Source organism: Lithobates pipiens, unplaced genomic scaffold, assembly GCF_037356315.1.
Source record: "Lithobates pipiens isolate NorthernLeopardFrog02 unplaced genomic scaffold, aLitPip1_a1.2 Scaffold_18, whole genome shotgun sequence".
Taxonomy (NCBI): domain Eukaryota; kingdom Metazoa; phylum Chordata; class Amphibia; order Anura; family Ranidae; genus Lithobates; species Lithobates pipiens.
In genome coordinates this window covers 364748986-364800830 of record NW_027507758.1, presented here as the reverse complement: position 1 = coordinate 364800830, position 51845 = coordinate 364748986, and the positions used below count along the sequence as shown (strand labels likewise).

The window sequence follows — 51845 nt, the reverse complement described above, 5'->3', positions numbered from 1 at the left end:
CATATTACCGCTGACTCATGGTCCAGCAGGCATGGACAGGGACGTTACCTGTCTTTCACGGCCCATTGGGTCACTCTTCTGGCAGCTGGGAAGGATGCAAGACAAGGTGCAGTAGTGTTGGAGATTGTTCCGCCACCACGCCTCCAAAATGCTACTATTGGTTGTGACACACCTCTCTCCTCCACCCCCTCCTCTTCTTCTTCCTCCATGGCCTCTTCCAGTGCTCTGTCCTCAGAACCAGCGGTGCTCCGTAGGCGTTCCAGGGGCTACGCAAGTACGCAGGCAAAACGATGCCATGTCGTGCTTGCGCTGGTTTGTTTGGGGGACAGGAGCCACACTGGGGCAGATGTTTTGTCAGCTCTGCAGGGGCAGGCCGAGAGGTGGTTGACACCACGCCAGCTTAAGCCAGGAATGGTGGTTTGCGACAATGGCACCAACCTCCTCTCCGCCCTCCGACAGGGACAACTGACCCATGTGCCCTGTGTAGCTCACGTCCTTAACCTGGTGGTGCAGCGGTTCTTGGGCAGGTACCCCGGCTTACAGGATGTCCTGAAGCAGGCCAGGAAAGTCTGTGTGCATTTCCGCCGATCATTTAATGCCTGTGCTCGGCTGGCTGAGCTCCAAAAGGAGTTGAACCTGCCCAAGAACCGCCTTATATGTGACATGCCCACCAGATGGAACTCAACATTGGCCATGCTGCAGCGGCGGCACACGCAGCAGAGGGCCATCAATGAGTACCTGTGCGACTACGGCACCAGGTTTTTTTCTCACCACGCCAGTGGGGCATGATCAGGGATGCATGCACTGTCCTGTCACCGTTTGAGGAGGCCACAAGGATGGTGAGCAGTGACAGTGCATGCATCAGTGACACTGTACCTCTTGTCCACCTCTTGGAGCATACGCTGGGTGGAATAATGGACAGGGCACTTGAGGCAGAACAGAGGCAGGAAGAGGAGGACTTCCTTGCCTCTCAAGGCCCCCTTTATCCAGACAGTGTTCCTGCTGTGCCACCCATCACACAGGAAGAGGATGAGGAGGAGGAAGAGGAGGAGGAGGATGATTGTGTCAGCATGGAGGTGGAGGCTGGCACTCAGCATCAGCAGCAGCAGCAGCAGCAGCAGCAGCAGCAGCAGCAGTCTTATAGGGATGATTTACAGTCCCAAGAAACACGTGGACTTGTACGTGGCTGGGAGGAGGTAGCTGCGGATCATGTTGTCCTTAGTGACCCACAGGACTCCGGACCGAATGCCTCAGCTACCCTACGCTGCATGGCCTCCCTGATCCTGCAAAGCCTGCGGAAGGATCCTTGTATTCTTCGGATCAAGGAGAGGGACCATTACTGGCTGGCCACTCTCCTTGATCCACGGTACAAGGGTAAGGTTGCGGACCTTATCTTGCCATCGCAGAGGGAGCAGAGGATGAGACATCTCCGGGAGGCCTTGCAGAAAGGTCTGTGGAACGCGTTCCCAGAGACTGTGAGGTTACAAACTCCTGGTCCTGGACAACGTGTTGCTGAGGCATCGGTCAGAAGGAGCGGTGGAGAAGGTGGCCGTCTGACTGATGCTTTCAGACAATTTTTTAGTCCGCAGCCCCAAGGTATGATCGGTTCCAGCAACCATCGCCAGCGTCTGATTTACATGGTGCAGGAATACCTAGGGGCAAGGTCAGACTTGGACACCTTTCCCACCGAAAATCCTCTGGCTTACTGGGTCTTGAGGATGGATCACTGGCCAGAGCTTGCACAGTATGCAATTGAGCTACTGGCCTGTCCTGCATCCAGCGTTCTTTCGGAACGCACCTTCAGTGCTGCTGGTGGCTTTGTTACCGATCACAGGGTGCACCTGTCCACCGAATCAGTTGATCGACTGACCTTCATCAAGATGAATCAGTCTTGGATCACCCACAGCTACCAAGCACCTGAAGCTGATGTAACAGAATAATTTTTTTTGAAATATCACATCCCTTCAAGACTGCCTATGCTGATGCTGAGTGACTGTCCTGTTATGTTGATTGTCTATCCTCTTCCTCCTCCGCTGATATGTTGGAAGAACATTTCTGGTTCTGGTTGATGCCATCAGCCCAATTTTTTGTTTAACAGGGGCATTTAAGTACAATTTTTGATGCCATGCTTTGCAGCAGGGCTAATTCCTGCAATCAAACAAGAGTATATGGGAGAGGTTGCAGTGTGGTGGCACCAGCACCAGTGCCTAAGGCCCAATTTTTCTGCCCCTGTTTAACAGGGGCCTTTAATTACAATTTTTGATGCAATGCTTTGCAGCAGGGCTAATTCCTGCATTAAAACTAGAGTATATGGCAGAGGTTGCAGTGTGGTGGCACCAGCACCAGTGCCTAAGGCCCAATTTTTCTGCCCCTGTTTAACAGGGGCGTTTAAGTACAATTTTTGATGCAATGCTTTGCAGCAGGGCTAATTCCTGCAATCAAACAAGAGTATACGGGAGAGGTTGCAGTGTGGTGGCACCAGCACCAGTGCCTAAGGCCCAATTTTTCTGCCCCTGTTTAACAGGGGCGTTTAAGTACAATTTTTGATGCAATGCTTTGCAGCAGGGCTAATTCCTGCAATAAAACTAGAGTATATGGCAGAGCTTGCAGTGTGGTGGCACCAGCACCAGTGCCTAAGGCCCAATTTTTCTGCCCCTGTTTAACAGGGGCTTTTAATTACAATTTTTGATGCAATGCTTTGCAGCAGGGCTAATTCCTGCAATAAAACTAGAGTATATGGAAGAGGTTGCAGTGTGGTGGCACCAGCAGCAGTGCCTAAGGCCAAATTTTTCTGCCCCTGTTTAACAGGGACATGTAATTACAATTCTTGATATAATATTTCACAGGAGGGCCCCTTCCTGTGCCCACCCAGAGTAACGGTGAGGACTTACAGTGGTGTGAAAAAGTGTTTGCCCCCTTCCTCATTTCCTGTTCCTTTGCATGTTTGTCACACTTAAGTGTTTCGGAACATCAAACCAATTTAAACAATAGTCAAGGACAACACAAGTAAACACAAAATGCAATTTGTAAATGAAGGTGTTTATTATTAAAGGTGAAACAAAATCCAAACCATCATGGCCCTGTGTGAAAAAGTGATTGCCCCCCTTGTTAAAACATACTATAACTGTGGTTGTCCACACCTGAGTTCAATTTCTCTAGCCACACCCAGGCCTGATTATTGCCACACCTGTTCACAATCAAGGCATAACTTAAATAGGAGCTGCTTGACACAGTAAGGTCCACCAGAAGATCCTTAAAAGCTACACATCATGCCGAGACCCAAAGAAATTCAGGAACAAATGAGAAAGAAAGTAATTGAGATCTATCAGTCTGGAAAGGGTTATACAGCCATTTCCAAAGCTTTGGGAATCCAGCGAACCACAGTGAGAGCCATTATCCACAAATGGCGAAGACATGGAACAGTGGTGAACCTTCCCAGGAGTGGCCGGCCGCCTAAAATTACCCCAAGAGCGCAGCGACGACTCATCCAAGAGGTCACAAAAGACCCCACAACAACGTCCAAGGAACTGCAGGCCTCACTTGCCTCAGTTAAGGTCAGCGTTCATGCCTCCACCATCAGGAAAAGACTGGGCAAAAATGGCCTGCATGGCAGAGTTCCAAGGAGAAAACCACTGCTGAGCAAAAAGAACATCAAAGCTCGTCTCAATTTCTCCACAACACATCTTGATGATCCCCAAGACTTTTGGGACAACATTCTGTGGACCGATGAGACAAAAGTGGAACTCTTTGGAAGGTGTGTGTCCAAGTATATCTGGCGTAGAAGGAACACTGCATTTCATAAAAAGAACATTATACCAACAGTAAAATATGGTGGTGGTAGTGTGATGGTCTGGGGCTGTTTTGCTGCTTCAGGACCTGGAAGACTTGCCGTGATAAAAGGAACTATGAATTCTGCTGTCTACCAAGAGATCCTGAAGGAGAATGTCCGACCATCTGTTCGTGTACTCAAGCTGAAACGAACTTGGGTTCTGCAGCAGGACAATGATCCTAAACACACCAGCAAGTCCACCACCGAATGGCTGAAGAAAAACAAAATGAAGACTTTGGAGTGGCCTAGCCAAAGTCCTGACCTGAATCCTATTGAGATGTTGTGGTATGACCTTAAAAAGGCCGTTCATGCTCGAAAACCCTCTAATGTAACTGATTTAGGACAATTCTGCAAAGGTGAGTGGGCCAAAATTCCTCCAGGACGCTGTAAAAGCCTCATTGCACGTTATCGCAAACGCTTGGTTGCAGTTGTTGCTGCTAAGGGTGGCCCAACCAGTTATTAGGTTTAGGGGGCAATCACTTTTTCACAAAGGGCCATGATGGTTTGGATTTTTTTTCACCTTTAATAATAAACACCTTCATTTACAAATTGCATTTTGTGTTTACTTGTGTTGTCCTTGACTATTGTTTAAATTGGTTTGATGTTCCGAAACACTTAAGTGTGACAAACATGCAAAGGAACAGGAAATGAGGAAGGGGGCAAACACTTTTTTACACCACTGTATAGTGTTGTGGCACCAGCACCACAACCACCAAAGGTCAATTTTTCTACCACTGTTCAACAATGGCATGTAATTACAATTCTTGATATAATCGTTCACAGCAGGGCGCTCCAGCGCCCACCAAGAGTCACTTTGAGGGCTTAAAATGTTGTGGCAAAACCAACACCTTGTTCCGCCATTTCTGCAGAGCATATAGGGCAGGCCCCTACTTTCAAACATCCAATTTACAAACATCTCCTACTTGCAAACGGAAGGAGACAACAGCAAGTGAGATGAAAAAAGATGGACGACAAAACAAATTATACAGGGGTGATAACCCTTCCCTATGTTTTCCAAAAAGCTTAAAAATAGTTTTTTTGACTGGAGCTACACTTTAAAAATGTACCAGTTGAAAATTACAAACAGATTCAACTTAACACAACAAACCTACACAGTCCCTGTCTTGTTTGCACCGCCTGTATACTGCTGTTCTGAGTATATAGGGCCTGGGGGCCACACGCATTTCCTTTTTTTAATATGGGTACGGGGTTCCCCTTAATATGCGTACAAGACCTAAAGGGGCTGGTAATGGGCAGGGAGGGCTACCCATGCCATTTTTCTCAATGATTTTCAACCATATTGCAGGAACCAGATATAACATTAAAACCGCAAGCAGTTTTAAATGGTGTTATTTCCGTTTAATGTCATTTTGTGCAGGGACTGTTCTAAACACGGGAAACACATGGCACTTCACAGGCATACTACAGACACCCCCCAGGCACCATATTTAAAGGAATATTTCACTTTTTTTTCACTTTAATCGTCATTAAAATCAGGGCTCCCACCAAAACTGCCATTTTAAAAAACATTTTAGGCATTGACCCATGTCCCCTGGGGCAGGAGCCAGGTCCCCAAACCCTTTTTAGGACAGTATCTTGCATATTAGCCGTTAAAATTAGCACTTTTCATTTCGAACGTTCGAGTCCCATAGACATCAATGGGGTTCTAACGTTCGTACGAATTTGGGGTCCGTTCGAAAGTTCTGGTGCGAACCGAACCGGGGGGTGTTCGGCTCATCCCTATTATACAGTATATTTGTATCAAAAAATTAATAAAAGAGGAGCTAACTTTTACATATCCTCATGCCCAACATTATACAATGCAGAGGGGTTGATTTACTAAAGGAAAATAGACTGCACACTTTGCAAAGTGCAGTTGCTCCAGAGAGCTTAGTAAATGAGCAGAAGTTCTGCTTCCTTCCACCATCCAATCATGTGCAAACAAAAATGATGTTGAACTAGATGGACTTGTGTCTTTTTTCAACCAGACTAACTATGTAGCTATGTTTTTTTTATTTTCCTTGCACGTGATTGGGTACTCTTTGCAAATGGAAGTTCTACTCCATTTACTAATCTTTGGAGCGACTGCACATGCAGAGTCTATTTGCCTTTAGTAAATCAACCCCATTAACTCACATATTAACCACAGGTAGTACAAAGCGTTTGTACAAAGCTTATATAAGCACATTCTCATACAAATTCTGTGTCCCATACATAATGGAAAAAATTAGGTGGTGAAAAATCAGCCTCTCATTTCTATCGTATTTTACGGGAAAGTGAAATCTAGTAAATTGCTGACACAGTTCAAATCATTTTCACTGCACATTCATATTCATATCTCTAACAGTAAGACTTGTGGTGTGTGTGTGGGTTACAGCTACTACAATAATATTTCAGACATGGAATTTATTTTTCACAAGTGGTTGGTAATGTTAATAGTTTAAACAAACAATTGCATATTTCAATTCAAGACTGATATTAGATAATACAATTATTGGTGAAATAACAGTTTCATTTTATTGTTATATCTTTAACCACTTCAATACCAGACACTTAAACACCTTCCTGCCCAGACCAATTTTGAGCTTTCAGCGCTGTCACACTTTGACTGACAATTGCACGGTCATGCTACACTGTACCCAAATGAAATTTTTATAATTTTTTTCCCACAAATAGAGCTTTCTTTTGGTGGTATTTGATCACCTCTACGGTTTTTATTTTTTGCTAAACAAATAAAAAAAGACCAAAAATTTTGAAAAAAAATGTTTTTTTTTGTTTCAGTTTCAAAACTTTGTAAATAAGTACGTTTTCTTCTTCACTGATGGGCACTGATGGGGCTGCACGGAGGGGCACTGATAAGGCGGCACTGATGGGCACCAATGAAGTGGCACTGATGAGGTGACATTGATGGACACTGATATGTGGCACTGATAGGTGGCACTGATGGGCAGTGATAGGTGGCACTGATGGGTGACACGGATGGGCACTGATAGGTGGCACACATTGGCACTGATAGCTGGCACGGATTGGCATGGATAGGCGGCATGGATGGGCATGGATAGGCGGCACAGATGGGCATGTATAGGTGGCACAGATGAGCATGGATAGGCTGCACAGATGGGCATGGATGGGCACTGATAGGTGGAATGGATGGGCACTGATAGGCAGCACGGATTGGCACTGATAGGTGGCACGGATGGGCACTGATAGGCGGTATTGTATTGTATTATACTGTACTGATGGATGCCAATCAGTGCCAAACAATAATGCATGCCAATCAGTGATGCCCATTGTGGGCACTGATTGGCATCCATTGTGGGCACTGACTGGTATCCCTGGTGGTCTAGGGTGGCATACCTGGTGCTGGGCATCCCTGTTGGTCTGGTGGCGTCCCTGGTGGTCCAGTGTGGGCATCCTTGGGGGGGCTGCACTGATAATCGATCAGCACAGACCCCCCCGTCAGAGGAGCAGCCAATCGGCTCTCCTCTACTCGCATCTGACAGACGCGAGTGAGGAAAAGCCAATCACTGGCTCTTCCTATTTACACTGTGATCAGCCGTGATTAGACACGGCTGATCACATGGTAAAGAGTCTCCGTCGTAGACTGTTTACCGAGATCATAGTTGCGGTGTGTCATACTGACACCCCGCAACAACGATCGCCGTGACGCGCACCCCTGGGGGCGCACAGCGGCTCAAAATCCTGATCACGTCATATGACGTCCGGTCAGGATTTTGAAATCACTTTGCTGCCGTGTTTCTGCTATTGGGTGGGCGGCAAGTGGTTAACCACTTCAGCCCGGAAGGTTTTGCCCCCTTAAAAGAGAACTAAAGTTTTTTTTCCCCTAATCATACTTACCTAGGTGGATGGAGCATCAGTCCAAAGCTTCATCTGTCCCCCCGCCGCCTCTGCACTGAGAACTGAGCGATCGAACATCACCAATGGCTCAGTTCTCTCAGTTCTCAGCAGAGAGCTGCTGACTGTCAATCTGCATCTTTCAGCTCTGCTCCCCCCCCCCCCCCCCACGCTCACTGGAGCACTGAGCTGTGGAGGGAAGGGGGAGCGGCTCACTGAGAGATTGAGACGGGTATCAGTCCAGGCATCTGGTGGATCCAGACTTCCATTGTCGGGATGATGCAGTGCCTGGACTGATTCCTGTGACGTCAGCAGAGCATGGACTTCAGAGCGCTCTCTGCTTAAAACTGATCACAGGAATGCAAAAGGAATTGCACTCCTGTGACCCATAGGAGAAGCCCATCCAAAATTAGCTCAGGATGGACTTTTCCTTTAACCTCCCTGGCGGTATGATTCAGTCTGGAATTAGGTGCTGAAAGCGGTACAATTATTTTGCACGGAAATCTGGCTTTTATTTTGTAGTCCTGTAATTCTTAAATAGGAATAATGCTCTTAAATCTGTTCAAACCAGAGTCTAGCAGACATCCCGGGTATGATAAAGTTTATAATATAATAAAGAATAATAAAAATTATTCAATAATGTAATCAAATCCAAAAACACTGAAAAATTGACACTTTTTGGTTGCTATGGACAATCTCCAAATTCCAGGCAGTAAAAAACTGTATTTATAATATAAAAGTGCATGCAGAGCACTGCACAGACCACTAGGGACAAAGGGGGTGTGTATTTTTTAATACAGCACTGTAATCTGTAAGATTACAGTGCTGTGTGTGTTTTGTGTGTTTTAACTTTTTTGAATTTGCCACCGTTCTCCTCTCCCGTGCGCCGTAACGCTGCAGGGAACGGAGCTCGGCGGCATTCGGCACTGTGAATCGAGCGGAGGACAACTCGATCACACAGCGCGGCGGACATCGCTGGATCCAGGGGACAAGGTGAGTAAGGCCGCGTACACACGCGGGGACTGTTCGCTCAACTTTGTTCGTCAAACAGTTTCAGCGGACAGTCCGCTCAAAATTAGCATGGACGGACATGGCCACACACGACGAACGAACAGTCCGCTGAAACCGTGCGCGATGACGTACGTCACGTACGACGGGACTAGAAACAGGAAGTACAAGACACAGCAAAGCACCCTTTGGGCTCCTTCTGCTGACTTTGCGTTAGTAGAAGTTTGGTTAGAGACGATTCGCGCTTTTTAGACTTCAGCTTAATTTGTCCGTTCACTGCGGCGCAGTCTACCTGTGAAGTTTATATCTGCCTTTCGGTACGCGTGGATCAGTTGTGCCTGTTATTAGGCGCTTCTGGTCCGCTCGTTTCTGGGTTTCAGGTCGTTCTTCATAGGTCTGGCTGTTCTTCAGTGCGTTCAGTTGAGCTTGTCTGTCCAGCCGACCGTTTCAAAGCCATGGAGAGTGGACGTACTCGGGAACGAGTTCGTGCTATATTGGGGCTTGGTGTTTTAGTTGTTATGAATTGTTTTTATTTAATGACTATTTTTTTTTTTTTCCCCTGTGTTTGACTCCCCAGTGTCCTTCCACGCCACAGGAATGGCAGACTGTGGCTTCCCAATTCGCTGCCCGTTGGGACTTTCCCAACTGCGGAGGGGCGATCGACGGGAAACATGTGAGGATTGTGCCCCCACCCCATTCGGGGTCCTACTATTGGAATTATAAGGGGTTCCATAGTGTGGTGCTAATGGCGGTGGTGTCGGCACAATGTGACTTTCTTTATGTGGATGTGGGGAAGAACGGCCGGATGTCTGACGGAGGAGTCTTTAGGCAGACCGTGTTCTGCCACCGTCTCATCACTGGTGGCCTGGACTTGCCACCAGATGCCGAGAATGTGGAGGGTCTACCGTTTGTGTTTCTGGCTGATGAAGCGTTCGGTCTGAGTGAACATCTTATGAAACCCTTCCCCCAAAGGACCCTCACCCCGGAGAGGAGGGTTTTTTAATTACCGGCTGGCCAGAGCAAGAAGGGTTGTGGAGAGTGCCTTTGGCATTATGGCCAGCCGGTTCCGTCTGTTACTGACAGCCATCAACCTTTCAGAATATAAACTGAACTATGTGATTCTGTGCTGCTGCATTCTGCACAATTGTCTACGTAAATGTTCAGGTAACCAGTACCTGCAGCCTATTGGGCCTGAGGCCGGACTCATATTTCCAGAACTGACAGGGCTGGATCATGCCCTTCCTGGCTTAGCCCCCCAAACAGCACGTGAGGTGCGTGACCGCTATGTCAGCTATTTTAATGGTAGGGGGGCTATTCCAATGCCAGCTGAGCAATAAAAATGTATTTTTCTTGAAATATGTCTTGTCTGTTCAAATTTTTAAGTTTGGTTCTTGTTTGCTTTTCACGTTGCTTGTCTCCTACATTGTCCTAATTCAGGGATATGCAATTGGCCAACCGCCAGCTGGTGCAAAACTACAAGTCAATCATGCCTCTGGGTCTCATGCTTGTGGCTGTCAGTCTTGCTATGCTTCATGGGACTTGTAGTTCTGCAACAGCTGGATTTCCACTAATTGCATATTCCTGTCCTAGTGCATTTGTATAGCAAAGTGGTTTTTGACAATAGGAAATAAGGCCCTTTGTGACAGAAAACACAAAATGACTTCCCAAACTGGTATTGAGTATTGAAAGAAGTAGACACACACACACATCTTTTTTTTGATTTTTTAATAGTGCACATGCCAACTAGTGCCTCTGTTTTAGATATTTTTTTTTGTGTTTTTTTTTTTTTGGAAATCGTTTGTTTTTGTTTTTTGTTTTTTTTTGGAATTTTTTTGTTTTTTTTAAATAGTTTTTTTTTTCTTTTTTTTTGTAAACATAGAAATATATAGAAATATCTAAAATACAATTATCACAAAAATAAAAAAATAAAATCAGATTTTTAACTATTTACATAAAACAAGGGGTAAAGCCAAATTTTGAAGATGCACACCAAAAATTGGTAATGTCAACATGTCCTATGTACCATCATGAGTGATCAATGGACGTGTTTGGTGTGTGCAATCCCTTCCTCTCACATACCAGAATGAGGAAGGGTTTGCAAACACCAAATGCGTCCATTGCGATCCTCTGATGGCACATAGCACATGTTGACACACCGTGTGCATCTTCAAAATTTGGCCTCTAAAAACAAGGATGTAAAAACATTAAAAACTTTTTTCAAAGGGAATGAAGAACATGATCGATTGGGTTTTAGGGAAAGGGGGCTTAGATTCTCCCTAAAACATTGATCATGTTCTTCATTCCCTGCCTCATAGTGACCAGTTCTCTTTGGATGTTTAGAATCTGGTTCTCCATCCGATCAATCTGGCCATTCCAGGCCATGATGTCACCAATCATCCTCTGGGCACTATCACTGGTAAATGGGTCCGCGACTTGTTCTACCACAACCAGATCACCTAAAAACATGTGTAGATAAAAAATTGGTTAAAATATACAGCCATTAATTGTTTACCTTAAGCTGGGTTGTCAGACACTCACTTTGTGGGGTGTGTAACTCCACCTGCTCTTCCTCCTCCACATCTAGCCCTGGGCTCGGCTCATCCAGTGGAGCTACGGAGCTTGGTCCAGCGGAGGATACCGAGCTTGGCTGCTCCCTCGCAGACACAGGACTGGGCAGCTCCAATACCGACGCAGGGCTGGGGCTAAGTGCCCAATCAGGCTGGCGAGGTCGGGGGGTCCTGGGCTGCTCCGCCACTTGTCTGAGTCTTTGTTCCCCTATGAGAATGAAAAGAAAAAAAAATAAAAATAAAATAAAAGATACTTTTAAGCATAGTGATATTTGAGTTCAGAAATTTGAATATGAAACATTGGTTTGAAGTGGTGTACAATTATTAGCTGGTTATTACAAGATCCTAGTTTAATACATCCTTAAAATGACTTTTTTTTTAGTTAGGCTGTGTTCAGACTGGTGTGATGTGCGAACGCAGCAAATCTACTGTGGTTTCACGCATCGCATGTGCAGTTCGCACTGCCCTATGTGACCTGCTGGGAGTATCAGTGTAAAGTTTTATTGACACAGTGCAATCTTTAAACTCGGACAGGAATCGGACCACATGGTGTGAATACCCATGTGATCCGATTCGGCTGTGGACTAAAAAAAGGGCCATGTACAAGTTTGGGCCGGATGCGATGCAAATTCAGCCATACTATATGTATGGCTGAAATCGCATCACACAGAGATCACATGTGATTTGCACTGCAGTGCGGTGCAAATCACATTTGATCTCGTACATTGCAGCAATGTGAACCTAGCCTTTAACCAAACTGTGATACTTTATATCTTTTGTCCAAGTTTCACAGACGGACACACTCGAATCATCCCCTGGAGTACCTGTGTGTGATTATGTCAAAAAATGTTCTATCATGTCCCAAACTACACTTAAATGTTTCCCAGTCCTGCATTCTATCTATCTATCTATCTATCTATCTATCTATCTATTTTTTTTATTTTTTTTATTGAGTCTACATTGCACTGAATAAATTTATGAAACTTTAGTAAAAATTCATATCCTATAAACTGAGCGTGACAATTCAGTTTATCATGAACAATACCAAAAAATTAATAACTAATTAAAATCTAATCCAACACCAGATAAATTTACACCATATACAAATTCATGCTATTTACGCCCACATATACGAACAACCATATGCGCTCATTACATGAACTATTAACTACACGAACGATCAAATCCGCCGGATTCACATACGGTACCTACACGAAAGATTAGGATCAAATCCGCCAGATTCACATACGGTATGTACACGAACGATTAGGATCAAATCTGCCAGATTAACATAGGTACCTACACGAACGATTAAGATCAAATCCGCCAGATTCACATACGGTATGTACACGAACGATTAGGATCAAATCCGCCAGATTCACATACGGTACCTACACGAACGATTAAGATCAAATCCGCCAGATTCACATACGGTATGTACACGAACGCTTAGGATCAAATCCGCCAGATTCACATACGGTATGTACACGAACGATTAGGATCAAATCCGCCGGATTCATATACGGTACCTACACGAACGATTATGTCCGACAGTCACGATAAACGCGGAGTTTACTCACTTTTTTTCAGGGCCTTTATGATGCGATGATGTTGCTCCGGCTCCCTGGACTTGATGTCGGACCATCGTTTCCGGAGCTGGTCCTTGCCTCTTCGTACCCCAAATTTGTTGTACAAAGTTGTGACGACCTCCTCCAAAATGCCGCTTTTCCGGACATTGGGTTTGGGGTACGGGCCATGTTCCCCATCATAGTCCTCCCTTCTTAATATAGCCACCATCTCCACCATCTCTTCAAAGGCCATATTGGTGGCCTTATATCTCCTCCTTGCTCCAGAAGCATGGGGCCCATGGCTTTCCTCTGCGCTGCTCACGCTGCTAATTGAATTTGCATCCGCCATTTTCTCCTATCATTCACCCACAGCGGAACGAGGGTAAAAGGGGCGGGGAAATACGGTCACAAGGAACGTCAGGGGCGGGCGACGCAGGCGGAACCTGAGCGCATGCGCTGTATATAAAGCGTTACCGCGAGGCCTTGTCCGAACGGAAGAAGCGAGTGCTACACGCGACGGTAAGATAGTTGTCGTTTTATTTTCGTTTAATTTAAAGTCTGCGTTAGGAATGTGTATATTGAAATTTAGTCTTATTGATGTTTAATTGATTTTTATGTGGGTTGGTGGTTGAGTGGGATTGGTGTTTTGTGTGGTAGTGTGGGGGTGGAGGTGGGTGTATAGGGGGGGTGGGGGGTAGTGTGTGTGTGGGGGGGTAGCGTGTGTGGTAGTGTGTGTCTCGCCTACATTGTAACAATATAGTGTGCATTTGGTCTGACTTTTTTTTTTTTTTCAGAAAATGCAAAGGTATACCCCAGACCCCTTTAAGGAGGAGGCCTTCCTCTCCACATTTCTGGACTTAATTGAGTCGCACAGTAGTCTTTGGGATTCAAAACACCCCCAATATTCAAGCCGTGCTGCCCGGAAGAAGACACTGGAGACAGTTTTGGCGTTTGTGAAAACCCGACTCCCCCAGGCAGACACTGACTTTGTGAACGCCAAAATTAAGAACCTGCGTAGCGTGTATAGGCGGGAGCGCAGAAAGATCCTAGAGTCCCAAACATCAGGATCAGCAGCAGGTCAGGTCTATGTACCTAAGCTGTGGTATTATGACAGGCTGCGTTTTCTGGATGACACGTCAGAAGCCAGGCAGTCACTTTCGACTCTTCCGTCTACCCGTCCCTCCACCCTTCCCTCCACCTCAGGTGAGCCCTCCCTGGAAGATCCAGACCCTTCCTTGCTGGACGAAGTTGATGCACCCAGCTGGAGCCAGGTATATTTTCGTTTCTAAAGTTTGGATTGCTCAAATATTAATGATGTAAAGTTCAATGTTTGAATTGCTTCCAAATCTAGGATTTCATCACAAATTAAATTAGATAGAAGGATACAGTAGTTTACACAAATGTGGCTCAAATCTTGGTGAACTGATGGAAAAATGATGGTGTCAAAATGATAGCCTTTTGTATTTCAAGACAAATGTATTTGCAAGTGAGAACTGTAAAATTGTTAGTGATTGATGATTTCAAAATATAGACATATTTTAGTTATTGATTTCTTTGTTTTTTACACAGGATGAGCTCACCCAGGAGGAGGCCAGGACCAGTGGTATGGAGGAGGAGGCCGGGACCAGCCACACACAAGAGCTAGCTGGGCCCAGCAGGAGTAGGACTGAAAGCCAGGTCCCTCCCCTCCGCCTAGCCAGCAAAAGGCCCAGGAGGATGACCCGTATAGAGGAGGAGTCCTTGGCGCTTATACGCCAAGCCACACAAGTTCTGTCCAAACCCCCCAATCCGGAGGAGGCCTATGCCACTTATCTGGCTAGTAAGCTACTTGAAATGGACAAACCACAGCAAAACTTGTGTGAAGCAATATTTTTTGATGCCATCCAACGGGGTCTGAAGGGTGAGCTCACACCCACCACCAAGCTTTATAACGCAGACCCTACTGCTCCTCCTCCTCCTCCTCCTCCTACCACATGTCCACCACCAGAGACACAGCATCCAGCGATGCGTGGAGGGAAGGCTGGACGGAAGAGTCGCAAGTGACTGCCTGGCTTCAGTCTGCTCTGAAAGAAGACGCAGGCTGTTGTAGTACCACAGTCTGGGGACATAGATCTCATCTGCTGCTGTTCCTGGTCTTTGGGATTCTAGGACCTGGTTGTGCTCCCTATTTACATGCTACGCAGGTTCGGAATTTTGGTGGCCACTCACTTGATGTGTGCCTGGGGGACAAAAGGCTTCACAAACGTCAAAATTGTCTCCAGTGTTGCCTCCCTCTTGATTTATTTTTGTTCTGAGGAAAAATAAAAATTTATTATTTCAAAAAAATATTCTATTCTATTCTATCTATCTATCTCTACTTGCATAGTCCTACTTGGCCCAAAAAAAATGCAAGTCCATCTTGTTTCAAACCCCCCACAAAAAAAAAAAAAAAAAAAAAAAAAAATATGACAATAGTAGTTCCAAAAATATATAGTAATAGATAAATTCAATTTTTTTTCTGAAATATATATATATATATATATATATATATATATATATATATATATATATATATATATATATATAAATAAATTTTTTATTTTTTTTTTTATTTTATATATTTTTTTTTTAAGATAGACACACACACTATATATATATATATATATATATATATATATATATATATATATATATATATATATTTATTTATTTTTTTTTCTTTTTTTTTTATAGGGTTTTTTTTTTGTTTTTTTTTAAATTTGGAATATATTTTTTCTATAATTGGAAGATTAATCATAGGATGAGGATGAATAAAAACATGTAGTATAACTCTGTGTGAATATAAGCAGCAAAGCTACTTCACTTTTCTTGCATTACGAAGAAGAAAAGAACGGGCTATATTAAAAAACCACAAAATTAGCAGCATGACGAATATGCTAGCTTCAATACGAACACTAGTTTTACAAGACCGAGCGCTTCCGCCCTGTAAATTCTTTCTGAGTATGCGCGGAACTTAGTTTGACGAACAAGCCTACACACGAGCGGACTGTCCGCTCAAACAAAGTTTCAGCGGACAGTTTTTCGGAAATTCCGAAAAACTTTGTTCAGCAGACTGTTCGCTGAAACTGTCCGCTGAAAGCCCACACACGAGCGGACTGTCCGCTGAAACACTGTTCAGCGGACAAAGTTGAGCAACCAGTCCCCGCGTGTGTACGCGGCCTAACTCTCCCTGTGTCCTCCCCTGCATCGAGTGAAGCCATCCCGAGTCTGGCTCGGGGTTACCGCTCCTATCAGTAAATTCCTACCCCGAGCCAGACTCGGGATTACCGCTAGGGAGGTTAATCACCTCAATACTCAACACTGTAACCATGTGACATTTTTATCAGTTTCTTCACACAAATAGAGCTTTCTTTTTGTGGTATTTAATCAATCCTGGTTTTTTTTTTTTTCCTAAAAAAAAAAAAAAAAAAAAAAAGACCAAATATTTTGAAAAAAATTGTTTTTCTTCGTTTCTGTCAGTAAGTTATGTAAATAAGTAGTTTTCCACCTTCACTAATGGGCGCTGATGAGGCGGCACTGATGGGCACTGATGAGGTGGCACTTATGGACACTGTGAGGCGGCACTTTTGGGCACTGATTAGGTGGCGCTGATGAGGAGGCACGAATATGCCGCACTTATAGGCACTGATATGTGGCACTGATGAGCACTGATAAGCAGCATTGATGGGTGGCACTGGTGGGCACTGGGCACAGATAGGCAGCACTGATAGGCATAGATAGGTGGCACTAGTGGGCACAGATAGGCGGTACAGATAGGCAGCACTGATGGGAGGCACTGATGGGCACTGATGGGGGGCATTGATGGGCAGCAGTGATGAGCATTGATGGGCAGCAGTGATGGGCATTGATGGGCAGCACTGATAGCCAGCACTGACTGGCATCACTAATAACCACTGATTGCTGGCACTTGTGGGCACTGATTGCTGGCACTTGTGGGCACAGATTGGTGGTAATTGTGGACACTGGTTGGCACTGATTGCTGGCAGTGGTGGGCAATCATTTCTGCAGTGGTGGTCACTTAATTGTAATCAGGGCACTGATTACATTTAAGGTGTGACTCTTTACACAGATCGGGGTCACGCTGTGTCCTAGCAACAGGGGGCACATGAAAACTGTCGTTCTGGGAGGCTGTCATATGATGTCCACCCAGAATGAGAGCTTCACTGCCCAGCCGTCATTTGATGGCAAGTGGTTAATGACCAGGCCATTTTTTGCAATACAGCACTGTGTTTCTTCAGCTGACAATTGTCGCACGAAACTGTACCCAAATAAAATTGATGTCCTTTTTTTCCCCACAAATAGAGCTTTCTTTTGGTGGTATTTGATCACCTCTGTGGTTTTATGTTTTGCTATAAAACATTCCCAATAAAAAAAAAATCTAATTTCTTCATCAATTTAGGCCAATCTGTACCTCTTTGGACTTAACTCATAGTGTGCCTGCAGTTTTTACAAAGTTGCTGAATTCCTCACATTCAGTTTTAAGGCTGGATTCACACCTATGTAGTTTTAGTGCATTTTGCATTTTGCAGATTTGCATTACAGTCCATTCAACATGGTTTCCTATGGAACACGTTCTGTAGTGCAAATCTGCAAAATGCAAAAAGCACTAAAACTGCATAGGTGTGAATCCAGCCTAATGCAGCTCTAAAGGTGATTTTTTTGTTTTTTATTAAAGAATTTGCAAAGTCACAGACTGGTCCCAATCTCTCTCTTCTCGGGTCCCCTGTTGCGATTCTTGGCTCCTTCTCCTCTCGGTGTGCCACCAAAGGAAACCCTTTCCCTATGGTGGCACACCTGCGGGCTTGAACCTGAGCCCCGCTGCCTGTGTCTATTGACACAGACAGTTGGGCTTGGACCCCCCCTCTGCTCCAGGAAAAAAATTCCCCTTCAGTAGGGACCCCACCCACAAGGCAAGGGTTACATTTCATTAAGTCTAAAGGACAAGGCATAAAGTGTACTGCTCACCATATCCCCTGCTCCAGCAGGCTTCTTCTCTCTGTGTGTCCGATCCTGAGAAGCACCTTCTATAAGACATTCTGGCCTGTAATTGTACAATGACTTTAGTACAATGCAGGAACAACAGCCCTGCATTGTATGTGATGATGGAAAGGGACTGCCCACAAGCCAGAGCTTGATACACCTTACTTCTCATGCCCATTTCAGCTGCTGTGTCTGATGTGGAGTATTGTCTTGTAATTCTGCATGTGCTGAATGGGTGCAACGACAGAGCAAAAGAAGACCAGTGGTTGCACTGCTCACACACGGGGCAAAGCAGCGCCCCCTATAATGCTGATGCACCAGGCAAGCACAATGCAAGAGTGCACACAGAAAAGCTGCCCCCACACAGAAGAGTTTCCCCCAGTGCGCACACTACATCAGGACAGCGCCAGCGACATTTACAGCGCAAATTCTTGCCCCTGCTGCTGTGTACAGGACACACACCTGGCTGGAAGTGTGTGGAGAAATATGGAGGGGCACAGGATGGGGGAAGAAAGAGAGGCATCAAAAATGTAAATATTTGAGGCACGACTGTTTATAACTGTTGGGATGAGATCTGCCAGCTCATTACAGACAAAGTTAATTAGGGGAGGTTATACAGCCAAGTGGGACTGTGCCCCTTGCAAGGTGCACTGTGGCGATGATTACCCCGCTGGAGAAGGTGGGGATAGAGGTGTGACCTATCCTTTTTTGGATGATTTTGTGATTCACTCTGCTGGCATAATCCCATAAATTTAAAGTGTAATTCCCCTTTTGCAGACAAAATTGGGATAATACCTACTTTATATTTGTTACATGCCCCATTCATATAGCATAATTTTAACAACATATTTAAAAAATGCAGCTTTCTTTTTTTATATAATATTTAATAGAAACTCCAGCGAGAAAAAAAATCCTACTTAGTTTTCTAAATGTAAGACCGGACTGGGGGGCTTTGTCTGCCCTAATTAATCCTGTTAGTACAGTACTGGCATATCTCATCAATAGTAAACTAGATCTGAGCACGGTGGGAGTAATGCTGCAACTCTCTTAAAGTGTCGCACATGCCCTGCATTTTTTTCTGCACTATTGGTTTGTGTTGTATGCCCCCTTGTGTCTACATGCTGTATGCCATACAGCATGTTATATTTTCATAATTCACACTCCAATGCAATGGACTCAGTCCTCTTATTAGCCCATCAGTCACTGGTATATAGGTGTGGGAATCATTTCATGTTAATTGCTGCAACAGTGATGCATTAGTAGTATAGTTATTTCCAATTACAACCAAAATAGAAAAAAATCATCAGTACACATGGGCCAGCTCGGGACTTTGGTTATAGCTCTCAGTTGTCACTCATTTGGTGGGACTGTCCTTTTTTTTTTTACCAAATCTTTTTGTGTCTCTTTTCTTTTTGGTTGTCCCTCTTTCTAATGTGATATATAGACCTCTATTATAATATACTATTTATTTTACAATATATAATGATTATTATTATACAGGATTTTATAGCGCCAACAGTTTACACAGAGCTTTAAAATGTAGAGGGGGTGCAGTGCAATTACAATACAGTTTAATACCGAAGGAATAGGAGTGAATAAGTTGTTTTGTGGTTTTGTTAATCAGGAAGGGACAAAATTCGGAAATGTTGCAGAGGTTAAGGCAGCAAGATGTACTCAGTAATTAGATGTGGGGGCTGTAGGAGAGGTCAGAGTCTAGAATTACACCCAGCACCTGTGTGGGGGAACCGATGGTTGTGCCATTGATCTCAAAGGTAAAGTCATGGGAGGGAAAGTGCTGTGACATCCACACTGATATGTCGCTCTGTAAGTTTTTGATACGCAAGGAGATTGAAGGGGTGAGTCGAGAGATAGATCTGGGTGTTGTCAGCATAGAGGTGGTATTGAAAGCCATTAGAGGTTATCAACTGGCCCAGAGATGCGGTATAGAGAGAGAATACGAGGGGGCCAAGGATGGAGCCTTGGGGTACCTCAACAGAAAGAGGAAGAGGAGAGGAGGGGATGGTGTGATACTGAAAGTGCACTGAGATAGGTAGGAGAATAACCAGGAAAGAGCACAATCATGGAGGCCAAGGGAGTGGAGTTTGTTGAGGAGGAGTGGGTGGTCAACTGTGTTGAAGGCAGCAGCAAGATCCAAGAGTAAGTACATAGAGTACCGGCCATTCGATTTAGCAGTTAGTAGGTGTTGGTGAGCTTTAGTATGGCAGTTTCAGTGGAATGTTGTGGGCAGAAGCCAGACTGTAGAGGATCAAGAAGGTTGGTGTCGGTGAGGTAGGCATTCAAGAAGCTTGGAGGCAAACAGGAGCAGGGAGATAGGTCTTAAGTTATTCAAACAGGTGGGATCCAGTGAGGGTTTTTTAAGTATGGGGGTAACCAGTTCATGTTTGAGCAGGGAGGTAAAGGTGCTGGAGCAAAGGGAGAGGTTGAAGATGTGGGTTAGAGAGTTTAGGACAGAGCAGGAAGGTGGTTGCAGTAATTGTGAGGGGACAAGAATTGTGTTGATGTTGTTGTTGAAATGATTGGCAAACTCCAGGGCAGTAAGCAAGTTGATGGGTGGAAGTAAGGAATTAAGGGTGGAAAAGAGTTGATGAGGTTTAGATGAGAGGGTTTTGACGAGAGTGGTATAGTAGGTGTATATAATATACTATTACACACTTTTTTCACATTATGAAAACTGTTATACAAAACTCAGCCTTTTTTCAACTTCTATATTTTTGGATTTGTTTTTAAAAAGCCAGTATAAAGGAAAACTAGTGGTAAAATCAATAACCAATATTTTTTTGTGAGTTATTTCTTTTTTGGTATGCATAAATGTGGCATCATGGGGTGTGTCTTTTGCTTATATACTTTCTGCCAAAAGTTGTCCCTCTTTCTCATGCCAATTGTAAGGTATGCTTCAGCTTGCAGGCACAGCCCGGCATGTGTTAATGGACTGGTGGCACTGGAAGCTCTAAACCAGGGGTACTGAATTAAAATTCACGAAGGTCCAGTCAGTAACATTTTCTTTTCTTTTTTTTTTTTTTTTTTTTTCAAATATAAAATTTTATTATTTTAAGAAAAAAAGGGGAAGGTAGAGCTCAATGATAACCATAACAGAAAACGTACACGGGTAATTACTTCGATAACAGCAGGCTATATGTCCAACATTTAAAACACATATCTGTAATAGCAATGAGACCTGTGATAGCACTGGCCACGACATTGTTTTACACACAACACTGATATCATGAATTATTGAATGAGAAATGTCACAATATCCTGACAATTAGAAACCCAATTGAACTGCCTGAACAGTGTTAAATCAGAAAAATACAGAAAAGATAAAAGGGGGGAACACAATGGTTCCAAAGAGAATCAAAAGAAGAGAGAAACAGTAGCCAAATAAATGAAGGATAAAAGACATGAGAGTAGTTAGGGGGAGGGGGAAGGTAAAGAAAAGTGGGTGCAAACCTGGATGCGGTAAACATGTCACCGGGCCCATATTGATTCACTCTTCATAATCCGAGCAGTGATATACCTTCATCGGATAGAATAAACATATTCCACAGCCTCCATGCCTTAGAATGTTTTTCCAGTTTATTTTGGGCCAGAAGGACTAAGTCTCTGAATTTTTTCATTTGCTCCGCTCTGCGCAACCACGCCCCAATAGACGGAGGTGTGCTTTTTTTCCACATAAGGGGAATGCAGGATTTAGCGGCATTCAACAAATGTTACCCTATTGATTTTTGGTAGCTTTTTGCCAGGATCGTGGTAGCATGGAGTAGAAGGAAAGCTGGATCATTAGGAATCATATAATCTGTAAATTTCTGAGTAACTGTCTGAACTGTTGTTCAGAAATGTTGCAGCAGAGGGCAGGACAAAAAGATATAGAGAAGCGTCCCCCTGTCCGTCTGGCATCTCCAGCAGTTGTCAGTGGTTGTTGGGAAGTAATTGTGTAATAACTGAGGTGTATAATATCACCTGGTCAAAATCGTATAGTAAGAATCTTATATTTTCGTACAAATAGATGTTTTTAAGGAGAACCTGATTATAGTTTGTTTTTGGGTGTTTGTAAAAGAGGATTTTATGTCAAGCTCCCATTTCTGTAAGAAAGACAAGTCAGGTTGTTCTGATGGGGAGTTAAGCAAAGCATAGGTTTTAGATAACACTTGGGGTCAAACCCCCTTGTCCCTACAGTAATCCTCAAAGGTTGTCAGGGTATGGTTGATATTGGCGATCAAATGTAGGAAATGGTGTAGTTGTATTGCTTTCAAAAATGGAAGTTGAAAGTGTTCAGTGTCATTTATCAGTGATTGGATGGATTGCTATTGATTGCCATCTAAAAAATGTGAGGCATGGTCCAGACCCGCCGATAGAAGTGCCACATACTTTTATTGTTCAAATCCAGGGAGGAACTCCGGGGTACCCAGTATTGGGAAAAGAGGAGAGTCTCTAGTGGAAAGAGGAGTTGTCAATATAATCGTCATGCCTACATGGAGAGTAGTGCCCATTACAGGGTGGGATTTCAGACCAGAAGGTAACTGGTCAAAACACCACACAGGCCCTTTCAATGGAAAAATTGTCTGGTCTTGTTCTAGTTGCGTTCAAAGTTTGGTCTTACCATGTTGATTCCAGTCAATAATTCTCCCAAGGAGTACTGCCAAATAGTAATTTCGTAAGTCTGGGAGAGCTAAACCTCCATAGTGTTTAGGCAGTATAAGGTAACGACTGCATAGAAGAGGTTTTGAGTGTGCCCATATGAATATAATCAAAAAAGTGAGTGCGCTTGTTTGAAATATTGTGGTGCGTTCTTGACCGGTAGTGCTTGAAATAAGAATAGAAACTTCGGGAGTACACACATCTTAAGGAGGTTACACCTGCCGAACCAGGAGTGTAGTCCTTTGTTCCACTCCTCTAGCAGCAAACAGGTCTTGGTTAGCAGAGGTGGAAAATTAAGTTCAAAGGTGCATGTCAAGTCCCTAGGAATAGGAGTTCCTAAATATTTGAGGGCATGGTCTGACCATTTGAATTTGAACTGGGTTTGTAAGGCGCTTAGTCTATTTGGTGCTACATTAATCCCCATTGCTGAGGATTTATCAAAGTGAATTTTTAGGTTAGACAGTGTTCCATCTCTATGAAATTCTCTGTGGAGATTCGGCAGGGACACTACAGGTTTAGTTAATGAAAAGAGGAGGTCATCAGCATAGGCTGATATCTTGTATTGGGCGTTACCTAATATTATTGCCTATGCGTCTGGGTTTGAGCGTAGGGTACACATAAAGGTTCTAAGGATAGGGAAAAAAAAAGTGAGAGTGGAAAGCCCTGTCTGGTTCCATTTGTAATGGGGAAGGGATCCGAAAGAACACCATTAGCCTTAACCTTAGCCTTTGGTGTAGAGTAAATATTTGAAATCCATTGCAGCATTTGGGCTGAAGGACAGAGGACATGAACTCCCAGTTGACGCGTTCAAATGCTTCCTCAGCATCCGTGCAGATGAAGATGCAGGCCGTTTTAGTCACACAGGTAACATGAATAAGGATGAGAACTTTGGTGGTGTTATCTGTAGCCTCTCATGAGGGGATAAAGCCCACCTGGTCTAGATGAACTATATCATGCACTGCCTCCAACTGACCATGGGGGAACAGAAAATCTACAATTCTCAAGTACACTCTGTGGGGAGTGGAATAAAAGGTATAATACCTCTCCCCAGAGTGAAGCAGCCTCCAAACGTCTATCAGTTGGGCGTTGGGTAGGTCTTGTGTTATGCGTTTATGAATGCCAGAGCGGACTGAGGAAAGACCGGACCAGGTGTCCACCAAGGGGGACAGGGGTATATTGAAATTGCCTCCTACAATCAACTGACCCTCTGCAAATTCCATGAGTAAGTTCATTATATGGTGAAGAAAGGCATTCTGCCAATCATTAGGAGCATAGATGGTGGCCAACGTCACCGCCAATGTCACCCGTGTGCCCCCAATCTATCCCTTGATAAATATATAGCGACCTTCAGTGTCTACCAGAGTATCATGACATGTCCAAAGTACCTTGCCTGAAAGGAGTATAGACACTCCTTTGGATTTAGCTGATACCTTGGTAGCATGGTAAGACAAAGGATAGTATCGATTTCTCAGGCATGGAGGATTACCTGTTCTGAAGTGATGAAGTGCATTTCCTGTATAAACGCCATATCAGCGTGGACTCTTTTAAGGTCGTTCAAGAGCATACTCTGTTTTTTGGGTATATTCAGACCCTTTGCATTCAGCGAGAAAATATTGATCCATCGTCTCTGGCTCTTAAAAAGAAAAAGGGGGGGGGGGGTGAGAGGTGAGGGGGGTGTAGAGGGAGAAGGAGCAATATAGAAGAGAGAGGAACAAGAAAAGAGAAAGCAAGGTCAGAACAGGAAGAGTGAGTGTGGACAGTGTGTTACTATCCTTCCTACTAATGAATGCAAAAAGATTTTGCAAAAAAGCACACCCCGACTATCACTGGGTGAGGTGCTTCAGCCTAATGAGGAAGAGGTTAGACCAGACTGAGCACCCCCCCAGCTTGGAAACGTAAAAAACAAACATTTATTCTGGAAAAGAAGAGTACTAAGCAAAAAAATTTTGGAAATCCCAGTGTTATAGATAAACTTACAGTTACGATGCAAAGCTGTCGTGACCCCAGACAATGCCCCATATCTCCATGCATACTACAGTCATCTCCTCTGATTGCCTAGGGATAATAATAAATGCCCCCTGGCACTCAGCGAGAAATGGGGTGTGCCTGTGGATCTCTAATATGCATAGTTTGTCCCCTGATGGAGAAGGTCCCCGCCACACTCCCGGACGTCAGGACCATCCCCATCATGGGAACTGTGTAGATCCTTCCACCCCCACATATGAGACAACTTCCAAGGGGCAATCCCCTCCCCTCAGGCGAGAGGACCCCCCCCCCGGTATCACACAGAGGTGCAGGGAAGAGGGTGAGGGGACCCCGTGGCCCCCCATGTTTACACTAGGCATATGCCCAACCTGCCAGTAGTGCGGTCAGAGCCGCCAATGCCTTTATCATACTGATCTCTACCGTACTGAATCACTGAGGGGGAGCCAGTGGGCACATGCACAGAGGTCAAGGAGTACACATGGGCAAATAGTGCCATCAGGCACTAGGCTTAACTGATATAAAAAGAAAAATGAAGGCTTTAAAACCTTTACTAGTTGAGGCTAACAGTGCATGCCGATCCACTCCACAATAGCGCACAGCCCCCAGCAACAGACATTGAAACATTAGGCACATAACTACATGCTAAATCACTTATTAGATACATCCCTCTCCGGCAATCTGAGAGCATTGTGCAAAAAGATTATAAAGATTGTGAAACCCCAGACATGTTAGAGTACATCATATATGGGTTAGATATATCCTCAAAACATTAGGGCACAAACATATTTCCAGTGCATCAGAAGTGGCCCAAAGCATTCTGAAGAAATGCAGAGCCTGCAGGCATGTCGGGTGCACCCCATGTATAGTCAGTGTCTTCCCAGGCGATGCCAGGGACGCTAGCCCAGCGAAATTCCACGTAGGGGGAAGGAATCCATCCCTCTAACGTCCTCTACTGATAGTCCAGGGAAGTTGCGGAACATGGTTGGAACCCAGAGAACAAAAACTCAGCTGGAAAACAGCATGTGTTTTGCTGAGAGCACATGAGAAAACCTCATTATTCTCGCTAAGCAGTATCTGAGATTTGCTGATATAAAATCATATTTGTTCTGCTCTGAATATTCCTATAGAGGGAGCTAAATTTCACTTTCCTTTCCTGAACAAATGACAACACATCACTGCTCTGGAAACAGCATTATACTTTGTTCTGTATTTAAAACCACTTTAGAAAAACAGAGGGATCTCTGATGAGTGGAACTTCGGCTGGCCGCAGCTTAAAGGAGTTGTAAAGGCAGAAGGTTTTTTATCCTAATGCATTCCATGCAATAAGATAAAAAAAAACTTTTTCTGTATACACACGATCGGACATTCCAACAACGAAATCCTGGGATTTTTTTTCCGACTGATGTTGGCTCAAGCTTGTCTTGCATACACACAGTCGCACAAATGTTGTTGGAAATTCCAATCATCAAGAAAGAGCTGATGTACAACATGTACAACAGCACTATAAAGAGGAAATTCAATAGCCAGTGCGCCACCCTTTGGGCTCCTTCTGCTAATCTCGTGTTTATCGCATGTCAGTAGAAGTTTGGTGAGATACGATTTGCGATTTTCAGCCTCGTGCTTTTCAGTTCGTTATTGCTCTTCAGTTTGTGCTTGTGGGTTCGTAACTGGTTTTCAGTGTGTGTAGTCATTTCACATCTGGTGTCCCCTTATATTACAAAGCAGGACACTTGCACGCAGCAAGCCATCACTCCCGAGCAGAGGCTTGTCGCCACCTTGCGGTACTTGGCGATGGGGAGAAGACTGCAGGACATCAAGTTCTCGACAGGCATCTCCCCCCAGGCTCTGGGAATCATTATTCCAGAGACCTGTTCTGCCATCATTCAGGTCCTGCAGAAAGACTATATTAGAATACGTTTTATCCTTTAACATCACATTATATGTAAATAAATGTTTAAACAAATGTATTTAAACAGAAAAATATTTCCTTTGATTTATTGCTTGTGTTTCTTTTAGCTACCATCATGGGGGATCAATGGATGTGTTTCGGGGGTACAACCCCTTCCTCTCAGCTACTTGAGTTGCAAGGAAGGGGTTGCACCTGAAAAACACGTACCTTGATATCCCATGATGGCAGATAGCACATGTTGACACACTGTGTGCATCTTCAAAATTTGGCTTCCAACAATATTTCTCTCCATGTGTCCCTGTCCATTATTGCACTTCTCACAAAACTATAATTCACCTCCCTCTATGAGTGAAAGTGAATCTGTTAATGATTCCTCAAGAGCTATGTATTCCCAGCAGTAGCCTACTGGTTGGATATGTTTAATATTCTGTAATTGGATATATTGATGCATTTACATTATTGATGTAATATTTTGGATCTGACTTTTACTGGTGTATATAAAATAATTGAAAAAAATAATAATAACGTACTACCTAACTATCAAAACTGGTATTCGAATACAAAACCTTTTATTCAACCTTTAAAATATTAGATTTGCTATTTTGAAAAGCCAGTGTAAAGGAAACATGGTAAAATCATTAATGGACATGCATTTTTGGGGTTCATGTAACTTGGGGCTTGACAGAAGTGTTCATTTTGTCTGTATACTTTGTCCTAAAAGGTCTCATATCATCAAATTGTGAGCTATGCTTCTGATTTTAAACACTGCCCAGCACTCATTGTAGGAGGTGAATTCCAGTTTCGTTTCCTGAACAAATGACTTATCACTTCTCTGGAAACAGAAACATACTTTGTAGCTGGCTCACTCTGTGAGAAGAGCAATAATGGACAGGGACATATGGAGAGAAATATTTGAGAATGATTTGGAAAGCAGAGGGGTCTACGATGGGTGGAATTTCTCTGTGGATGAAAATTACCAGCAACGGATGGGCTGGCTGCAGTATGTACAATGTTGTTATGCCAGGTATAGTAATTTCATTGGAATTTTTACATGGCACAGAATTCCCAGTGCTGCCACATGATGTATCCCTCTTACTGGTGGGCAACTCTTTCTAAGTCAATTTGCCATGGGTATGGAAAAAATACTTGAAGTCAAATACTGAAAAGGATACAACAGTGTAAATTGGCCAGCAGCAGGACAGTTTCAATTGGGGATAATAGACCTATCTGGTGTATGCCTAACTATTATAACATATCCACATTCAGATTGTGGGAGACTTTGACATTAGAGTATACTGTTTTGTAAACTTTAACAATTTAACTTTTCTGATTGTTTCTAATTGGACTGTTAAATATACGATTGAAAGTGTTTTGTTATTTCTGTTTCATAAATGCATAAAAAACATTTTTCTATCAGAATGCCAATGCTATGCTGTATCATCTGCACTCGGTAGTCTTGTCTCAAGAAGTCTTATCAAACCTGCAAAAGTTACCTCTGTGAACCATAGAACAACCCTTTTGTTAAGAAGATTAGAAGATGAGACAGTGTTCTGTAGTCCTTAACCACTTCAATACTGGGCACTTTCACCCCCTTCCTTCCCAGACCAATTTTCAGCTTTCAGTGCTGTCACACTTGCGCGGTCATGTAACACTGCACTCAAATTGAATTTTTATCCATTTTTTCATACAGAGTTTTTTTTGGTGGTATTTGATCACCGCTGGGGTTTTTAATTTTTTTTACGCTACAAATAAAAAGTTTCTGTTATAAAATTTTGAAAATAAGTAATATCTCTTGATAAATTTTGACCAAAGTGATGCTGCTACATTTCTTTGGTAAAAATAACCCAAATCAGTGTTTATTTGGTGTTGGCAGTGATGGGGACAATAAATGTGTATAGGGACAGGGGTATGTATATCAGTGGTGCTTGGTGTACTTTTTTATTGTGATCTGTAACAGCTCTCTGTGTAAAATTATCCTCACACAGAGAGCTGTCACAGATATGCAGATCCCCCCACCCCCCCCCCGGTGGGGAGGCCTGTCACAGAGACATGTGTCTCTGTTTACATTGTGATGGCTGTGATTGGACACAGCCGTCAGGTGATCCGGAGGGCCAATCACAGCGCCCATATCCTGATCTCTGCTCCGCTGGATCCTGTACAGGATCGAGCCACAGCGTGCCTCGTGGCCGCACTGCGAGCACACATTTTGAGGGACGTTCCTGAACGAGGAAAGGACCACACGGACGTTTATGTGCAGTGGCTGGGTGGGAAGTAGTTAAAGGAGAAGTATGGGATTGTTTTTTTTTCCCTAATCATACTTGCCTAGGTGGATGCAACATCGGTCTGATGTTGCATCTGTCCCCTGCTGCCTTTGCACTGAGAACCGAGCCACAAACATCACCGATGCATAGTAGTCCATTATGCTTTACCTTTGCAGGGAATGAAAGAGGAAGTAAACTCATCAGGGTTTACTTCCTCTTTAAGGGGAGTGGGTAGAAGAAGGTAATTTGTAAGTAGTTGTGGAATTCAGACAGGGCAGGACTGCCCTTGGCCAATACTGAGACTGTTGGCATTTGCATATCAGAACTCCTGAGGTAAAGGGGTCCTGGGAAGTTAAGAAAAGGTATGTGCAGAAACCTGATGATGTTTGTACTTCACTAGGACTGTCAATTCACTTTATTTATTGACTGGAAGGGTTACTTTGGATTCATTGTTTATTTAATATCAGTATTCTTACAGCTCTGTTTTCTCTGATATGTGCTATGATATTGAATTGTTTTCTGCCAAATTTTGTATTAGTTAAAGCAGAGTTCCAGGCTTTTTTCAACAGCTACACTTCTTGTAGCTGTTGAAAAAAGCCTGGAACTCTGCTTTAACTAATACAAAATTTGGCAAAAAACTATTAATAAACAGACACTCACCTATCCTACGGTCCAGCAACGTGCGGCCACCCAAAGTCTCGCTTGTCTCCCCCACTCCGCCATGCTGCCATAGAAACTGTGGGCACGCTCCTCTACCGCTCTTGCCCATTGAAATGAATGGGCAGCGCCGCCGAACCGCCAGCAAAGTCTTTTTTCGGCCACTAGTGGGTGTTAAAAGAACCCCGCTAGCGTCCGAAAACTTCAGCAATAACATACGTTTGGTGTGTAATGTAATGCCGTGTACACATGATCAAATTGTCCCGTGGACTAGGTCCGCCGGACCACAGTACGCCGGACAGTTCGATCGTGTGTGGGCTCCAGCGGGCTTTTTCATCATAAAGTCCAGCAGACTTAGAAAGTAGTTTTGACTCAAAATTTGTCAGCCGGACTTGGCTTTCAGCGGACAATCCGTTCATTAGTGTGCTAGTCCGGCGGACTAAGAATGGCGCATGCTCTGAAGCAAGTACGAGAAGGAAGCTATTGGCTACTGGCTATTGAACTTCCTTTTTCTAGTCCCGTCATACGTGCTGTACGTCATCGCGTTATTAATCGCCGGACTTTCGGAGTGTATGGCCAAGTCCGTTCGTTATAGAATCCGCCGGATTGTTTGCCGGACCAATTCCGCCAGACAATTTGATCGTGTGTACGCGGCATTAGAGTTTTTTTTCCATGGGAGAGTACATGTGACCAGCACAGGGCCAATCAGCACTGTCCAGATAGAGGGTCAAGGTTTCTGAATCCTGATAGGATAGTCAGTACAGAATGAAAACTCTTACAAGCTTTAACCAGACACTCATAGAAGTCACAAGGCTGCTATATACTGCTGATGAAAAAAGGTACTTAGCAGTTTATATTTACTAAAATATTTGCATTTACATGTTCTGTGTACTGTGGGAGACCATATATAGTGAATGCAGGGTCCTGGGTTTAGTAACACTTTAGTAACTCAGGGTCAGGTGTACCCAACAGATTATGGAAGCCAAGTGACTCAGCCTGCCATGTATGTTTATAGTGAACTGCTCCTGTAAAGGTACAGAAGCAGCAAACAAAATGTGGTGTTAATAAATATAGAAGTACCTTTTAGACTATTCCACACAATGTAGACTGACTTGTGATTATAACTTTCTCTATGTGTCTATTCCAAAATCAAAATGTAATCTGAAAGTCTTTTTTATTTCAGGTTTTATTGCTCAATCTGTGGTCACTCCTGGGGTTCTTCAAAGGTTCACATTTTATTCCACATGCAACTGAAAAGACGAACGGGGGAGGTGAGGATGTATGTTTTCAGGCAAAGGTGCAAAATGTGCACAGCTGCCATTTATGAGGAGCCTACATTCCTAGAAGAGAACATTGAGATAGCTATAGGCAATTTGGTTAATAAAATAACCCAGAAATTTTACAAATTTCCTATAGACAATTTGCCACGGAGCTTTGTCACAGATGGCAGGCACGATGGTCCTCATGATTACAACAACTGCGAGGGTTGTGCTTTGGGGATTTGTCAATGCGACACAGACATCCAATATTCTGACAAACACCACATTTTACCAAAGAGAACCAATCAAGGAAGTAAAAAGAAGAAGAAGAAAAGATTTCCTCACCCTAACACGTACTCTCATCGTCAAAGTTTATCGCAACCTCTGAGATCAGCCTATTGGGATAGGCAAGAAACGGGAGTGGGAGAGAGCTCACATTTCATTGTTGAGATACCGCCAGATGAGCCAAGTGACTCATCGGGACCCTGTTGTATAATATTGTAAATGTGTAAAGAAATCACTACACAATGTTGCACAATAGTAACACACAAAAATGATAAAATTCACTAAAACAGAACAGCTTTTCAGCAAAACAGAATAGCAATAAATCATTTTTGATTTAGGCAAATAATAAATTAACATCGTAATTGACCTTACTTAAAATTTTTTACACCATTTCATTATGCTTTATCTGTAGCCTATAATAATAGATTAGTCTGGACAAAGCAAATATTTTAGTTTTTTATAAATGATGAATGTAGTCATCTGCTTTTCTATCACCTCTGGGATTTCGATAGCAAGTGCTTCTTACCATTGTTTTCAGTTCTGCTAAGTCTCACTTCTCTTGCTGCAACAGACAGTCATGCTCATCTTGCTACATTTTCTGCAATATAAAAATTATTCAACAGTCATGAAGTGTCTGCAGGAATTGTGCAGGTCTTGAGGTTCATGGTTAGTTACTAAAGTCTTTGAAATATGAATATACTAAGGGTTTATTTACTAAAGGCAAATCCACTTTGCACTACAAGTGCACTTGGAAGTGAAGTCACTGTAGATCTGAGGAGGACATGCAAGGAAAAAAAAAAACAGCATTTTGATTGGATGATAAATTCAGCAGAGCTTCCCCTTCATGAAGAGGTTTCTTAAAAAAATCTGTGTACAATTTTAGTGTTCTGTCAGTTGTCAGCCTCTTCACCCAGCAGCAGGCTCCAACAGCAGAGAGAGTGGGAGAAAGAGCCATGAGTGTTTGTCAGCTTACATATACAGTATAAAGGCCTGAAGACTGATGAGAATAATAATGAGGTCTGGCAACCTGGTAAGATGTGAACCTTGCATTGAAAGCAATATTACATTCAAAGTTCTAAAAAGCCTCTGAGCTCCAGAAATCAGAACAGAACTTACAATTCTGAAAAGAAATGTTTGCCAGCCATATCAGCCTTAAGCCCTGCAGCCAGTTGGCATGTTTAGGTGAGGCTAGGTGATACATACACTCCATCCACAATTCTGCCAGCCAGTTTATCACAAGATATATATATATATATATATATATATATATATATATATATATATATATATAAATACTGTAAATATGCATAAGATTTATATTATTAAACAGAATACTGTATAACTGAGATGAGATAATTCCTTTTAATTCAGCAAATAGTGTGGTTGTAATTTTAACAAATAGTGCACAAAACACATACATTTTTATACATCATATAGTTTGTTCTAAATTGTACAATTTTATATAATTTCACTACTTTGTAATCATAGTTTGTTCAAAATTGTACAATTTTATATAATTTCACTACTTTGTAATCATAGTTTGTTCAAAATTGTACAATTTTATATAATTTCACTACTTTGTATATTTGATTGTGCGCACTATAGACAGACAAGAATTTTACTATATTCATGCTTGTTATTTAACTCTACAACAAGTATATAGAACATATATACAAAAGTGTACAACACAAGAAATATTTCATGGTATATAGTACAGTGTATGTACAAATATTTCATTTGTAGAGAGTTCATTTTTCAAAGTGAATGTTTGTTTAGTAAATAGGGTGAAGCTGTGTTCATTTCATTTATCCAATCATTTTCTACATCTTATGCACATAATTGTATATTCCAGTTAAACACAAATGTATTCACAAAGCTAAACAAACATTTACTTTGCTAAGTGAACATAGTTTATAAAACCATAGTATACACAGCATATAATCTATGTTTAGTAACATTTTTTTTTTTTTTTTTGTTTCACAAAACATTTTTTATTTCACTAATACAACTGCAGAGCTTTCTAATCTTTTTTTAGATATGCAGAACAGCTAATGTACATAATCTTGTTTGTTAATATATTACATATTATGATGTATTTATGCTGATGTGTTTTACTCATTTACATGAAGTGTAATTCATTATAATAAGTCTACCTAAATGACATGGTAATAAATTGCGTGCGATCTCACAAGTTGACTTGTGAACAAAAATCTATATTTACAGTATGGAAAAAATAACCATTGCTTACACATTATTTTTGTACTTTTTTTGTACTTTTTGCCGTTTTGGTTATGATTTCTTGTAAAATATTTGACATGTGTATAGTCAGCCAGTCAAAGAAATCATGAGGATGATCTATTAAAGCATGAGGACAATAAAATTGCATAAACAGGAAGGAGGGGGGCATATGTCAACCAATTAGAAAGTGTATGTTATTTTTTTTTGCAATAAATGGAGATTGAAACTTGACTGATTGCTATTTTCAACTGCTCAATTTCCATTTTCTAGTTTTAGTGAATCATTCTCTCTGTACTTGCTGGGCCAATACAATGTGATATCAGTGCTTCATTCTGCAAATTGTCCTTTCAGGCATTTTCTTCATATTTACATACCTTCCATCTCTCTGAATGTGAAAGAGGGACACCTTTAGCACCAAGTATGCAGGTACAGCACATGACAACCCTGCCATACCTCCTAGCTACATGGAGCATGAAGGATTTATATGCAAAAAATTATTAGTTAAACCCACAAGTATATTCTTTACAGCTACTGTTCCTTTTTTCTGGCTTTTCAAGATAAAAACTGGTAGTTAGAAGTTTATGAAAATTTAGTTATTATCTACATCAGACCAAAAAGAGACACCTGTGGAAGGAAAAGGCCTCATTCACATGAGTGTACATAAGCGTACATGTATGCGAGAGCTGTATTTGCCTGCATTGTGAATCATAGGTGTTCCATACATCCCTGTGCAGGTAGTCTCATTCATGTAAATCAGGACACATGGCTGCATTCACATAGCTGCTGCTCCCAATTTGACATCTGCGTAGGTGCAAGTGCATGTGAGTGATTGTCCCCAAACTCATGCTGTCTGTGTTCTGGGCCAAGCACCCGCACCCACATGGGTGTCAAAATGGGAACAGCCACTGTGTCCCAATTCACATGAATGGGACTGCTGGCATAGGGATTCACTGACCACCTCTGCATCCCCAATACAGGCAAATGTTTTCCTCGCATGGGTGTACAATTAAGTACACCCATGTGAACAAGGCCAAAGGGACAAACATATTTGGTTTCTGACCATCATTTATTCCATTAAATGGAAAGCTGTGCATATTACTAAGCCTAGAATGACTTACTATTATTTTTTGCCCAATTTCTCAAAAACGCAGTATGTTCAACAGGAGTTAAAACTAGGATTTGCTGGTGGACGTGCTACAACGGCATATTAAAGACGTAGCAGAATACACTTTGGCTCAGAAAGTATTAAATATTTTATTTTCAAAATTTTCAGCCTTCTCTTATTTATATAATACAATAAAAAGCCCAGTAGTGATCAAATAGACCAAAAGAAAGCTCTATTTGTGTGTAAATATCATGTTACATGATCGTGCAATTGCCAGTTAAAGTAGCACAGTGCCAAACAGCAAACAATGCACTTATCCTGAAGGGGGTAAAACCTTTTGGAGCTTAAGTGGTTAACAGGAGTAGAGTAGAAATAATTGAAAAATATTGTGAAAGTGAATATATGTTTTTATTAGAGTTGAGCGGACACCTGGATGTTCGGGTTTGACGGGTTCAGCCGAACTTTGGAAAAAAGTTCGGGGTCAAGTTCGGGTCAAGTTCGGTCCCGATTGGCTCTGGACAAGTGGCTGCGCTTGTCTGTGATAACGCCTCCTGCCGTGCTAAATACACGTTCAGATAATACACTGGCTGCAGGGCAGGCCAGCACCTCCAAGGCGTAAAGGGCAAGCTCAGGCCATGTGCCCAATTTGGAGACCCAGAAGTTGAAGGGGGCAGGCCCATCATTCAGTACGTGTAAGCGTGTGCACACATACTGCTCCACCATGTTGGTGAAATGCTGCCTCCTGCTAAGATGTTCCATCTCAGCTGGTGGTGCTGGTTCTTGTGGCGTGCTGACAAAGCTTTTCCACATTTCGGCCATGCTAACGCTGCCTTCTGAGGTGCTGGCAGTGCCTCGGCTGCGTTGGCGACCTCTTCCTCCTCCTCTGCCTTCGCCTTGTGCTTCCACCGTACCCCCGCTGTCAGGTGGGAATGCCACCAGCAGAGCGTCTACTAGCGCGGGCTTGTACTCGGGCATCTTACGATCACGCTCCAGTGAGGGAATTAAGGACGGTATGTTGTCCTTGTAACGGGGATCCAGCAGGGTGGCCACCCAGTAATCAGCACCAGTTAGAATGTGGGCAACTCAGCAGTCATTGCGGAGACACTGCAGCATGTAATCGCTCATGTGTGCCAGGCTGCCCAGAGGCAACGAAAAGCCTGTGGGAGGTGTATCATCTTTGTCCTCTGTATCCCCCCAGCCACGCACTAGTGATGGCCAGGAGCTGGTCTGGGTGCCACCCTGCTGTGAACATGGTTCCTCCTCCTCCATCGCGTCCTCCTCATCCTCCACCTCGTCATCCTCCAGAACTGTGCCCTTGCTGCCGGATAATTGTGTACCTGGCGTTTGTTGGTGCAGGAACCCACCCTCATAGCCACTTGTGAATGACTGACCTGAAAGCCTTGCAAATGATCCCTCTTCCTCCTCCTCCTGTGCCACATCCTCTTCCATCATCGCCCGAAGCGTTTTTTCAAGGAGGCATAGAACTGGGATAGTAACGCTGAGAACTGCGTCATCGTCACTGGCCATGTTGGTGGAGTACTCAAAACAGCGCAGCAAGGCACACAGGTCTCGCATGGAGGCCCAGTTATTGGTGGTGAAGTGGTGCTGTTCCGCAGAGCGAATTATGCATGCATGCCGCAGCTGAAACTCCACTATCGCCTGCTGCTGCTCGCACAGTCTGGCCAGCATGTGCAAGGTGGAGTTCCACCTTGTGGGCATGTCACATATGAGGCAGTGAGCGGGAAGGCCGAAGTTGCGCTGCAGCGCCGACAGGTGAGCAGCTGCAGGCTCTGTTGCCTACTCGTACCCGAGGAAGGTGTTTTTTCGGCGTAGGGCTTCCCCTTTAACTCCATACCAGGTGATGCTTCATTCGCTGGTCCCGGCTACCTGGAGCCGCGCTCAAAATGAAAGGACTTTCCTCCGTGTGTGTGGGCAAGTCCGTTCATTTCAAAAGTACGGTGGAAAAGTCACGTGTGTGGGCAGGTCCGCTTGTTCGGACAGTCCGGCGGACTTTATGGCGGTTTGTCCGCCAGACTAAGCCCCTGTACACACGGTCAGAGATTTCCACAACCAAATCCGTCGGATTTTGCCTGTCAGATTTTGTCCGTCGGATCTTGTCCGAAACTGTTGCATACACACGGTCGGCCAAGTTGGCGAAAAATCCGATCTTTCAGAACGTGATGACATAATTTCTTTACGATGGGACTACGTTCAGGCTAGTAGCCAATAGCTTTGATGTAGGAATTTGATCTGAGCATGCGTGGCACTTGGTCCGATGAAAATGCTCTACACATGATCGGATTAGGTCCGTCCGGCCCAGTTGGTCGGGAAATATTTCCAACATGTTGGAAAATTGGGTCGGACAGAGATTCGGACGGAATCAGTCCGATGCATACCACACACAGTCGGATTATCCGACGACACGGTCCGATAAGACGCAATCCGACAGATTATCCGACCGTGTGTACAAGGGCTTTATCTGCCGTATGGTCTGATCGTGTGTACGCGGCATAAGAGGGACTCTATGAAGCCCTCCTCTGCAAACCGATAGCCGAATTGCTTCATCTGGAGTGTCAGCTAGGGCTGCATCTTCTTACTGCAAATATAGCATGGGTATGGAAAACACCTGTACTTAGCTTCAAGGCAATTAAAAAATATATGAGCGATATTATGGTAAATGAAAAGTTGACAGCTATTCTTCGGGTCTGGCAACTGTGGGTTACTTACAGTATATTCAACCTTCCAGATTTGATATTATGCTCATCTTGATATAATATGTTCCTGATCCATACCCTGTGGACTTTTTCTCCTCTTCTTTCTTTCCTTTTCTGCTTCTGGTTCCCTTTTCTCCCCCTTTTCTCTTCATTCTTTTCTCCCCTTTTCTGAACTCCTTTCTCTTTCTTTTTTCAGTCTATTAGGCCACTAGGCATAAGCCTGATTGGGTTGGTTACACTGCTAACCTTTCGGCATTATTGTTCAGCACCCTCTTTCATATACACATTTATTTATCATATGATTTTGAGATTCGCTGCATTCAATCTTACGTATGGACATTTTCTGCTCTTTAACTTTCTGCAGCGCCTTTCTGAGTTCCAGGATACTTTGGACTGTGCTGTTTGTTTTTTGGATGATTGTTTTTTTTCTTAGCCTGAAATTTATAAGACTTGAATATCTCGCCTTATATTGCTCTTTTTTTCCTTTAGTTTATGTATTTTGTATGCAATGTAACCATCTAATTGTTGAGCTGTTCTGCTGGATTGAATATTAATAAAACTCTTTGTAAAAGAATAGAAACGTTACCCATCCTTGCCCACAGAATACGAAATTACGCTTATGTTAAACATTCATAATTCACTTCCATATTAACAAAATATCTAAGAGTTCTTTCAACAATAAATTATGCACTCTTCATGAATAGATCATATTTCCACCTAGTATATTTTATTTGCTACTATCCTTTTGCATTATTCCTATCACCTTACCTATTACCCACCCCCTAGACCTCAACATTACCTTATATTTACTCCTCCCCCCATTTAACCACTTAACAACCGCCCATTGCCGATTAACGGCTTCAGGGCGGTTGTTTAACTCTGAGAGGCCGTTAATTAACGGCCTCCCAGAATTCTGCTCTCGCGCGCCCCCTGGGGCGCGCACACGAGAGCATCCGTGACCGCTGGGTCCAGTGGACCCGGCGCATCACGAATCACGGCCGTTTACCACGTGATCACTCCGTCAAATGACGGAGTGATCACTTGTAAACAAGCCGGCGTCATGTTATGACGCCGGTTCCTCCCTCCCCTCTCTGTACCGATCGGTACAGCGGAGGGGGAAGAGATCGGTGTCAGCAGCGATGTGGGCTGCATCTGCAGTGCCCACATCGCTGCTCACCGAAAATTAACCCCTCAAATCCCTGCAAATACTCTGCATTACTCTGCAATTCCCTGCAAATACTCTGCATTACTCTGCAATTCCCTGCAAATACTCTGCATTACTCTGCAATTCCCTGCAAATACTCTGCATTACTCTGCAATTCCCTGCAAATACTCTGCAATTCCCTGCAAATACTCTGCAATGCCCTGCAACACTCTGCATTGCCCTGCAACACTCTGCATTGCCCTGCAACACTCCGCAATGCCCTGCAACACTCCGCAATGCCCTGCAACACTCTGCAATGCCCTGCAACACTCCGCAATGCCCTGCAACACTCCGCAACGCTCTGCAATACCCTGCAACACTCTGCAACACTCTGCAACACCCGCCAATACCCTGCAACACTCTGCAATGCTCTGCAACCCCCGCCGATACCCTGCAACACTCTGCAATGCTCTGCAACCCCCGCCGATACCCTGCAACACTCTGCAATGCTCTGCAACCCCCGCCGATACCCTGCAACACTCTGCAATGCTCTGCAACCCCCGCCGATACCCTGGAACACTCTGCAATGCTCTGCAACACCCGCCAATACCCTGCAACACTCTGCAATGCTCTGCAACACCCGCCAATACCCTGCAATGCTCTGCAACGCAGTACTCTGCAACACCATGCTCTGAGATACCCAGCCATAGTCGGTGATACCCTGCAATACCCAGCCATAGACATCTCCCGCCGCCCTCCGCCCTCCGGTGCTTCTACCGAATCGCTAATACGATCAAAGCCAGAATCTTTTTTTTTTTTCAGGCTTCCCAGCTTAGAGGTGAGATGTGGGTCTTATTGACCCCACATCTCACTGTAAAGAGGACCTGTCATGCCATATTCCTATTACAAGGGATGTTTACATTCCTTGTAATAGGAATAAAAGTGATCAAAAAAATTATTTTTGGGGAAAAAAATGTCAAACTAAAATAAATAAAGTAAAATGAACAATAAAAAAAAATGTTTTTTTTAAAGCGCCCCTGTCCCCATGTGCTCGCATGCAGAAGCGAACGCATGCGTAAGTCCCGCCCACATATGAAAACGGTGTTCAAACCACACATGTGAGGTATCGCTGCGAACGTTAGAGCGAGAGAAATAATTCTAGCCCTAGACCTCCTCTGTAACTCAAAACATATAACCAGTAAAAAAAATGTAAATCGTCGCCTATGGGGATTTTTAAGTAGCGACGTTTGCCGCCATTCCACGAGCGTGTGCAATTTTGAAGAGTGACATATTAGGTATCTATTTACTCAGCGTAACTTCATCTTTCACATTATGCAAAAATTGGGCTAACTTTACTGTGTTTTTTTTTTTTTTAAGCACAAAACAGTTTTTTTTCCAAAAAAAAGCATTCGAAAAATTACTGCACAAATACCGTGCGAGATAAAAAGTTGCAAAGACCACCATTGTATTCTCCAGGGTGTTTGCTAAAAAAACATATATAATGTTTTGGAGTTCTATGTAATTTTCTAGCAAATAAATGATGATTTTTACATGTAGGAGAGAAATGTCAGAATTGTCCTGGGTGCTCCAGAACACCTGATGGCGCTCCATGCATGTTGGGCCTCTGTATGTGGCCACGCTGTGTAAAAGTCTCACACATGTGGTATCACCATACTCGGGAGTAATAGCAGAATGTGTTTTGGGGTGTAATTTGTGGTATGCATATGCTGTGTGTGAGAAATAACCTGATAATATGGCAATTTTGTGAAAAAAAAAAAAAAAGTAAAAAGAATCTTGATTTTGCAAAGAATTGTGGGAAAAAATGACAACTTCAAAAAACTCATCATGCCTCTTAATAAATACCTTGGAATGTCTTCTTTCCAAAAAGGGGTCATTTGGGGGGTATTTGTACTTTTCTGGCATGTTAGGGTCTCAAGAATTGAAATAGGCCGTCAGTCCTTCAGGTGTGATCAATTTTCAGATATTGGCACCATAGCTTGTGGACTCTATAACTTTCACAAAGACCAAATAATATCCACCAATTTGTACTTATTTTTACCAAAGATATGTAGTAGTATAAATTTTGGCCAAAATTTATGAAGAAAAAATTACTAATCTGCTAAATTTTCTAACAGAAACAAAGAAAAATTCGTTTTTTTACAGAATTTTCGGTATTTTTTCTTTTATAGCACAAAAAAAAAAAAACCCAGCGGTGATTAAATACCACCAAAAGAAAGCTCTATTTGTGTGAAAAAAAGGACAAAAATTTCATATAGGTCCAGTGTTGCATGACTGAGTAATTGTCATTCAAAATGCGAGAGCACCGAAAGCTGAAAATTGGTCTGGTTATTAAGGGTGTTTAAGTGCCCAGTGGTCAAGTGGTTAAAAGACATAAGATACTAACTATTATTGTATTACATTTGAATATATAGCAACTGTAAACTAACATAAGATTGTAATCGATGTTTATTACTTTGTAAATTTCTTATTTTTTCAACACTCAATAAAACTTTGATTGTAAAAAGAAAAAAAAAAAAGTCTTGTGTACTGCTATTAACACAATACAAATCCTATAGTCCATAGTCAGTCTCAGGAATGAGCAAGAGAGTGTGGCTACATTCTTTTTCAGATTTGGTGTTTACAAGTTTACAACTGTTTTTTTTTTGCTAGAAAATTACTTAGAACCCCCAAACATTATATATTTTTTTTCTAACACCCTAGAGAATAAAATGGTGGTCATTGAAATACTTTTTTCACACCGTATTTGCGCAGCGGTCTTACAAGCGCACCTTTTTTGGATAAAATTCACTTTTTTGAATAACAAAATAAGACAACAGTAAAATTAGCCCAATTTTTTTTTTTTTCACATAAATTTTTTATTAGAATTTTATGCAGATACAATAAGGCAGAAAAGAACTGTAAATCACGACAAATAGGCAGAGTACATATGTGACAGAAAACATTGCCGGAATCTATTAATCAAATGAACACATACTTATCAAACATGAGTATCAAGCATGTAGGAAGGCTGGAGATCCCCTTTTTCTCTTTTATCTTTCTTAGATGCTACAGACTTATCTAGGATATGTAGGAATGGACTGTGTCTAAATAACTTCTCACTGACTATGAGTAGACAAAGTACCTATGCAATCTGATTCAAGGACCGGACCACATGTTCAGGCCCCCCCCGGACACCCCAAATGGGATCAAGCTGTGACCGGAGGTTGAACATAGGGAGTGAGCCGGGGCGATAAACCGCATGAAGTTATGTACTTCAGCAGTGTGTAGTGAAATAGAAATGGTACAAATGCAGGAATGTCATCTGCCCAATGAAATTCAATGTGACTTAATGGCACTGTCAAGACTCGTGAGGTCTAACCCTCGTCTCATATCCTAATACTAGACCTATAAGCTTGTACCCAACAAACTAATCTATCATCAAGAATGTGCGGTGCTTAAAAAAAAAAAAACACACATTTCCAGCCTAAACAATCAGCTTTGGAACAACCTGGTCCACCTGTACCCCATAGACAAATAGCCATATTGTGCCTAAGTTGTAATGCAAGCAGTAATAGAATAGAAGTAGATAGAAAAGGAAAAGAAAAGAACAGTATAGAGATATATTATGCTGTATAGGGTTTAAGAGCCAACGAATCCCACGAATGAGAAACTAATCAGTTACATTGGTAGGATATCAGTATATGCCCTGGAATATCTAAACATTATCCAAGGAGTCCAGGTAGCATGAAACCGATCCACTGTTTCATGAGCTTGGGCAACTGCCTCTTCCATTGAATGAATATGTGATACCCGGAGCAACCATTCTTTCACTGTAGGGACTCTGGGTGAACGCCAATGCAACGGCACCAGCGCCTTAGCCGCATTCAGTAGGTGTTTAAGTAATGAATTTTTATAGTTCTTCCGCGGAGAGTCATTAATGTGCAGAAGACAACAAGCCGCGTCCAATGAAATAGAGGTGTTCGTGATTTGAGTAATGAGTAACCTCACTTCATCCCAGTAGGGTATCAGCTTTGGACAATTCCACCATATATGTGTAAGTGTTCCCACCTCGCTATGACACCTCCAACACATATTCGACACCTGCGGAAACCATCTATTAAGCTTATCAGGGGTGTGATACCACTTGGTCAGCAGTTTGTAGCACATCTCTTGTGTGTTGGTGCTGACAGAGCACCGGTGCGCCATTGCACAAGCGTCCCCCCACTGTGAGTCCGTAATATTTCTGCCAAGTTCAAGAGACCACTTACTCTTAAAGCTGTCCTCAGAGTGCTTAGTTAAATTTTGTAACAAGGCATATGCCATCGAGGTAACCTTGTTTTGTCTCTCGCCAGACGCACAAACCTCCTCAAAATCCGTCAGGGGTCTAGTAAATGCTTCTTTATGTCTCGGTGAACTTGCAAAGCTCCTAATCTGAAAATACGTCCAAAACGGTAACCCAGGTACCTCCCATTCCCTCCTGAGAAGCGTCAAATCCTTCATTCTGCCGTTGGAAAAGCAGTCTTTCATTACTCTCGGGGTGTCAGAATTAGCGTTGTAGAAATTAACGTTGCCCATCCCTGGGGCAAAGTCGGGATTATTTCGTAGCGGGGTCAAGGGGCCATATACAGTTGTCACTCCTAAGTGTTTCGTCGTGGCATGTAGCAAAGTCAAAGTGTTCTCAGTCAAGGGATGTAGTCTGGACTCCTCTTTCAGTTTGTTTAAAGGAATCCATGGTGAGAAGCGCAGCCTGTGTCCGCTCAACATGTCTTCCAAGTGTACCCAGTCTTTATCATTCCTGTGGCAGTGCCAGTCAATTATTCTAGTCAAGTGTGCTGCTATCTGATAATTCTTGAAGTTTGGTAGTCCCATCCCTCCCTTCTCCTTGGGTTTCATAAGCAGTGTAAATCTGATCCTTGCCCTTTTTTGGTGCCATAAAAAATGCAACACTAGCGAGTTCAGTTTCTGGAAGAAACTTCTCGGGATTCGGACAGGCAGCGCCCTGAACAGGTAAATCAACCTGGGCAATATCGACATTTTCAGAATCGCCGCCCGTCCAAACCAAGAAAACCACCCTGCGCTCCAGGAGCGCAAATCCTCTTCAATCGATTTCAACAAAGGGGGGAAGTTAAGATCAAAGACTGTGCCAACATCTGGGGCCACCCACACCCCTAAGTATTTAAGTGCCCTATCTTCCCAACGAAATGGGCAGTTTCCCTTGATCCTATTTAACTCCACTGGGCTTAGGTTTATATTTAGGGCCTCGGACTTTGAGTAATTAATTTTTAAATTTGAAATATACCCGAAATGTGCAAATGCTCTAAGCAGATTAGGGATCGACGTATGGGGTTCCACCAAATAAAACATCAGGTCATCGGCGTAAGCTGCTACCTTGAATTCCCTATCTCGAATCCGGAATCCTTTAATCGAATCTTCATATTTTATCAATCTTATAAACGGTTCTAGGGATAGGATAAATAATAATGGAGACAAGGGGCAGCCCTGTCTGGTACCGTTGGCAATCTTCACTGGATCTGACAATGACCCATTAACCCTAACTCTGGCCGTGGGATTTTGGTATATCGCCGAGATCCAGGATGTCATCCGCATTCTCATCCCCACCCGTCTGCACGCAGCCATCATGTAGTCCCAAGCTACTCGATCGAAGGCCTTCTCCGCGTCTGTAGACAAGAGAAGGCCCTCGATCCGCTCCGTCCGAGCCGCCTGAGCCAATAAAAGCGTTTTGATAATGTTGTCTTTGGCTTCCCTCCCCTGCATGAATCCCACCTGTTCTGGCCCAATTAGTCCCGACAATAGGGGTCCCAATCTATTAGCCAAGATCTTTGTCAAAAGCTTTAAATCTAAGTTTAGGAGCGAGATTGGTCTGTAGTTAGAACATATAGAAGGATCTTTGTCGGGTTTTGGCAATACCGCTATGTGTGCTGACAAAAAGTCTGGAGTAACCTGTCTAGGTGCTGACAAGGAGTTCAGAGCTTTCTTTAACGGTGTTGAAAGTAAATCCCGAAAAGTTTTGTAATAAATGGCCGTGTAGCCATCCGGCCCAGGACTCTTTCCAGGTTTCAGTTCTGCAATAGCCCTCTTTACCTCTTCGTCAGATATCAGTCCATCGAGTGCTATTAAATCCTGCTCCTCAAGAGTCGGGAGACCACTTTTTTCTAAAAATTCGTTAATAATTTGAGCCCTGTTACCGTCTAAGTCGGGTGGTTTGTGTTGCAGCGAAAGGTTATATAGCCCCGTGTAATATGCGTGAAAATGTGCCGCAATGGCATCATTATTGACCTCTAGTGTGCCGTCCGTCCTACGGATCCCATTAACAATTTGACCCGAGGAATGTTCTCGCAGTGCCCGTGCAAGTGTCCGTCCTGCTTTGTTGCCCCCTTCATAATACATTTTTTTCCTAAAAAATAACAAACGTTTGGATTTGGTGTGTAACAAATCATGTAGTTGTTTCCTCGCTTCTAATAGATCCTCAGCTGTCTGTTCGCACAGCGTGCGCTTATGTAGTGTTTCAAGTCTATTTATTTTTCCCTGAAGGTCACGCACGAGTTTTTCCTGGTCGCGTTTGCGTTTCGAGCCCAGCTGGATTAATACCCCTCTGACAGTACATTTATGTGCTTCCCAGACTACCAAGGGGTCAGTATCTGGCAAATCGTTATTTACGAAATACTCCCTCAGTGCCTCACTAATTCGGGGTAATGTTTGGGGGTCCGTCAGGAGTGATGAGTTCAGTCTCCAAGTGCCAGTCCTCTGAGTTTGTACATTAAATTCCATGGTCACCGCTATTGGGGCATGATCTGAGATTACCTGTGAGCCAATCTTTGCCTTGCTGATTGCCGACAAGTCACGTTGGGACACAAATAGGTAATCGATGCGAGAATATTTTTTGTGAGGTGTGGAGAAGTGCGTAAAATCTCTACCCTCTGGGTTAAGCAGACGCCAGTAGTCTATTAGGTGTAGGGACTGAAGAAGTTTCTTAATCTTTTTCAATATTTGAAACGTAACACATGACTTACCCGTGGAGGTATCTACTAAGGGGTCCAGGGGAATATTAAAGTCCCCACCCAGTATGATGCACCCTGACGCAAAGCCCTGTAATTCCCGCAGAAGGCGTTTACAGAATTGCAAATGGTTTTTATTGGGGAAATATGCATTAGCTAGGGTAAGGGGTCTATCCTTGTACGAGCCCTTCAGAAATATATAACGTCCTCCCGGATCAGTGAGTATTTCGACGACTTCGAAAGGAGTATTCTTGCTTAAAAGTATGGACACCCCCTTCGTCTTTGATGAATTATTGGTGGCATGAAAAGCTTTCGAGAAATAGCTATTGGTCATTCTGTACGTCTGGCGAGAGAGAAAGTGCGTCTCCTGAAGGAAAACACACTGCGGCTTACCTTTTTGCAATTCTCTGAGGACTGTGGTTCTTTTTTCGGGAACATTTAAGCCTTGTACATTATGTGAGATCACCATGGGCGCTGGACCCAACTCCGAGTAGGCCATGAGCAGGGACCTTTAAGCAGATGATCGTGTTCTGAAGTCTGTTGATCCCTCCCACCAGAATACGGAACTCTAAAGCTAGGTTAGATAATGTCAAATAAACAAATGGAAAAGATAAAAGGTAAATATTAGAACCCCCTATACAAGATACGGAATATATGAGAGAGAAGAAAGATAAAAAAGAGAGGAAGTATAGAAAAAGGATGAGGGAAAAAAAAGAAAAAAAAGGAAAGAAAGAAAAAGGAAAAACCGGGAACAGCGGATAGAAGAATGCTGCTTCCGAGAGATAAGTTATCAGTTATTTAACCGCAGCGGACTAAACTCTGTCCCCTGGGTAGCAAAATAGCTTCTCCTCAGATCGGATGGATTACCCGGTCTAGGAGAGCTTGGTAGGGTCGTGGGTCAGTCCAGAAAGCGATCTACTCGATCTGTGGAGCTGACCTAGGCAGACACTGAACAATGACACTGCAAAACACTTCTACCCTAAGAGGCAAAATAGAGAAATATCTCCAAAAAGTCAACGTATCAGTGTCTAAAAAACAAATAGGAAAGTAACATACTGAAATGGGATAGAAAGTCAGCAATTAAAAAAAAAAAAAAAAAAGAAATAACTAGAACAATCTATAAATCTGTCGTCCCTGTTAATCACAATTGTGAAATAGCATGAGAATCAATTCCCCCTGAGCAACTGTCCATGGAATATCTCCCCCTGGATCGGTGGTGTCTGGGGTGTAGGTTGGCCCTACCGTCTGTAAGAGTCTGTGGCCACTTTTCAATGGTCCTTTGTTGCCTGGTTCTCATCGAGGTATGCATACCTTTTTCATATAGCTGATTCTATTAAGGCTGAAGGTAGATGTAAACTGCAATTAGCTGGGTCCGCAGAGAGACAGTAACACAGAGGCATTACGCAATCCTAGTGTGTGTGAATCTCGAAGGGAACGGCAATCTTGCGATTGTCCGGTTCAGGTCCTGTCTGATATAGGAAGTGTGACAAGCCGTCCCCCTCGCCCGTGGCTCTGCAGAATTTTCCCCAACGCTCCTACCTCCCACGAGTGTTTCAAGCGTAGGAACATATAAGGGACGTTTGTGGGGAGGCATGAAGTTTTATCCAATCTCTATAATAACTACGTCCCGAGAAGTGTGAGACAGTTCCCGCACTAAAGGCCAGACAACAGGTTGCTCAATTAGTGGGCTAGTGCTTCTCAAAAGTAGATGAATGTCTTTCCACCGAAGCTACTACCTCTCAACCACCCGTCCAACCCCCCAAAAGACAGTCACATTACCAGCAAAGATGATCCAGGAGTTTCCCATGAACCGTGCGGCGGACAAAAGAACAAACAGCTTAGTCGTGATCCTCCGCTCTGGCCCTAGATGGAGTTGGTCTGGGATTAGGAGTACCCATGGCGGGATGGTTCCCCCTAGCGCTCCTCATGCGCTTTGGTAGACGTTTTTCAGGCGTTGAGTATGCGGAGCCATAAGGTTCCTGAGGATCCACCGGAGACATGAATTCTTGGTACCACTCAGGTAGGGACATTGGCTCTAGATGTAATGCTTCGCAGAAATCCGGGAGATCCCGTGGAGTGCGCAGGGAGAACTGCTTGCCGCCCTGTGTTACCACTAATGCAAAAGGGAACCGCCATGTGTATCTGATCTCTCTTTCTCTGAGGACATCCAACAGAGGGCGCAAAGCCCTTCTGTTGCGCAGCGTGATCTGAGACAGGTCCTGGAAAAGCATAATGGCTGCTCCATTGAAGACAATACGGTCATTTCTCCTAGCCCGTCTCATAATATCCTCCTTAAGGGGGAAGCTCTGGAGACAACAGATAATATCTCTGGGGGGAGCTGAATCTGGGCCCTTTGCTCGGAGTGCCCTGTGTGCTCGTACAAAGTCTATGGCGGTGTCTTCCTGTCTGTCCAGAAGGCTGTTAAAAAGTCTCTGTAAAGCAGGGACGATCTGTTCAGACTCCACAGTTTCGGGGATCCCCCTCACCCTGATGTTATTCCTCCTCCCCCTATTGTCCAAGTCCTCTAAATGGCGGTTCACCTCTATAAAGTGAGAGGAGTGTGCCACAGCCACTGATTCCAAAGCGCGGATGTCTTTATCTCTCCTTTTCCCTGCCGCCTCAGCTGCCGTAAGCTTTTCTGTTAAAACTAGCAGATTAGTTTTCAGATCCGTTATTGCTGCTGAAAACGTGGACTTAATATCCGCAGCGAATCCCGACATATGTTCATATGTGAGGGGTCGGGAGGGATGTGGAAGACTCCTACCTGTGTCCTCCGCGGCAGATTGGGAGTCTTCACTGAGATCATCCTCTTCGCCATGTGCCCGCGCCATCTTGTCAGGGCCGCTCGCCTTCTGCAGGGATTGAGATTTGAAAATCTCGTTGATGTTCCTGGCCGCTCCGCTGCTAGGGTTCCTCCGGGCACTCGAGTGAGGAGTTAGCTGCGTCTTTTTGCCCATATTGAGCCTTTGGTGTGGGACAGATTTTGCTGATTGCTGACCTTCTCCCCGGAGCTCAGTTAGTGTGCCTCCATCCTCGCCGCTGGCCAAGCCACGCCCCAGCCCAATTTTTTTTTATATTGTGAAAGATAATGTTACGCCGAGTAAATTGATACACAACATGTCATGCTTCAAAATTGCAAAAAAAAAAATGGATCGCTTTTATTCCTATTACAAGGAATGTAAACATCCCTTGTAATAGAAAAAAGCTTGACAGGTCCTCTTAAATATGAGATATGGGGTCAAAAAGTCCTCAGATCTCATATTTGGCCTTAAATGCAATAAAAAAATAAATAAAAAATGTTATTTGGAAAAATGACATTGAAAAAAATGTTCCTTTAAAAGGTATGAGCGGAAGTGACGTTTTGGTATAGAGACGAGTGGGGGCCATCTTAGCCTCACTCATCTCCATACCCAGCCATTGATAGCGCCTCCGCCGCTACCGACGGCTCTGGTAAGCGGCAGAGGGCACGGGAGATAACGGTGATCTCGCGGCGAACCCGCTGCGGTGACCACCGTTATCGCACACAGGACCGCCTCCTGTAAAGAGGGATATCTCGGTTGTGCAGCAGCTGCTGCTGTTACCGAGATATCCCTCTTCAAAGTACCGACGTATATGTACATGAGGCGGTCCTTAAGTAGTTATATCATAGTTATCTATGCCTTAATTAGTACATGTCACATTTTTTTTTGCTATAAGTGACACACATAAGGACACTGATACTCTGTACTCTGTACCTCTAGTGCTGGGAGCCATATGCTAAAATGACATGGCAGTGAGGTCCCAGTGCTGCAGCATAATATATCACTGTTTGTGATGGGAGCATCTGTCCAGGTTCAATTTACCAAAAGTTTGGCAGATCTTGTTAACTTGGCAAATCATATTGACTTCCAACGAGGGGTAAATCTTGTTTTATTATGCCCATTTTTTTGGTCCAATAGGCAAACTAATGTTAAAAAAAAAAAAAAGAAAAAAGACATACAAGCTTGCCACTGCAATAAGGGTCATGCGTCAATGAAAATAATACAAAAAACTAAAAAAAAGCAGGGAGATGCTCTTTTCATGTGACTTCAAGGACAACATTAAAAATATACAGATCTTTTAAATAGCATCCTGGTGGGATGCCCTAACCTGTACATGGTGTTACAGAACTTACATTTTTCACTGGCAGTCTCAGCAACAGCATACATATTTAGCTGCGAAAATTTACTTTTTTTCTTTAACAATTATCTTGTTTCACATGAAGCAGCAGCATCCCAATATAATTCATTTCAGTTTGAAAAAAGGCTTTTTTTCAGGTCGTTTTTGCAGCGACACATGTTTTTTTTTTTTTTTTATCAAACTGTAATAGGTCAGCTTTGACTGGCAAATAAAAAGTGGCTAGCAGTCTGCTGTCGCTGTCCTTGCTTGTTCAATGAGGCAGACTTGTCAAATGTACTAGAGAAAAAGAGCACAGACAGGGGTTTGGTACAAGAATTAAGATACTGCAGAGGATACAACACTGTAAAATTGGCCAGCAGCAGGACAGTTTCAATCTCAGGATAATAGGCCTAAGCGATGAACAGTATGGGGTTTATTTACTAAAGGCAAATCCACTGTTCATTACATGTGCACTGCAAATGCACTTGGAAGTGCAGTAGCTGTAGATCTTAGGGGGGCATGCAAGGAAAATAAAAAACAGCATTTTTGCTTGCACATGATTGGATGATAGAAATTAGCAGAGCTTACCCTCATTTCAGATCTTTCCCTCAGATCTACAGCCACTGCACTTTCAAGTGCATTTGCAGTGCACATGTAGTTCACAGTGGATTTGCCATTAGTAAATCAACCCCTATGTGTAACTTTTATTAGATCTTATTTTGCTAAAATAATTATGAAACTGCTGCTGTCACAGCTGTGTAAAACTGGCCAGCAACAGGACAATTTTAATGAACAAGCCTAGGCCCAACTTTACTAGAAACAAAGTGCAGAAGATGGGCTTTTAATAAAAGACTTAATATACACTTAGGTAAAATTGACCCTTCGGGTCTGGTAAGGATATTAAGGGGAACCCCACGTCAAATTAAAAAAAATAATAATTTGTGGGGGTCCCCCTAAAAATCCATACGGGGGCAGGCGGGGGGCTTATCAGAATCTGGAAGCCCCCTTTAACAAGGGGACCCCCAGATCCCCGCCCCCCCTGTTTGAAATGGTAAGGGGGTACCCCTACCATTTCACAAAGAAAGTGTAAAAATAGTTAAATGAGACAAACACACTTTTGAAAAAGTCCTTTATTGAAAATAAAAAAAATAATAAAAAATGGTTTCCGTTACATCAGAGGGGGGCGGGGTCACCCATACGTCATTGGGGAAGCCTGGCTTCCCCATTTGCGCCAGAGGGGGGTGGGGTCAGGTGATGGGTGGCCCCGCCCTCCGCATATAAGAAACGTCAGGCCGCCGGGATCCCACAGTGTCTCCTCCGTGGAGACAGAAGATGGATAGATTCACTGCGCTGGATCAGATCAGCCATCGCTGGACCCCAGAGAGATGATCATCCGTCGCTGGATAGCAAGAGTGGATTACCACCGCTGGAATCTTTTTTTATTTTTAATAAAGGACTTTTTCAAAAGTGTGTTTGTCTTATTTAACTATTTTTTACACTTTCTTTGTGAAATGGTAGGGGTACTTCTATACCCCCTTACCATTTCAAATGGGGGGGCTGAGATCTGGGGATCCCATTGTTAAAGAGAGCTTCCAGATTCTGATAAGCCCCCCATCCGCAGACCCCCACAACCACCGGCCAGGGTTGTGGGGATGAGGCCCTTGTCTCCATCAACATGGGGACATGGTGCTTTGGGGGGACCCCAAAGCATCCTCCCAATGTTGAGGGCATGTGGCCTGGTATGATTCAGGAGGGGGGGCGCTCTTTCGTTCCCCCCTCTTTTCCTGCGGCCTGCCAGGTTGCGTGCTCGGATAAAGGGTCTGGTATGGATTTTCAGGGGGACCCCCACGTAATTTTTTTTTTAATTTGACACGGGGTTCCCCTTAATATCCATACCAGACCTGCCCTTAATATCCATAACAGACCTGAAGGGCCTGGTAATTGAATTTGGGGGAACCCCACGCTTTTTTTTTTTATCAATGACTTTCAATGAGTCTTCTCTGTTTTACGGGAGCCGACAATTCATTATAGCCACGAGTGATTTTAAATGACTTTTTTCCTGCAGAAATTACCCTTTGTGCAGGGACAGTTCTAAGCACGGGAAACATGCGCCCCTTCACAGGAATACTATAGACACCCCCCAGGTACAAAATTTAAAGGAATATTACACTTTTCTTGTTTCACTTTAATCATTATTAAAATCACTGCTCCTGAAAAAACGCCAGTTTTTAAAACTTTTTTTTGCATTGACTGATTTTTGCATTGTCCCCTGGGGCAGGATCCAGGTCCCCAGACACTTTTTAGGACAGTAACCTGCATATTAGCCTTTAAAATTAGCACTTTATGAATCTTTTCTCTCTGTCCAATCTTTTCTCTCTATGTGGAATATTTTCTCTCTGTCGAATATTTTCTCTATATAATCTTGTACTAATAGAGGTAAAGTTAGGCACATTCGACCACAGGTTCAATAGATACAGATTGTTATTGTCAGAGTCACGTCGAATCTCCTATTCTATATCGAACTGTTGTAACAACGAAAATGAAAATAAAGCATTTATTTATGTCGGATCTTTCGTTTTTTGGAATCTGCACTTTTGTTATCATTTGTCAAAACGAAAACGAAAATACCTGA

At 43.3% G+C, this 51845-nt stretch overlaps 1 protein-coding gene across 1 annotated transcript; it reads left to right on the top strand.

Annotated features, from left to right (window-relative positions):
- Positions 1-27195: 27195 nt before the first annotated feature.
- LOC143988202 (receptor-transporting protein 3-like) lies at positions 27196-33328 on the top strand. Its single transcript, XM_077487583.1, has 2 exons — positions 27196-27421; positions 30499-33328. The coding sequence occupies exons 1-2, from the start codon at positions 27282-27284 to the stop codon at positions 31076-31078; spliced, it is 720 nt and encodes a 239-aa protein (XP_077343709.1). The 5' UTR covers positions 27196-27281; the 3' UTR covers positions 31079-33328.
- Positions 33329-51845: the final 18517 nt, after the last annotated feature.

What these genes read in the sequence shown, in the direction of transcription:
- LOC143988202 (XM_077487583.1), top strand. Translation starts at nt 27,282, where the DNA reads ATGGACAGGGACATATGGAGAGAAATATTTGAGAATGATTTGGAAAGC. An exon ending in GTACAATGTTGTTATGCCAG is followed by an intron (nt 27,422 to 30,498) that starts GTATAGTAATTT and finishes TTTTTATTTCAG; the next exon opens with GTTTTATTGCTCAATCTGTG.